The sequence below is a fragment of the Manihot esculenta genome, chromosome 5 (assembly GCF_001659605.2).
Source record: "Manihot esculenta cultivar AM560-2 chromosome 5, M.esculenta_v8, whole genome shotgun sequence".
In the NCBI taxonomy this organism is placed as follows: Eukaryota; Viridiplantae; Streptophyta; class Magnoliopsida; order Malpighiales; family Euphorbiaceae; genus Manihot; species Manihot esculenta.
Genome location: NC_035165.2, coordinates 21178722 through 21250810, shown reverse-complemented (window position 1 = coordinate 21250810; position 72089 = coordinate 21178722). Strand labels below are relative to the sequence as shown.

Below are 72089 nucleotides of genomic sequence, written 5' to 3'. Positions count from 1 at the left end.
TGCTGAACCCTGCCCCCGAAAGAGGACTTTCGGCTCTGGAAGGGAGTTTCGGCCGCCGAAGGTGCAGACGAACATGCATGACTTTCGTCTCTAGAGGGAACCTTCGGCCGCCGAAAGTGCATGACTTTCGGCTCTGAAGGGACTTTCGGCCGCCGAAAGTGCCCTGTTCAGCCCTCGTTTGCATGATTTCTATGATTGTTTTAAGGTGTTTTAGGGGGTTTTTGGGGAGTATTTTAGAGTCATGTTCTTGGATGTTTGGTCCCTCACTTGAGTCCACCTGTATAGGTTCGGACCCGAGGAACCGAGGACCTCAGCAGTGAGATAGCTGCTTCGGAGTCATTAGAGCTTCAGCCAGAGGTGAGTGGAATAACTCTTTATGTTTTAAAGCAAATAAATAAATTTTAAACATGATACATGCATCACGTATGCCATGAGATATACTAGGTTGTTTGCATTAGAATTCACGAATATGTTGCATTGCATAACTTGATGATGATGTGGATGGATGTTGAATGATCCTTTAGTCCTCGCATGTTATGGTATGATGATGATACGGTATGGAAGACCAGTGAGGCCCATTCTACGCCCCTGGCACTATGTTAAGAGAAAGACCAGTGAGGCCCATTCTACGCCCCTGGCACTATGGAATGTTATGTTATGTTATGTTAAGAGAAAGACCAGTGAGGCCCATTCTACGCCCCTGGCACGATTGGACTATGTAGAGGACTATTGGTGACAAGTCCATCCTTGATGTGATTTGTTTGTGTTGTGTTGCATTTCATGAAAGCATGAAAGATAAATTGAATGTTTTACTATTCTGCTCACTAGGCTTTATAGCTCACCCCTCTCCCTTAACCCCCAGGATTGCAGGTACAGGGTAGACCAGGAGGTCAGCAAGAGTAATGAAGTTATGGTCACGTAATAGCTAGCTGTGGACATGAATATATTGTAATGTAAAAGTATAATATAAAAATGATATGTAATGATGTCTATTGAGGTTATAGTTGTGCTTGATCCTAGTTGTGTTAATCCCCTCTGTTTACATGATCTCTTAAATGTAATGATTTTAATAAATGACTATGGTTAACCAATCTCAATGTATGTTATGTCGCCCCATTGGAGCATTGATGAGGACTCCAAGGAGGGGTTAATGTTTATGACTATGTTATGTATAGTGCATGCACAGGTTGAGTTTGGTGAATGAATGAAAGAATGAATGAATGTAAGGAAAAGTTCAAATTTTTTTATGTATGTTGTTGATCATGTTTGGGATTAAACAGGTTCAGCGGATGTTTGTTTGGCTTGCTACGGGTCCCGGCGGCCTTAAGCCGATCTGGATTCTAGCGCCGATAGCGGTCCAATTTTTTGGTCGTTACAGAGTGATATCAGAGCCCTAGGTTCATATGGTCGGACCTAGAGTATCGGGCTCATAGAGGTTATAGAAGGTCAAACACAATAGGAAAAATCATGTCCACTAGGATAGGATGTAGAGTCCTGTCTTGAATGATGATGTGAAATGCCATGATTATATGCATGTGCATTAATGATATACTATGAATGTGATGTATGTGATGCGGGTTCATGTGTTTGCACATGAACCATTTGATACTAATGTTTATGTGATGTGTGCTGTTTTTCAGTAAGCAAGATGAGAGGAACTCGTCAATCTGCACGATTGACTGAAGTACCACCGGAGGATGAGGGCATGAGTGCCCGTCCCCCTGCATTGCCAAGGGCAATGTCTAGCAGGTCTAGCAGGGAAAGAGCAGTGAGAGACCCTAGAAGGTCTTTGGATATGAACAGAAGCAGGTCAGTAAGAGGAACAGTGCAAGGAGGAATGTCAGAGGATGTGGGGGATTATATGGATGTGGATCAGAGGAGGGATGGCAGTCTTGGAGTGAGTATGTCGGAGGAGGGTATGGGAGAGTCCCAAGGAGGCACTCAGGCCTCAGGATTTGTTCAGCCACCCCAGTACCCATCCTTTTCTCAGAATCCCGGGTATTCGATGGGAGGTACATCGGATTACCCTAGCTTTAACCCTTACCACTCCCACATGCCATACCCACCTTTCCACCCACCATACCCACAGTACCCTATGTACCCACCCCCGTCCTTCTACCCAGGTATAGCAAACCCTACCCCAGGGGATGCTGCGCCTCCTCCACCACCAGTAGCACCTACTGTCCCAGAAACCCAAATGCCTAAACCTAGCTCATCTGAGGGGAGCAAGGTCAAGATGACCGATTACATGAAGCTGGGTGCTCCCCAGTTTGAAACCGGTGATGACCCGTTTGTGTACCTTGAGAGGGTCAAAACAATTACAGATGAGATAGGAGCTGATGACAGTAGAGCCATTAAGATGGCTGGGTTCACACTAAAATGCAAGAAGGCCCGAGAGTGGTTTAAGAACTATGTGAACCCGAGATTGGACAGCCTATCATGGGAGGAGTTTGCAAATGAGTTTGCAGGATGGGCTTTCCCTGACAGTTCCAGGGAGCTGAAAATGATTGAATTTGAGCAGTTGAGGCAGACAGATAAGATGAGCGTGGATGAGTATACAGACAGATTCTTGGAGCTGTTGCCGTTTGCTGGGCAGAATCTGGATACAGATCAAAAGAAGTCAAGGAGGTATATCATGAGACTCCATTCCAGGTATTCCTCCTTGATTCAGTCAGCAGAGAGGGAGAGTTTCCATGCCATAGTGGATATGGCTTAGAGGATGGAGGCTAGTGCAATCATCGAAGGGAAAGTTAAGCAGTCAGTAGCACAGCCTTCTGGTTCCAAGACCCCAGGTGGGGGAAGGTTAGACCCTTCTTCTCTGAGTTCAGGCAGTAAGAGGTGGAGCAGTACCACCAAGAAGTCAAAGAAGAATAAATTCTAGAGCAAGATCAAGTCAGGTCTGGGATTAGGAAGTGGCTCGAGCTCAGGTGCAGATAATGCAGTATGCAAGAAGTGTGGGAGGCCGCACAAAGGAGTATGTCTGGTTGGGACGACAGCCTGCTTTAGATGTGGGCAGGAGGGACACATGGCACGGGAGTGTCCTAGGGCAGCTTTTGGGGCACAGTCTCAGCAGACAGCTTCTGGTAGTGTGGCTCAGCCAGCAGCTCCAGCCGCGACTCAGGCTAGTGGCAGAGGAAGAGGGAGAGGGGCAGCCTCTTCTTCAGCGGGTTTCAGAGGTGAAGGTCCATCAGCCCTAGCACGGATCTTCACAATGACACAGCAGGAGGCAAATGCATCGAACACCGTGGTAGCAGGTAATCTCATCATTGGTTGCTCAGATGTTTATGCCTTAATGGACCCTGGTGCATCGCATTCTTTTATTGCTCTGAGGGCCGTCGAGAGGTTAGGATTGATTGTCTCTGGGTTAGAGTGTCCCCTATGGGTCAGTGGACCCAAGTGTGACCCGTCAGTTGCAGAGTCAGTCTGCCAGTATAGTCCAGTTTTTGTTGAGGGGAGATGCCTTTTTGCCGACCTTGTGGTTCTAGATTTGACAGATTTTGACGTCATTCTAGGGATGGATTGGCTATATACCCATGGTGCTACCTTGGACTGCAGAGACAAGGTAGTCAGGTTCAGTTGTCAGGATGGGTCAGAGGTTGTCTTCAGAGGAGACAGGGGGAGTACACCTAGAGGTTTGATATTAGCCCTTCAGGCTCGTAGGTTGCTCAGGAGGGGTTGTCAGGGTTTTCTGGCTCATGTGAGGGAGCTGGATAGTCATGTCAGAGAGCCCGCCTCAGTGCCTGTGGTTAGAGAGTTCTTAGATGTTTTTCCAAACGAGCTGCCAAGTCTACCGCCTGCTAGGGAGATAGAGTTCGAAATTGAGTTGATGCCTGGAACTAGACCGATCTCTATCCCTCCCTACAGGATGGCACCAGCAGAATTGAAAGAGTTAAAAGAGTAGTTGCAAGAGCTAGTAGATAGGGGTTTCATCCGACCGAGTACCTCACCTTGGGGTGCTCCAGTGCTATTTGTGAAAAAGAAGGATGGATCCCTTAGACTTTGTATCGACTACAGGCAGTTGAACAAGGTCACTACCAAGAATAAGTACCCGTTGCCAAGGATCGACGATTTATTCGACCAGCTAGCAGGAGCAGGTTGTTTCTCCAAAATAGATCTGAGATCGGGGTACCATCAGCTAAGGATAAGAGAAGAGGATGTGCCGAAGACAGCATTCAGGACCAGATATGGGCATTATGAGTTCCTTGTGATGTTGTTCGGGTTAACCAATGCCCCTGCAGCATTCATGGATCTCATGAACAGAGTGTTTAGCCAGTACCTGGATCACTTTGTTATTGTCTTCATAGATGATATCTTAGTGTATTCCAGGAATGCAGAGGAGCATGCCCATCATCTGAGGTTGGTTATGCAGACCTTGAGGGAACATGGCTTGTATGCCAAGTTCTCCAAGTGTGAGTTCTGGCTGAGGAGCATCTCTTTCTTGGGACATGTGGTGTCAGAAAATGGAATCGAGGTAGACCCCAAGAAAGTGGAAGTTGTAGCTAACTGGCCTAGACCCACTACAGTGATAGAGATCAAGAGTTTCTTGGGTTTGGTAGGTTACTACAGGAGGTTCGTTCAGGACTTCTCTAAGATTGCAGCTCCCATGACCAGACTGACTAAGAAGAACCAGAGGTTTGTGTGGACCGACCAGTGTGAAGAGAGCTTTGAGGAGCTAAAGAAGAGGTTGACTTCAGCACCAGTGTTAGCTCTGCCATCTAGTAATGAGGACTTCTCAGTGTATTGTGATGCGTCCCGTGTGGGACTGGGTTGTGTGCTAATGCAGAATGAAAGGGTGATTGCTTATGCTTCTAGGCAGCTGAAGAAGCACGAGTTGAATTACACTACACATGACCTTGAGATGGCAGCGGTAATCTTTGCACTCAAGATATGGAGGCATTACCTTTATGGGGTAAAATGTGAGATCTTCACAGATCATAAAAGCCTGCAGTACATCCTGAGTCAGAGAGAGCTGAATTTGAGGCAGAGAAAATGGGTAGAACTGCTCAGTGACTATGATTGCAAGATCCAGTACCATCCGGGTAAGGCGAATGTTGTGGCAGACGCCTTAAGCCGGAAATCACTTGGCAGTTTGTCCCATATTTCAGCAGAGAGGAGGCCAGTAATGAGGGAGTTCTTCGAGCTCATCAATGAAGGTCTACAGTTGGAGTTGTCTGGTACAGGTGCTTTGATAGCCCAGATGAGAGTGGCACCCATGTTTCTGGAGCAGGTGGCTCAGAAACAGCACGAGGACCCAGAGTTAGTGAAGATTGCCAGGACTGTTCAGTCAGGCAAGAACGAAGAGTTCAGATTTGACAGTAAGGGGATCCTCCACTATGGGAATAGATTGTGTGTACCAGATGACGTGGGACTGAAGGGAGACATTATGAGGGAAGCTCATAATGCCAGATACAGTGTTCACCCTGGAGCCACCAAAATGTATCAAGATCTGAAGAGAGTGTATTGATGGCCAGCTATGAAGAGAGAAGTGGCACAGTTTGTGTCAGCCTGCGAAATATGTCAGAGGGTGAAGTTGGAACATCAGAAGCCGGCTGGAATGCTTAACCCACTACCCATTTCAGAGTGGAAATGGGAGAATATAGCTATGGACTTCGTGGTGGGGCTACCGGCGGCGTCCAACAGATTGGACTCCATATGGGTGATTGTGGATAGACTGACCAAATCTGCTCACTTCATCCCTGTCAGGAGTGGCTATTCTGTGGACAAGTTGGCATAGGTGTATATATATGAGATCGTCAGGCTGCATGGGGTTCCTGTTTCTATAGTGTCTGATAGAGGGCCCCAGTTCACCTCCAGATTTTGGCGGAGTCTGCAGAACGCTATGGGTACCAGGTTGGATTTTAGCACTGCTTTTCATCCACAGATGGACGGACAGTCAGAGAGGACCATCCAAACAATAGAGGATATGCTCAGAATGTGTGTGCTAGATTTTGGCGGTTCTTGGAGGCAGCATTGATCAAGCATAATTTAGCCACATTTTTATTATATTTATTACTGTTTATTTACACATTTTTCTAGCTTAATTTGTGTTTTTGTTATGTTTTTACAGAAAAGGAAGAAATTGGGAAGTTAGAGAAAAAGTGAAGAAAAAGCTGGAAAAGTGATTGGGTCGGAGTGATTTGGCCAAATCACTCGCAGAAACTGGCCAAATCACTCGCAGAGACAGAGACAGAAACTGGACTGAATCCCAGAAAGCGATTGGGGCAGATTGGGCAAGTGATTTGCCCAAATCACTCGCAGAAACTGCCCAAATCACCTTGACAGCAGAAATTGACAGCAGAGCGGGAAAAGTGCAGAAATTAGAAATTCGAATTATCAGAAGTCCAAATCTAACTCAATCACTACCAACATAATTCCAGGAGTCATGAGACAATTTCTCACCTAAGAAATTCCTTTTACAATTAAAATCCACATCCAAAGAGGAATCAAAGAACAAGTCAAGAAGGGATTTCAAAACCCTAGATGGATGAGATTCTCCAACTATAAAAGAGCAACCTCCAAACCAGCAAAGGATCTCTTTCAGCATCTGCCATCCTCGAAAATTCTCCAGCAACACAGCAGAAACTTTCCTTCTTTCTTTTCTTCTTTATTTTTGTATTTTAGTCACCATGAGTGGCTAAATTCATTATTTTCTAGTTGAAGTTGAGAATATTCAGATTTGTGCTGAATTGGGAGATTTAAATCTCCATTGTTAAACTTATATTTATTTTCAATATTTATGCAATCTGATCTTTTCCATAATTATTACTTTGCTTTTAGAATCAATAAGGACCCATTGCTTTTAAATTGCTTAAGTGATAAATTGTTTGAATGATTTAGGTCCGTAATTGCTTAAATTGTTTGAACATAAATATAATCAGTTGCATAACCTAGCCTTGACCACGCGGTTGGCAAGGATAGAATTAGGTTTCTCTAAGTCTTAATGCGATCAACGGTTGTTCGATGCTAAATGCCCCAAGGACGTTCCTTGGCAACTTGTTGATCAGTGTTTGATTAGCGAACGTTTCCTAATAGAACTAGAACTAAGGAGGAATTTGGATTGTGAGAAGCGTCTTCCACAACCAAAACTGATTTATTGAAATCAAATAGGAGTCTTTAATAATCAATGATCAATTCTGAACAAATTGAATTAGACTCACACTTCAGCTAGAATCTCTTTCTCATTGAAATACCTTTTCAATTAAATTATTGTTCTCTTTTGCTTTTAGATTTTAACTCATCAAAACAAACCCCCCTCTTTTACTTATTTGTTATTACTTGCCTTAGTCATTATTAGGAAGATACTTGGTGTCAATTCCCTGTGGTTCGACCCTATTGCCACTATCTGTAAATTTATTTGTTGATTGATAATAGGTTATTTTTGACGGCTTCGACAACCGCTTATCAAGCATCTACCTTTGGTGGAGTTTGCTTACAATAACAGTCATCATGCTAGCATCGGGATGGCTCCATATGAAGCTTTATATGGAAGGAAATGCAGATCGCCTGTCTGTTGGGAAGAAGTTGGAGAAAAGGTGTAATACCCGGCTAGATTCAGACATCGGACTTTCTACCATCCGGTGGAATGCGAGGATGTCAGAGGTTTCTAGAAGGGTAAGAGAAAGGGTTTCTAAAATTTTTTCCCGTGTTTTAACGGTTTAGAATGGAAAAGGATTGCGTTTTGAAGAGAAAAGGCCAAGGAGGCATTTTGCCATGTTCGGCCGCCGAAGGTAAAGTTCGGCCGCCGAAAGTGCCCTGGATTCGGCCCCCAAAGGCAATGTTCAGCCGCCGAACGTTGCATGGTTTCGCATGCAGTTTCGGCTGCCGAAGCTGAGGCGGTTGTTCATCTATATAGGGCACCGAATTCAGAAAACAGAGGGTTTCGTCTCTCTTTCTGGCCTAGGTGAGTTCTTGATCTCCTTGGATTGTTTTCATGGTTTTTCTTCAAATCTTTCAAAGTTAAACAAGTTTTAAGTAAGTTTTATGTGTTTTTGAAGAGTTTGAAAGCTTGGAGAAGTTTGAAGCTTGAATCTCCATATCTTTGAGTTTGGATCACACCAGCCTTTGGTCTTCAAGAGGTAAGTGGAGATCCTTGGTTTTTATACTGTTTTACATGATTTTTGTGAAGGGAAAAGGAAGTTATGCATGAGTTGTGGAGATCCTTGGTTTTTATACTGTTTTACATGATTTTTGTGAAGGGAAAAGGAAGTTATGCATGAGTTGTGCATATTAGGGTTTATGGACCCTTTATGCTTTATGTTTGTTTGATGAGTTTGTTTGTTGGAGTTTAAGTTGTCTTAAGCTCCTATATGCTTGTTGTGTTGAGATATGGATGAGTGAGAGAGGTTGGATGCATGTTGGGAAGGATTGGAGGGACTGGAAGGCGTCCTTGTGCACGAAGCTGAGTTCTGGATGAACTCAGGTTCGGCAGCCGAAGGAGGATTCGGCCGCCGAACATGCCCGACTTTCGTCTCTGGAGGAGACATTCGGCCGCCGAAGGTGCTGCCGAAGGTGCCCTGCCCAGCCTTCCTTTGCTTGTTTTGCATGCCTGTTTTGAGGTGTTCTAGAGGGGTTTTGGGGCATTGTTTAGCAGTTACATAGAGTATGTTTGGTACCTCATTTACATCCTCCATTGTAGGTTTGGACCCGAGGAACCGAGGTGGTTAGCAGTAGTAGCTGTTTCAGAGTTAAGAGTTAGAGGTAGCCCAGAGTTAGCCACTGCTCGGCTACAGGTGAGTGGAACGAAACTTACTAGTTTACCTTGAGAAATGACACGTTTCTAGCATGCTCCATGCATCATAAAATGCCATGTTATGTATTAGGTTGTGTTGTATTAGAATTCACGAATATGATGCATTGCATAAGATGTTGTTCCTGTGGATGAATGTTGGATGATCCTTAGCCCTTGATAGAGATCAAATACAGAGTTATGGCATGAGATAGCCATACCAGGTCGCTCCTGGATAGTCCAGGTCGCTCCTGGTACTATGAGTGAGACAGACAGTATAGCAGATCAGAGATAAGAGTAGACCAGGTGATGACACAGTCTCCCTGGCACAGTCGGACATGTTATGATATCAGAGCAGAGATAAGAGTAGACCAGGTGATGACACAGTCTCCCTGGCACAGTGGGACATTATGACATGTAGTTGAGGGCTATTGGTGACAAATTCATCCGTGAGATGATATGTTTGTGATGTGATGCATTTCATGAGAACATGTAATTAATGAATTATTTTCTTGTTCCTCCTCACTAGGCTCTAGAGCTCATCCCACTCCCTTAACCCCAGTTTTGCAGGTTCCAAGATAGCTATGGAAAGTCAGAGTCAGCAAAAGTACAGAAGGATATACATGAATGTATGTTTGTAATAGCATAGTGGACATGATGTAATTAAAAGATTAGTTGTAATGTAATGGATAGATATGTACTGTCATATACTGAATAGTCTTGTGCTTTCCCTAGTGTCTTTGCTTTAGTGTGATGTATGATTAATCCCTTGGACATGAATCCTGTTTTACGTTTCTTGATGAGAAATGTGTGTATCAGGCTTAATGTATGGCTTTGATGAGATACCAGTGGATTGTGTTACAGATTAAAAGGGTTTCAATCCCTTGACCCACAGCAGATAGTAGTCACTGGTATAGGCCCTGAGGGCCATTTCAGATTGGCATATCTGAGTAGCAGTAGTTAAGCCTGAAGAGTTTTACAGGATTGTTGAGTATTTTTGTATCATGTATGGGATTTATCAGGTACACAGAGAGTATAGTCGGCTTGCTATGGGTCCCGGCGGCCTTAAGCCGATCTGGATCCTAGTGCCAGTGATGGTTCGGACTGTTACAGAGGGGTACAGGTTTTTGGGCTGTTACAAAAGGCCTTAGCAGGGCCTGAGCTAGTAGAGATCACCAGCAGAGTGGTGCCCATAATCAGAGAAAGAATCAAGACTGCTGCAAGCAGGCAAAAGAGTTATGCAGATGTCCGCAGAAGGCAAGTAGAGTTTCAGGAAGGGGATTTGGTATTGCTCAAGGTGTCTCCAATGAAAGGGGTGATTCGGTTCGGGAAGAAAGGTAAACTAGCCCCACGGTACATCGGACCCTTTGAAATCCTGCAAAAGATCGGAAATGTATCGTATAAGTTGGACTTACCTGCTTCTATGGAGAGAATCCATCCGGTTTTCTATGTTTCTATGTTAAGAAAGTTCGTGTCAGATCCGAGTAAGGTTCTTAGTGAGCCTGATGTGGAGATCCAAGAAGATCTCACCTATGTTGAGTAGCCAGTGCGGATCATAGACACCCAGATTAGAAAGTTGAGAAACAAGGAAATCCCGATGGTGAAAGTCCTTTGGAATCACCACAACATTGAGGAGTGTACCTGGGAGACACGGGAGTCCATGCTCCAACAATATCCTCATCTCTTTTAAAGTAACTGTTATGTGTTTTATGTGAATGTTTATGTTTTATGCCATGCTATGTTTGTTTGGTGAACATTCGGGGACGAATGTTCTTAAGGGGGAAAGAATGTAATACCCGGCTAGACTCCGATATCGAAATTTCTACCGTCCGGTGGAATCTCGGATGTCGAAAAACTCTAGAAGGGTAAAACCATGTTTTCCTAAAATGTTTTAATGTATTTTATGGATTTAAGCAAGAAAGGAAATTGAGTTTTGAATGAAAAAGACCAAGGAGGCATTTCCAGGTTCGGCCGCCGAACATTGGATAGTTTAGGGGGGCAAGTTAGGCTTTCGAAAGTTTCAAAGGTTCGGCCGCCGAACCTCATGTTCGGCCACCGAACTTGCATGAGTTTTGGAGGCACTTTAGGCTGCCGAAAGGTGGTCTGGCAGCCCCTATAAAAGGGCTCCATGGCCGAAACGGGCGAGTTTTCTCCCCATTTTCGGCCACGGTGAGTCCATGCTCTCCCATGGTTGATCTTTGATGTTTTTCCTCCGATCTTTCATGTTTTAACAAGCTTTATGTTGATTTGAAGATATTTGAACAAAAAGAGCAAGTTTTGAAGCTTGGAGACCAAAGAGTTGATTTCTCCCCATCTCCGAGCTAGGATCGTCTCTCCTCTCGTTCTTCAAGAGGTAAGAGTAGATCCATAGTTCATTTCATGTTTTAAGCAAGTTTTATGAAGTTTCTTGGGGTAGAAATGCATGTGTAGGTTTATGATGAGTTTTTGGTTAAATGTGTGTTTATGAACAATGTATGTTGAATATGCATGGTTGATGTGTTTTGGTTGGGGTTTAAGTTAGTTTGAGACCCCTATGTGCTTGTTGGCTTGAGTTTGCTTGTTGTAGAATAGGTAAATGCATGTTGAATGAGTTGGGAGGCTTTTGTGCATGTTGGAGCTGAGTTTCTGCCCTTTGGGAAGAACTCAGGTTCGGCAGCCGAAGGCTCTTTCGGCCGCCAAACCTACCTGTGGTAGCATGTAACGGCTGCCGAACCCTGCCCCCGAAAGAGGACTTTCGGCTCTGGAAGGGAGTTTCGGCCGCCGAAGGTGCCGCCGAACATGCATGAGTTTCGTCTCTACAGGGAACCTTCGGCCGCCGAAAGTGCCGCCGAAGGTGCATGACTTTCGGCTCTGGAGGGACTTTCGGCCGCCGAACCTGCCGCCGAAAGTGCCCTGTTCAACCCTCCTTTGCATGATTTCTATGATTGTTTTAAGGTGTTTTAGGGGGTTTTTGGGGAGTATTTTAGAGTCATGTTCTTGGATGTTTGGTCCTTCACTTGAGTCCACCTGGTAGGTTCGGACCCGAGGAACCGAGGACCTCAGCAGTGAGATAGCTGCTTCGGAGTCATTAGAGCCTCAGCCAGAGGTGAGTGGAATAACTCTTTATGTTTTAAAGTAAATAAATAAATTTTGAACATGATACATGCATCACGTATGCCATGAGATATACTAGGTTGTTTGCATTAGAATTCACGAATATGTTGCATTGCATAACTTGATGATGATGTGGATGGATGTTGAATGATCCTTTAGCCCTTGTATGTTATGGTATAATGATGATACGGTATGGAAGACCAGTGAGGCCCATTCTACGCCCCTGGCACTATGTTAAGAGAAAAACCAGTGAGGCCCATTCTACGCCCCTGGCACTATGGAATGTTATGTTATGTTATGTTAAGAGAAAGACCAGTGAGGCCCATTCTACGCCCCTGACACTATGGAATGTTATGTTATGTTATATTAAGAGAAAGACCAGTGAGGCCCATTCTACGCCCCTGGCACAATTGGACTATGTAGAGGACTATTGGTGACAAGTCCATCCTTGATGTGATTTGTTTGTACTGTGTTGCATTTCATGAAAGCATGAAAGATAAATTGAATGTTTTACTATTCTACTCACTGGGCTTTATAACTCACCCCTCTCCCTTAACCCCCAGGATTGCAGGTACAGGGTAGACCAGGAGATCAGCAAGAGTAATGAAGTTATGGTCACGTAATAGCTAGCTGCGGACATGAATATATTGTAATGTAAAAGTATAATATAGAAATGATATGTAATGATGTCTATTGAGGTTATAGTTGTGCTTGACCCTAGTTGTGTTAATCCCCTCTGTTTACATGATCTCTTAAATGTAATGATTTTAATAAATGACTATGGTTAACCAAACTCAATGTATGTTATGTCGCCCCATTGGAGCATTGATGAGGACTCCAAGGAAGGGTTAATGTTTATGACTATGTTATGTATAGTGCATGCACAAGTTGAGTTTGGTGAATGAATGAAAGAATGAATGAATGTAAGGAAAAGTTCAAATTTTTTTATGTATGTTGTTGATCATGTATGGGATTAAACAGGTTCACAGGATGAATGTTTGGCTTGCTACGGGTCCCGGCGGCCTTAAGCCGATCTGGATCCTAGCGCCGGTAGCGGTCCGATTTTCGGGTCGTTACAGCCGAACTTGAGGTTCGGCGGTCGAACTTGGGTTTTCTTCCTTGGTCTTGTTCTTTCAAAACTCAATTTCTTTCTTTATTAAAACCATAAAACACATAAAAACATTTTAGAAAATCGTATTTTACCCTTCTAGAGGGTTCCGACATCCGAAATTTCGCCAGAAAGTGGGAACTTTGATGCCGGGGTCTAGCCGGGTATTACACCCTGAGCTACTATCTCCTTAAGCTCCGCCTCAAGCTCAGCAACTCTAGTAGAGGTAGTTCGGACTCCCTCAGCTTGCACCTGCAGCTCCAAGATTTGGTGTTTCAGCAGGACCACCTGATTCTCAACCGATTTAGCCTGGTTCTCAAGGAAGCTTGTCCACAGTATCTAGGGTCTCCTTTATGGTACCCTTAACTTCAGCAACCCGAGCCTTCAACCATGAACATTCCTCAGTCAAGAGCCTTCTGTTCGTATCATTTGCACCTGACTCTTACCTTACGGCTTTGTATCACTCCTTGGCAATGTAAGTACAAAGGGCACCCTCCAGTGCAGAGTGCATGGAGTTGTCAAAAAGCTCATCAATCTCGAGCTCATTCAGGTGGCTCTGATCCATATGCCTCAAAGCACCCTTCATTAACAGAAGCCTCAGAGTGGGATCGTCAAGGAGTGAGGGAGCACGATTTAGAGCCAAAGCCAAATGCTGGATGCTTGGAGGCCAGGAAGATTCGATTCCAGCACTCGCAGGAGCAAATACGGAGGAGGTGGGGACATTAGTAGGAAGGCCAAGGGCTGGGGCAGAGTTAGAAGCACCCAAGAGAGAAGTCTCATGCTGTAGATGGACCGACTCTTCCACGGTGGGAGGGGGCAAGGGAGGAGGAATCATAATAACCTCTTCTAAGGGGCGAGGACGCTTAGAGGGGGACTAGCAACGCCGGCAACAACCTTGCCTTTACGAGTGACATGTGCCGCCTCAACAAATTTGCTTGACCCAATCATATCTGCACACAAAAAAAAAAGTAAATAAGAAAGGTAGTTCAAAAAATAAAAAAGACAAAAAGAGAAGTACCTTGATCCTGAGCCTGAGAAGTGCCTTCACCAAGGCTAAGAAGGTTGGACGAGTGAGGACCTCGAGCCTGATTTGCCTGCGGATGGCTCTACCAAGACAAGATGACGTTTCTCACCACTTAAATGATGTTCATTTGCTTCAGGGCTTTAGCCATTGTTAAGAGAAAGGCTAAAGTTTCATCCTCCTCTCTCCTCGGATGGACCCATCCTTCTTCAATTCCACTCAACAATGCCAACTCGTTTGGAGATGCCTAAAATCTCCTGACGTTTGGTGGCAAAGGAAAAAAAAAATTTTTTCCACTGTTTCAAAGAGGAAGGCATCCGATAAAAAATGGTTAAGTATTTTTTACTATTAAAATATCAAAACTCTTCGTTTTTATGAGTACCAGCTGGTACAATTAGAAAAAAAGTGCTACGCTTGGTTCGATGTGATTATTGAGGAAGATAAACTGAAAAGACACAAGGATTCTCTAATTGTTAGGATGAAGCTGGGCAATCGAAAGATTGTGAAATCGAATGACCTCCATAAAAAAGGGTCCATCTGCTCTTAAAAAAAATGATAGTATCCTCAGCAGGAATCAAGTCGTTGACACGGATACGAGGAGAAGGAGTCAAGACCTGGAAAGCCTCTCAAGGAATATGGTAAGTATATACAAATGATCCACGTGGCATTCCGAAAGGACATATGGGGTCTCACTAATTAGACCGCCCTCATTTTCTAGAGCCCCCTCAATGGAACAATAGGGGCCGATGCTCGGATGGGGCCATCAGAGGAGGAACTAGAGAAAGAGACCCCGCTAGGGAAAAAGGAAGAGATATTCCTATTCATATTGAAAAAAAAGAAAAACAGAATTATTGTAGGAGAATAAGTCCATAAGGATCAAAAACAAAAAGAAAGTTGCGAAGTAAGTTTCTCCAAAGGTTTGTAGAATAGAGCAAAAATAGTATTTGGAGATGACGAAGGGCTTTTATCGAACGGTTTTGACAGCAGACTTTAAATGCAGCACGATAAGTATTGCAGTTATAATTAAAAGCATAGATAGGCAAAATAGCATGAGCAATAAGAAATCAATCTCGAAGGACCACGTGCCCCGGACCACGTGCCCTAGACCTCGACGATATCTCCTTCGAATATGAAGAATAAAAAATAATTGGGGGACATCTGATGTTACATAACAATCGCCAAAGAAAAATCGTGAGATGTAAGTACGAGATAGGGTCACATGGTAAGAACTAGATATGTAGGAAATGTGGTCCATCTCGAGAAAAAAAGATTCAGATACCATTATATTCGAACCATTAATCAGACTCACCCGTCCCCAGCAGAGAGAGTCTCGGCACTAAAGTTACCATTAATAAGCACAGTCTAAAATATCTCCATCACGTTTGTAATCACCGGATCACTAACCTATTAGCCGACAACATCTCTTATCAAGCAACTAACCATATCATCACCGGATTATCGGGAGATGCCATATTTACCTTTACCTTCTTATGGTATAAAAGGAGAAGAATCACACAGGTTAAGGTACATTATTCTCTAACACTAAAAGTTCTAAACAATTCCTTGCATTCTCTATACTCGACGATACTGACTTGAATATCAGAGTGGCTGCCGTGGGCCCCAACATTGTCTCATATTTTTTTCTTCGCAGATTATAGCCAATCACAATACAACTTCACTCTGGCCACATTATTAATATAATCTCTGCAACATCAATAAGTAATACATCAATAAGTAATACATCAATAAGTAAGTGATGGTAGAAGTACATAATATAATAGAGAATCATTATTGATGATAGTGAGGAAATCAAATATAAATTTACATATGAATTCAAGGGGAAATCTAATATAAAATCAAATGATGACTTTTAGTATCTTGTAGAGATAATAAATATTTGCAACTAATGTAGTCTCATCATATATAATTGACAAAAAAAAAAAGAGCCTAGTCATGCATCATATTCACGACCTCTTTGAAGCATATTTGGGCAAAAAGAATGATAAATTAGTCCATTAGTACTTGGTAAAACCTTTTGAAATTCTAGAGTTGATTTAAATTGTGAAGATGCCTTTTTTGCATTTAAACTTTTACCTTGATAGATTTTCCTAGCATATTTTTATTTCCCCTCAAAATCTATTTTCACAAAGAATAATATCAATTCTAATTCACGTTTCATAAAAATATAAAAAAAAAATAGAACACATATTTAAAGAAAAAAAAATGCAAAACAACCTGGTGTTAATTTTGTGGTTGAAATCCATTACCATTCAACAATGTTAGAATAAGTTTCAGAAAAGCACAATACAAGATATCAAACTCTTGTTCTTCAAGTGTTCTAAAGTATCTAATTCCTAATCATTATTTTCATATTCTTATAAAAAAAATATATCTAAAATTGGCAATGCAAGTTAGTATATATATAGCTGAATGTCATGCTATGACTTACATAAGTAAAATGTCCAAATACATTTAAGAACGATTAGATGCTTGAAATTAGTTAATATGAAAGCTAAAATTGGTCCAATTCATACATTATAGCAAATGTAAGCATGAATTATATTACTATTAACACCAAAATTCATAAAAGGAAACAAAAATCTCTTAGGTTTTGTTTGTGTGGAGCTTCTAAAAGAAATTTTAGGTTTAAGTATTCTAAGATTTAACCGTATCATTAATATCTAAAATTCAAAATTACTAATCTTTAATATTCTTCCTTATTATTACAATTGTAAATATAAAATATCTCACTATCATATGGGAATAATTTAGATCATAATTTTAAAACTACGTATAACTAAAATAAAATAAAATAAAATAAAAATCATTACCCTTTCAAGCAACTTAAATTCTCCACCAATTAATTTCAAAAATTTTAGGTTCACACCTTAATACCAAGTAAAGGAAGAAAAATAATCTTACTATGACCAAGATCGGTAGCTTCCATCATGGATCATGTTGCCAAACCACTTTCTATTGGATTGGGATGCTTTATGACAGAGTCTAAAGGATCAACAGGTTTGAGAGACGCAAAGAATAGGGGAGTGATGAATTTAGAAGGAGTTTTGAAGATGATGCCCTCCATGGAGCATCCTTTTGAAGCTCAACTCATGCCATCTTAGACATGCTTACTTCTCCTCAGTAAATGATTAAGCAAATTTCGCAGATTTCATAAAGAGAAATGGAGAATAGATAAAAAAAAAAAAGATGAAGAAAAACGCCCCCAAAAAAGAAAAATAAATCGTGGTTTTGAAACTGATATTTTTTTCTTTTTCAAAAAGAAGGTGGACATAGACAAGACACGTGGATGGGAGTGGACAGCTCCAGGCATTTTTTTTAAAGAAAAATTACATTTTGATCCTCCAATCTTTCGAACCTCTATTTTTAATACTTTAATCTTTTAAATTCTTTATTTCATTTTCAAAATCTTAAGAACAAAAATTTTCAAATTTCAATTTAATTTAATTCTATGCTCAATCATTATTAATTTAATATTTTTAATTTATTTTTATCTCTAATAATAATTATAAATATTATCTATCTAAAAGTTAGGCGTTCTATAGATAGTCATCCTTCATGTTCATAGATGGCTAACAGGCTCTTCTCTTCGTACTCTTCCTCGGTTTTGGTAAAGGATGTCTTGTTTCTTACCTGTTTAGACTTCAGTAGTCTGAATTGCTTTTATGGATTTTCTCTAGTTTGGCTGCTTGAGCTTCAGTCACTTTAATTCTTTGCTTTTGGACGACCTCACGACTCCCTTCTAGTGGCCTGTTGTACCAACAACAGCACATCCGAAAGTTTCCATCTTCATGTAAGCTAGGTTCTTGGTGTTTTGGGTTTGAATTCTTTGATTGTAAGCTTTGGACTATTTATTTGGAGCTTTGGATTATTTATTTGGGTTTATTTATTATATATATATATATATAAATAGACATTTTATTGACAAAAATTAAAAAAAAAATTAGTATGATAAAGGCCATTAGTCCAATCATTAGATTAAAAAATAGCCGATCTAAAATAATTATGCTAAAAATAAAAATTAAATATAAATTAGCGTAGTTATATTTAAAAGATAAAAAACAAAAGCAAAAATAAAATGAATAACAGATTTGATTAATAAAATGACTATGGTTCGATAAATTTAAATACGGATGGGTGTAGTGAATTATATACAAAATGTTTCAATATATTTTTAGTTTGTATTATTGTATATTGATGCATTTCTAAATTTTTTTATTATTTTTTTAATCTAGGTGTGTTTTTGAGCTTTAAAACCTTATCAATATAACCTTTTAGTTTTTGATAATAAATAAATAAATAATAATAAAAAGCAGGATCTAGTTTGAGGCCACATGATTGGATTTTGGCAGCTTTTTGGGAGTTAAGTTATCTTCATCAAAAGATACAACGACAAAGGGAAAATGAGGGCGGATATCATAACTCTAAATTAAACAGAGTTCTCCATCAAAATATATTTTCAATGTCACTCTATTCTAATACAGTTAAACTAAACTTTGATGCAGATGTTTGCTCCAAGGAAAGTATATAGGGGTCCTTCGAATTGTATTGCTAGGAGTTGTGAAGGGAATGTTGTAGCTTGGGGTTGCTGCCGTTTTTCTGATATCCAGGATCCTTTGGCATTAGAAGTTCTAGCATGTGGTGAGGCCATCTTGCTTGCTCGCCAATATGGATTCAGTAACATTATTTTAGAGGGACACGCGTTTGCTGTAGTTGGTGTTGTGTCAGGAGATCAAACCCCTCTTAATAAGAAACTCCATGAATCTACCTTGCTTCCTTTTCACTACCTCACATTTTATTAATAACATTAAAATTAGGGGAAGTTCGGCGGATTATGATTGTTGTCGCGTAGTTTTGGATTTGAGAGTTGATGGTGTGAAATGGTTTTGAAATATGACTATTTATGCTCGTTTTAATTAATAAGTTTGATTCCGATGAAATTTAAAAAATAAAATATAAAAAATTAAGAGTTTTAAATAGTTAAGAAAATTACTATTTATAATAATAAAAATTTTAATATAAAAAATTATAAAAAATTTAAAAAAATAATTAAAATATGAAATTTACCTCCTAAATTATTAAATTTAAATTTTGTAACAGATTTATAGCCATAAAATTTTAAAAAATAATTAAAATATAAAATTGACCATCTAAATTATTAAATATGAATCTTAAATTTTGTGACAGGTATATAGCCATAATTACATTTTCTTAAAGTTATCTGTTTCGAAATTTTCTTCTCGAAAAACTATTATGGGTTTCTAATGAATGTCGATAGCAGAAGTTAAATCGATCCAGATTTTTTATAAAATTTAAGAGTAATTGCTTCATATTAGTTAGAGATGAGCATTCGGTCGGTTTAGTTTAAAACCGAATCGAATTAAATAAATTAAAACTTGAAATTTTAGTATTTATGAAAATCGAATCGAATCGATTTTGATCAGAAATTGAATGTAACGACCCGAAAATCGGACCGCTACCGGCGCTAGGATCCAGATCGGCATAAGGCCGCCGGGACCCGTAGCAAGCCAAACATTCATCCTGTGAACCTGTTTAATCCCATACATGATCAAAAACATACATAAAAATTTTGAACTTTTCTTTCCATTCAATCACCAAACTCAACCTGTGCATGCACTATACATAGACATAACCATCAACCCACACTGGAGTCCTCAACAATGCTCCAATGGGGTAACATAACATACATTGAGTTTGGTTCAACATAGGCATCTATTAAAATCATTACATTTAAAAGATCATGTAAACAAAAGGGATTAACATATAACTAGGGTCAAGCACATCTCTAATCCTTAATATCATTATTACATTACATAACTGTACTAAACATAACATATCATCATTTATCATGTCCACCCTAGCTATTACATGACTATGACTTCATTATTCTTGCTGACCTCCTGGTCTACCCTGTACCTGCAAACTTGGGGGTTAAGGGAGAGGGGTGAGCTACTAGAGCCCAGTGTGCAGAATAATAAAACATTTATATTAAAGGTTCATGCTTTCATGGAATGCATCACATCACAGCTAATCATATCAAGGATGAACTTGTCACCACTTAGCCCTCTACATATTCCAATCATGCCAGGGGCGTAGTGCAGGCCACACCTGGTCTTCCTCTTATACATAATATATCATACATGACCAACTGTGCCGGGGGCGTAGTGCAGGCCACACCCGGTCTTTCTCTTACATAGTGCCAGGGGCGTAGTGCAGGCCACACCTGGACTTCCATGTCATATCATCATGTCATAGCATATGAGGGCTAATTGATCATTCAACATTCATCCACATCAACAACATATTATGCAATGCAACATATTCGTGAATTTTAATGCAAACACCCTAATACATCTCATGGCATTCATGATGCGTGAATCATGCTAAACTTTTATTTAATTTCTCAATTTAAAACGTTAAGTTTAGTTCCACTCACCTCTGGCTGAAGCTCTAATGACTCTGAAGCAGCTATCTCACTGCTGGGGTCCTCGATTCCTCGGGTCCGAACCTACACAGGTGGACTCAAATGAGGGACCAAACATCTATGATCATGACTCTAAAATACTTCCCAAAAATCCCCTAAAACACCTTGAAACAATCACATAAATCATGCAAAGGAGGGCTGGACAGGGCACTTTCGGCGGCAGGTTCGGCGGCCGAAAGGCCCTCCAGAGACGAAAGTCATGCACCTTCGGCGGCACTTTCTGCGGCCAAAGGTTCCTTCCAGAGACGAAACTCATGCATGTTCGGCGGCACCTTTGGCGGCCGAAAGTCCCTTCCAAAGCCGAAAGTCATCTTTCGGGGGCAGGGTTCGGCAGCCGATTCATGCTACCACAGGCAGGTTTGGCGGCCGAAAGAATCTTCGGCTGCCGAACCTGGTTTCTCCCAAAAGGGCAGAAACTCAGCTCAACATGTATAAACGCCTCCCAACACATTCCATCATGCATTCTCGTATTCTACAACATGCATACTCAAGCATACAAGCTCCTAGGGGCTTCAAACTATCCTAAACCCCATCTACAACACATCAAACAACATTTTTATGGATGTTGTTGATCATGTATGGGATTAAACAGGTTCACAGGATGAATGTTTGGCTTGCTACGGGTCCCGGCGGCCTTATACCGATCTGGATCCTAGCGCCGGTAGCGGTCCGATTTTCGGGTCGTTACAGAATGGTATCAGAGCCCTAGGTTCATATGGTCGGACCTAGAGTGTCGGGCTGTTACATTGAATCGAATCAAATTGGTTTGATTTAGTTCGGTTTAAATTTTTAATAAATTTTTTATTTTTTACACTTTATTTTTAGTATTTTAAAATTTAATTGAAATATTTTCACTTTATTATGATCTAATCTCACTATATTATTGAAAATAATATATTATTATCACTAATCGATTCGGTTTGATTTTTTAATTTTTTTTTTATCAAAAACTGAACCGAACTAAAATAACTAAAATTTTTGAAATTAAAAATCGGACCGAATCGAAATGAATAAAAAATCAAACCAAATTTTTAAATTAATTTAATTCGATTAATTTTTTCGATTTAAACCGAATACAGCGTCTCAGTTTTGTATGAATACAACTTACCCCTCAGTTTTATATGAATAAAGAGGTAAAATCAAATTAGGGTGCGGCTTAATATTATATGAAAATGAATTTTTGTCTTCTATCTAAATTAAGCTTAAAAATTGTAAAATTTTTTTAAAAAGGCAAAAACAATATTAAAAATCACTAAGTATTAATTTGAGAAAATGATTGGCCAAATTCTAAATGTTAAGGTCTAAAAAAACATTAATTGATAATTTAGAAGCCAATTTTGTCTTAATTTATTCATCAATTACACAATAGAAGTCCACAAGACAACCAAACAAATATTTGATAAAACTAGCATAATCACTGGCCTTCAACAGTGATCAGTGATTAAGCCAGTTATAGTTGTTACTACTGCATTAAGCCATGTAAAAAAGTCGCGGTTAGTGGAGGAAGCTGCCAGTTCCATTGGCCAAGTAGAAGGAGCTGACTTAAACAGTAGTTCCAGTTTAACTGGACGACACACGTTCATCATAATTACACAGTACTAGGGTTTTGGTATATCTTTATTTTTGGATTACATAATACATAAATCAGCACAACACTTGCACCTTCACTTGCTTCTCTTACTGTTCACCTGCATGAACGCAATCCACCATCAGGATAAATTATGTTAGGAAGAAAAAATTTCATCGACTCTTTGATCTTTCTCACTGTTTTTGTCAATTTAATCGTTAATCAAATAATTTAAAAATTAAGAATGGTATTTAAAATGTTTATTATGGAAAAAAGTAGAGGGAAATTAGTATTTATCTTTTGCGGTAAAAATTGAGAAAAATATATTTATGGAAATCAAGATATGAATTACCCAAGATGGAGAATCTTCTTGTCAGGGTGAGAGTATGCAGTTCCGCCCTCAATCATGTGAGGACCAAAGAAATTGCGAGATGTTAATGCCTGAATAGCATTGAGCTCTGCTCCAGTCACCATGTTTGCTTGCTGAAGCCTCTCGATTTCTGCTATCTGAAGTTGGAAAAAGGAAATAGTTAAGAGTAATTTTCACTTGGGAAATAGATTGCAACTGTTTGTCGTGCAAGCTGCTGGAAGAATCATTTGCTTTTCTATACCTTGGTACGAAGACAAACACTTTCATTTTCCAGCTCAATCTCCTACAAATACCAAGTGCCGTACGTTTTAAGACATATATAAGACAGTAGACTTCAAGAAGTTGCATAAAGAAATGAAATGAGTAAAATTAGAACAAGAACGAAAGTACCCTTTTCTGCAAGTACTCTATTTCAGCCAGCAGCAATTCATGCTGTTGCAGAAAATAACAGAAAAGTGAAAATTTAAATCCACCTATTATACACCATCAAAGTTCTTATAATTTTTGAAGCATAAAATAAATATGCAATAAATTTCAACAAATAGACAGAGCTTCTCATCACTTGCTTTAGCAGATGTATAACACATGGTTATGAGTATATATAGTTGCAAGTTAACTTTGTTGAGAAAATGATTTTAATTGTTTAAATGCAGCATCGACTTGCTAACATTAAGCCATATCAAGACTTGAATTAGAAAAATTGTTACCTTCTTTGACCTGATTCTGGTAATGCCTCGTTCAAGTCTATTCTCCAATTGCTTTAGCTCCTTCACAGTTAGGGAACTCAAGGAGTCACCCATTAGATGCCTACAAAAAGAAAAAGGAAATATCAACAGCAAGGAACTGCCATGCATTCATGTTCGTCCCTGAAAAAAATATCATAAAGCAATAAAGACATTTAAATATATGGATATTATATTTACCTTTATGGATATTATATCAGTGTATAATCTCTCAAGAAATGCTTTCTCATTTACCTTTATAGAATATTATGGCCAAGGGATGGTCTTTTTTGGATAGTAATATATCCTTTATTGTAGACATTTTTTCCAATGAAATGAAAGTAGATTGACCTATATATATATATATATATATATATATATATATATATTTATATCATGATGATGAGATCCTGAGTTTAAGATTAAAAAATAAGTACCTGTTAGAATTCTGTAGCATCTGAATTTGTTGCCTCAGTTTAGCTGACTCTTGTTGATAATACTTCATTTAAGCCATCCACACCATAAAATAAAGGAAAAGTTTATTAATCATATTCATGAATTAAGTTAATTTTGGAAACAAGCTAAGGAAAAGGGTTACCTGGGCATTAATTTCTGTAATGGAGCTGGTATTTGAACTATCTGAACAAGCCTTCTTGTACCTCTCGATAGTTGATTTTATGCTGCTTCAATTCCACAAAGATGCAAGTTTATGAACATATACATTTTGAGAATCTTCAGTATACAGAAGAAATAGAGTTCAATTTGCTCCTCCCTTCATTTTAATACCAGGATTTAATTTAACCCAAACCAAGTAACTTACATAATTTATTAGACTCTCAAACTGGACTAAAAGATAGGCAGTAACACATAGTGCTAGGGCTAAAATCATATTTTTACATTTTGTAATTTAGTCCTTAAAGTTTATAAAAGCTCCAAATTGATCATTCTCTGATCTCTATATATTTATTATCCGTCTAAAATTTCGTCATTACCCTCTCATTCTCTTTGCTTTCCCACGCAAAAAGCTACAAGAATGAATTGAAATATAGCCAACTATAAATTGGAATTAATGTAAATGCACTTTTTTTTTCATTTATTATATTAATAATTAGAAATTAATTTACAGGATTATTCAAGTTAAAAGAAATCTGAAATTACTATTATATAAAATGAGAATACGTATCATTTCATAAACATTATGCCATTACATTTGTCACATTCTTTGAGAGACTTTCCTAAATGCTCTCATGCTCTAAAATTCAGAGAATAAAATTTACAGTCGTTGTATAAGCTTGTCCGGAGAGGAAAGTATTTCTCTCCTTTTATCCCTTCCCTTCTGTATGCTAGTGACGCCTAACGGTCTCCCTATTACAGTGTCACCTGCCTCTGTCACGCAGGTCCGTATGTACGAAAGTGTCAGACGTCCTCTTCCCTTTTGTATGCTAGTGACGCTTAACGGCCTCTCTACTACAGTACCACCTGCCTCTGTCATGCAGGTCCGTACGTACGAAAGCGTCAGACGCCCTCTTCACGCCAGACGACCATTTAATTTCTTCCGGCGAGCATGCGGACAGGGCTGCGAAGTGACTGGGCCTGCTGTCATTTCCCACGTTACGTCACTGGGCGGGCTAAGCTTCTTCCTACTGGACTTGGGCTTGTGAGTGACCCGACTTGCTCTGTGCGTCTGAGTTAGGGCTGAAGGTGTTAGACCAGTCTGCCAAGATGGCTTCATGAGCGATGAGCGTTGGGCCAGTACGGCCTTCTTGGACCCAGCATCATTATGGGAGTGGTGAGGCCCGGTAATCAGCTCTTATTAGCTTAGTTATTATTAATTGCTATGCAGTGATTTTTTATTTTTTATTTAGCGTAAAATAAAGAAATTAATCCTCATCTAATTTTATGTTATTTTATTTATACTATTCTATATAAAATGATCAATAAAAATCATATAAATAGATAAATTATACTCTATAAATAAATAATTATACCTAAAAAAAATTAATTATTAACCTTTTTTTTTTATAAAATAACTAAATTTATCCACATATCAGTTTTTAAATTATTTACTATGGGCAACATGCCTACCCTAAAAGGTTGCCATGAAAAATCATCTAATATAATAAGGGGCGCATGAAAAGTCAACCTATCTTGAACTCACGCGCCATAGACAGGGAGAATTGAAAGGAAAATGAGATGTGTGGAAGAGGAAGAGTTGTCACTAAAATGGAGAAACCCTAGCAGAAAGCACCTCTGTACTATTTCGCTTTATTGATTTATGATAAGTTCAAGGCAAGAAGAGAAGCAGGAAGGCACTGCAATGTTGAAAAGCGGCAACGAAATCCTTTTAGGGTGAAGAGAAGTGAGGTTCTAGATTTGGATTGGAAGAAGGGAAATAGTTAAATTTGAAAGCTGAAAATGGAAACAGAAGACCAAAGAAACTGGGGATCTACAAACAACGAAAGAGGAAAATGCTAAGAGATTTTCAGAGATTACACATACTTGTGAACAGTACACACACATATGCGTACTGATTGCCATCTTAATCTTAGTCTCTTATACACAGTGAGAGTTAGTAATTACTCCCTTTTGGTTAGTCCCATAGTGAGTGAAGCTGCTAAGGCAAACAAAGATATGGTAACTATTCTTTCATTTGTAGCATCCAAGGAGTGGATCAAAATAGGCTATATATTATATAACATCATACACATATCTCCAAAAGCGCAAAAAAAAAGCTGGAAAAAAAGTAAATATATCTTTTGAATGAATTTTCATGAAATTTGAACATGTAGAACGGGAATGGATTTTAACAAAAAGAGTAGGTAATTCACCCAAGAAAAAAGGTATAGAAAAGACGGGTTGCTCTAATGATGGAACAAAAAGAACATCAGGCATGTTTCAAGGAAAGTACTTGCAGCAGGCATGATAGATCCTCTTTTTATGCCATACCATAGTGATTGAGCTCTAGAGAATATACATTATACATAAAATAGATATGCTTTCTTCGCTCTCCCTAAAAGGTGGGCGTAAACTGCAGCTCTTCTAGATTTCAGGCTTCACTTTAAAAGAAATGATCACTAGATTATTTAATTATATATATATAAGAAAAGAGATAAACTCCGTTCCATTAAGAATGAAATAAAAGAAGAAACCCTAGAAGAGGAACGGAGTGCCTTACTTTGCTAAGTGTGGAAAGGACAAACAAAAAGATTTTTAGAGCTAAAATGAGAAAGAGAAAGAAGACAATGAAAACTTATCAACTGAGAATCTCACAAGCAACCAACTGTGCTATACATATGCATATATATGTCATGGATTCTCAAAGACTGAACACCAACGAGGAAAAATGTGCAACAATTATAGATTCACAACGAGTTTAAAAAAAAATTGTGTTATTAATCTGAGAATGATTCTTAAATTCACATAGTACGGTTAGGTTATTGCTATATATATCTTAAAGAAATTAAAGGAAAATAAAGGAAGTTGAATTTGCAGGAGATTAAGGTAATTGAGTTTACTTGTTGTTGGAGTACTCGTAGAGGCGGCCACGACTGGAGAAGACGATCAGCGCAACTTCAGCATCACAAAGGACTGACAATTCATAAGCTTTCTTCAGCAGTCCATTTCTCCTCTTGCAGAAAGTCACCTGACGATTCGTAGTATTCTCTATCCTCTTGATCTCGATCTTTCCTCTTCCCATGCCTACCTACACAACACATCATTATTATGTAACTAAATGTATAAACTTTAGATTCGCTGTTTTAGTTTAATAGTAGTAAAATCGTCTCTAAATGGTTAAAGGTTTTGAATTTAAACTTCAGTAAAGCTATGAACTTCGACAAACTCAACAAGTTCAACAAGGGGGGATTTGAATTTTTTTTTTTTTAATTTTAAAATAAAAGAAATTACTCTTTGTATTTTTTTAAAGGAATGAAAGCAAGTCTTGACTGATCCCATTCGTGCCATGATGGACTTGATCTACCAGCAAGTCTAAGCGTTTGAGAATTTCATACAGCACCTATATTTGCCGACCGAAGTTTGTCTAGAGATCTATGAAGCAAAAGATTTTTTTTTTTTTCTTTCCTTTTAATTTCATATGTGTGTGTATATATAAATTAGAGTAATAAAAATATCTGTAGAAAATGAATCAAAAAGGAGAAGATGCATCGAGAGCAGATCTGCGTGAAAAATTACAAATAAAAGAAGATATATGAAAGAAAGAAAGAAAATAAAAAGATAAAGAAAGGAGATCTTGAGGGATGAGTTTTACTCCAAAAGAGACGTAGGAAACATGGATGTAAGCCACCGAGAAGACATCGATGGATATGAAGAATGACTACAGGCAAAGTGGGTACAATCATCCCAGAAAAATCAGATCAGAATCTACCGTAAGACGGACAAGATTTTTGGCAGGAAGCTAGTACTATTTTTGGATGCATGACCCATTTCCTGTCACTTTGTCTCTCTTTTTATATGTGTCTCTCTTCTTGAGCATGTTTGGGAAGTATCCTCCATCGTTTACATATCAACGCAACAGATCAGCTCAAGGTGACTGATGCAGGATGATATTACATGAAATACCTCAATAATCAAACGTAAAAGCATACATAGAAGCGAAAAATCAAACAGTAGTGCAGTGTTTTCTTTTTCAGAGGTGTTCCTGATGGCCAAATATAAAGCAAAGAAGGTTTGGAACATGAAGAAACGCCATTAAAGTGATAAAAGAGAAATTGAAGGAAGAGAAAAAAAGAAAAAACAACATAAATTTCTGAGAGCACGGAAAAAGAAAGAAAGGGAATAACGTAAGCAAATCTAGGGATATGAGAGTACTGACAAAGAAGAAGAGAAGAGAAGAGAGAGAGAGCGAAAACATATATCTTCATCTAGGGTAAAGAAGAAGATTCTGTTACACATGAAACAATTCAAAGACAGATTTTAGCTTGTTTATAAAAGAAACTAAGCACAGATAGAGGAGATAAAAAATGATATTGGTATTTTTAGAAGAAAGAGAGCACAGACCTGGGTTTAATTTGGTCACTCTCCGGCCACTTCAGCTTTCGGAAAATTTAGAATCCCAAAGAAGCCAAAGTGCTTAGACTTCACTCTCTCTGCCCTATTTATAGGGCTTTCTTTCTTTGTGTATCTAGGCACAGAACAGAAGCAATAGATAGGAGAAAAGAAAGAAGGATGGTTTTCTTACTTTCGTTTTCTTTTCTTACGGGGGAGAGAGAGAAAGTCTGATGAGGAAAGGGACCTGCGCGTTGTTGTTTTGCCAAAATCCCATACATGAAGTTGTTGTTTTAGCTAAAATAAACAGCTTTGCAGGTGCAAATTCGCACCATATACTGCAATTTTTGTTTCACTTCTTCTAAATTACCTCTGTGTTTTTGTTTGACTATTATGCCCCTTCATCAATCTATTAAATGTGGTACTACCATCTAATTAATGGGTGCTGCATTTTTGAGAGATACTGATAGTGATCAGCAATATGTATCTCTAAAATTACCGTTTTGACATATTACGCTTTGGTGCTTTCCACGTACATGTGCACTGCTGGCCTCTACAAAATACAAATATCTCAAATTCAAATACACACACTTATGTTACTGCTTTCTAAAGGGTAGCTTTATTAAAGGTAGCGTTTTAAGTCATAAAAAATATTAATAATTTAATAATAAGTATTGACAGCAGGTTTTGGTAATCACCTTAGACGTGACTTGAATATTATCAAAATAAGTCGGTCGATATATCTAGATATTATTTTGTCTAACGAAACATGTCGATTAGGCAAAATATTAGAATGATATTAAAATGAGCAAAATATATATATATATATTGCGGATATTTGCATCGCTGAATTAGTTTTATGTGACAAATCTTGTTAACTTAATTTGATTATAATTGGAAAAGCATAAATCAAAAATTAAATTTTAATTTTGATTATGAGAAAATTGACAACTATGGTAAGTCTAGTATATATCGTCTCATGCCCTATGTCCATCAAGATTCATGTCAACGACAGAAGATGGGCAAAAGCAACTTATTATAACCTCTTGAATGCTGTAAAAACTCAAAAGTTGTGTCGTTTAGGTTGACTTTAACTTGAATTAAACCCAAATGACAATCCAGCATAATTGATGCACAAGCTGAACCCAATATTTATGAACTGCAATTCACAAAGCTGATACTGAGATCTTCGACTGACCTTTTTACTTCTAGGGTCTCTTGTAATGGAAGGAATGGAGAGGAGAGCTATCGCAAGGTTGGGTGTAAATTTAATTGAAATTTTGTTTCAACTTAATTAATTAACTGATAAATTTGATTTGATTTGATTCTTAATAAAATTGGTTCACTCATTTTTTTTATTTAAATTTATTTTTTAAAAAAAGAAAAATATAATATAATTAAAGATAAATTATACTTTAATCTCTAAATTTTAGCATAATTAATAAATTAGTCTTTATATTTTTAAAATTGAACACTTAAATTCCTCTATAATGAATCCGTCCAAATTAGAAGTCCTTCCATCCATAATTTCGTTAGTCAATAAATCAAAGGGAGAATAAATATTTTAAATACCTAAAATATTCTCATGAATACTTAAATCCGTGTCAATATGGGTGAAGTATTTTATATTACATAAATGATACTTTAATTCCTGAATTTTGACGTAATTAATATATTAATTTTTATATTTTTAAAATTGAATCCTGAAATCTCTTTATATTCGGTCTATCCAAATTACAGAAGTGTAATTTACCTTATAATTAAAAATTTTATGTGATAAGTAATTATAATTAGATCTCAAAATTAGTTAAAAGATAGAAAATATAAGTTAATAAAATTATGCTTGAGATGAGCACAAAATAATAAGTATAGAAAATAGACTCACAATTAATCTTTTTTTTTTTTCAAAATCAATTTGATACTCACTCCTAAACAGTGAACTCGAGGGTGGCTTTGATACTTGCTCCTAATTCATGAAATTATGAGTGGCTTTGGGAGGGAAAAATGTTGAAATTATTCACTATATGGTTTAATTTAATTTAATAATATAAGAAATACTCTTTTTTTTTATCATAATGCCTTCAAATTTCTGATATGATTATGGTATCATATGTTTAATTTGAATCTGGCCAATATTTTAGTTAATCAATATTTAATAAATTTTAAATGCTAAAGTTAAATATGTGACTCTAATTTACTCCACGTGTGTATGTATATATATATGATTATTAAATTAATTTGTGAATTTTTTGTTTATTTGTTGATTGAATTTAAAAACAATCTATTAAATTTAATTTAATCTAAATTATAAAATATATCTAGTGTGCTAGCTAGGATAGTGCGTCCAATTTTTTTTTTAAAAAATTAACTTTAAAATAAAAAAATTGAAGCTTATCTTATTTAAAAGAAAAAAAAAAACACATTCGTTAAGTTTAAAATTTTGATTTTTTCAAAAAAAATGTTTAATTGATAATATTTTCTAAAGTTATGATCTGACGTAACATGCATATAATTATATAATTAAAAGCGATATCCCAGCATACGAAAGAATATATAATTTATTTGGATAAAAAATCTCACAAACGCAATAAATAAAAATTAAATATGAAAATTAATGAATAGACTATTTATTTTATTTTAAATGTAAAATAATAATTATATATTATTATCGATACAATTGTTATAATAATTTTCACATTCCTAAATTTAATTAGCATTATGCGTATGCCTCACTTGAAGTTTTCCTGCTTCAACAGTTTAGTCATGCTGCTATGGCCTTTGTATTGCAGGCACAGTTAAGTGTTCCTCATCCTTTGCCTCGTTATTGAATTTTTATAAATTTATTAAACAAAAGAAAGTCTAATATTCGTATGAATTTACTATTACAGCTAAATTTTGTATGATAAAATAAAGTGTTTTTAATTTATTACAATGATGATCAAAGAATTAAATTGAATTTAAAATATATATATTAGGATATAGTAGATAAGCTTAATTATATTGGTAAATGCTTTAGTTCTTGCTTGGAAGATTCAATTTATTCCTTTGCTCAATTATAAAAGAATCACAAGGTTTTGCTGATGTTACAGTCCTCCACCAAAAAAATCATCAGTTTCTCTACTTTTGGAAGTATGTGCACTGAGTTGTAGTTTTCGTCAAACTTAGATACTATGTTGCAATGTATATTAAAATTTCTAAACTTAAACTTAACTATTTAACCAAAATTTTATTATAGTCGTAATAAATTGAAAAAGGAGATTTTTAAAAAAATTAACTATAATTATGAATTAGTTACATAAATATCTAGACCATTTCATCTAATAAATTTTTTAATAAAGTAAATATTACTAATAAATAGAATAAAATGGATTCAATTGTTAATAACATATACTCATGACTTATATGGCAATTTAGAGTAAATTTAAATTAATTAAGTTTTTATTTCAATAAATTATTGATTTTATTGTAGTAATATTAACTTTTTATACGACTTTAGTCTAGTGAGCATAAAATAATTTTTTATTAATGAGATAAAGTCAAAAATATTTCTTAATCAATTACAAAAATATCAGACTGCAAAATACATTTAATGGAATTTAATTATTGAAATCAACTAATCTTGTGAATATATACAGTTTTATTCTAGATCACAATTTATTTTATATAAATGTAAAATAATTTATACGTCACAACATATTCATCAATGCATATGATATTCAACATTTTGTATTCATAACTGAATTAGGAAATTCAGAGAAATTAAGTCAATGAGAAATAGATAAATATATAATTGTAATTATTTTATTTTTTTTAAGCAAAATTTATAGAATATCAGCATCTTCTGTTAAATCTAGACTAGTACGCCAATCTCAAAACATCCAACTTAGCTAACAAGTTGCAGACCAAGTGAAAAAACTTGAAACTAAAGTAGAACTACTATAAAAACCAAAGCATACAGCTCAAAATCCAAAACAAAAGCAACGAGATAGCAATAAAAATTTCCTAAAACGTTGATGCATGGATTTGGGAGAAGACAAAACAAACTAGTGTTGGGTGGAGGGACTAAGGAATTCTAAAGCCGACTGGGTGAAAGATTTTTGTACTTGTGTTGGCAGATCCTATTAGGTGCTGAAATTTGGGCCATTTATGAAGGCATTAAGCGTGCAAAGGAAGTCTCAGCAAGTAAACTTGTTATAGAGTCCAACTGTCTAAAGGCTGTGGAAATTATTTCTGGTATTAGCGTTGCCGAAAGATCTGAGGCAGTGGTTCAAGCTATTCAATGGGCAAAATATACTTGGTTAGATATTTTTATTAGACATATTTTCAGAAAAGCAAATACTGCTGTTCATTGGCTCGCTACAGATACACACAACAACTTTTATGGTAAGTTTCTATGCATGGTTTGAAACAAATTATAGTGTAAGATTTATTAGATTTTAACTATAAACCCAAAAGGAAGAAGAGAAAGGGAAAAAAAAAAAAAAAAAACCACAATCCTTGTAAGATACCATTTTGGATAATAATCTGCCAACAAGATGCAATTTCCCAATATTATACTATGAGAATTTCCAAAAGGAAGGCCAATAAGAGACTTTGAAATTCCTTTACAGAAGGTATTAACATTTTCAGTTCTCATAAACTCAGTAGAAGAGGTAGAAGATTTCACAATAAAGTAAAAAAAACAGTAACAAAATTTGTTTGTTACAGATTAGTAACTGGTTTGTAACAAATTATAAAAGAGGAAATTAATATCAATAACAAATATGAATATGTTGCCAATCCGTTTTAATTTTGCTATTGTTGTTAAGGAGAGATTTGTTCTCTTATTTAGTAATAAATTTTCATCCCTTACTAAAATTAAAATCTCTAACATAAAATCTCCCATTCAGAAAATTTAATTAAGAGCAAGAACATTGCTGCTACATTAATTGATTTTGCAATTCTTTTTGGTATGTAGCGGACCGTTCTGTGTCACCCAAGAATGATGAGGAAAAATCTTTTTGGTATTTATTTGGATGTATGAAATAATTTAGGTAAATATATATTTGCACCCTACTACCATTTTAAATTTTAGATTAATCTATTAAACATTTGAATTAAAATTGTAATTTATTAAATACTTTTACAATTATTAAATATGTGTTAACCATATCACTAATAACTTGTCAGAAAATACAAATAATAGTTCAATTTATTGTTAATTATACTTAAAATATTATTGATTGAACTCTAAAATTTTTATGATAAAATTATTTTTGTATATTTTTATTAATTTACAAAAATTTAAAGTGCAATCCATAAAATTTAGAGTATATTCGATTAATTTTATTTGTTTACAATATTTACTAATAAAATAATAAATAACAAAATAAATATTTTTCATATCATTCGCTTTTAAAATATTAGAAATAAATAAAATTATTAGTTTAAGCATAAAAATATATGCATAAATAAATAGTATAAAAGAAATTTATGAAATTTATAACTAATTTAATATTTTTAAAATTTAAAAATTCTCTAATTATAATATTAATAAAATAATATTTTAAAATGTTAGAAAAAAAATTTCAGCTGATACATGTTGTCCAAAGTTAAGAAATATTTTTTTAAGATAAAGAATAAAGCGAAAAACTCGAAGGAATGTCATAAATTTATGTTAGAAAAGTTTGAGGGAATTGAATATGTATTATAAAATTTGAAAGCTTTATTATTATTTAATATTTTATTATTATTTAATATTTTTATTGCTCGTAACGGTTGTAAAAATGATTTAATTATATGAAAGTTTTTTTTTTCAGTTACACGAAGTGTTTAAATTATGAAAGAGGTTGTCTTTTAATACTTGCTTTGGCTATGAAAAATGGAAGGAATTAAAAATAGGAGGAAGTCTTTTGAGAAATCTGTGAAGTTTTATAAGAATGGCTGATGTGTTTTAATAAATTAAATATGAAAGATTTAAATATTGATAATTAGTTAAATTCTATACTCAAAAAATTGAGAAGTGACAGAAAGTCAAAAAATTCCAAATTGATTTGTGTTGTGTATAAAAAGATAAAAGTTGTACTAACAGGTTTAGTCTGATAGTAAGTGTATTTGAGTAAACTTGAGAGATTTTAAATTCTACTTTCTCAATTTCTACTTAAAATAAAATTATAGATTTTGATTTTAGAGACCAATCTACTTTAATATATAAAAACTTTAGGATTTATATGTTTGATCTAAAACCTTAGCTTTTAAAATTTTAATTTAAAGAGACTAATATAAATATTTTCTCACTAGTAAGTGAAATATATAAAATGACTTTGCATTTGAATAAAATAAAAATAAAGTAATTTAAGTATTTAATTTTAAAAATATAAAAATTGATATATTTATTATGCTATAACTCAAAAATTAAAATAAAATTTATGCCAAAACAAATTTATTTTAACATAGTCAAACATATTTATTTTAACATACTATATCCTAGTACCGTCAAATTCAAATTGAAAATAAATTCAATTAAAGTTTTATATTTTTATTTTAAAATTAAATAAGATCAATTTAATATTTTTATCAATTAAATTTATATATTTATTAAAAATTAAATAAATTCTAACGTAATATAATATTTTTTAAGAAAAATTACACTTTAATTTTTAAATTTTAATATAATTAATATTTTATATTTTTAAAATTAAATATTTAAATCTGTATATAATCATTTTGTCTAAATTAAAAGTTTGTTACTCAATCGATCAAAAATAAGAATAAATATTTTAAATATTTAAAATATTCTCAGAATATTTAAATCCTTTTTAGTATAGGTGAGAATTTTATATTATATAAATTATATTTTAGTTTTTAAGTTTTAGCGTAAGTAATAAATTATTCTTTATATTCTTAAAATTAAATTCTTAATATCTCTATATTTAATCCGTTTAAAATTATAATTTTTTTAATCTATTATAGATATTAGTTTAAAACTAGTAGATGATTAAATTTTCTCTTTCTTTTTAAAATATTTTTTATAAAAAGTTTATTATCTGTTTAAAATTACTTAGTACTATTTAAAAAAATTAAAATTATAAATATTTTATAAAAATTTTAAAATTATAAATATTGAAATATTTTAATGAAAGACAATTAAAGAATAAAAAATATTAAAAATTAGTTAAATTATATATTATACATAAAAATTAATAGGGACTTAAATGTTATTTTGAATAAAAAATAAGAATTAAAATATTTAAATTATAATATATGAAGATAGATAGATCATTGAGGTATTTAAGTATATAATTTTAAAAATATAAAAATTATTTTATTAATTATATTAAAATTTAAAGATTGAAGTGTAATTTATTAATTTAAAAAGAAAAATAAAGATATTTTTATATTTTTAATAGTAAAAATAAATAAAAATACCTTTGATTTGGATTAACTTATTATAAAAAAATTTAAATATTTGATTTTAAAAATAGAGAGAAATTTATTAATTATGCTAAAATTTAGAGAGTAAAATTATTTATAAATAATAAAATATTATTTATATAATAAAATATTCTTTTTCTAATTCTCAAGATTATTTTCTATTTTTATATATTTTATCATTTTTATGTTAATTAAAATGATTTTAATTTAATATTTCAAATTATAAAAAATATTATTATTAAAAAATAATATTATATTAAATTAATATTTTTTTTCGAAACCAATACCTTTTTTTTTTTTTTTTTTTTGAAGTCGAAACCAATACCTTATTTAACTCTTAATATAAATATAAATGTTTAAATATCCTTTGACAAAAGTATAAGGATTGGATTAACTGTACTTATTTTCCGAAAAAAAAAAAAAAACTGTACTTATTTTGGATCCGAATTCATTGAGCCCTAGGTTTTTGGGAATTAGGAGGAAAAAGGAAAGAGGAAGAAGAAGAAGAAGAAGAAGAAAGACGAGGAAAAATTTCCACTGAATCTGCAGATGCCATAGTCGAATATCTAGTAAGCTTCTGGAACTTTAACGAGACCAAGGTACGCAATCAAAATCCTAACCCTCTACTAGAAGCTTTAAACTTTTAGCTTCAAATATCCCAAACTTTCCCATTCAGTTTTGAATCGATATTCGTTCTATTATACAGCTTGAAATTGAATAATGGCTACCACAACACAAACACGAGATGACGATGGCCTTAAGAAACTGGAATACTTATCTCTCGTATCTAAGGTTTGCACGGAACTCGAAACTCACTTAGGGTTTGGAGACAAAGTATTGGCGGAGTTCATCACCGAATTAGGCCGAAACTGTGAGACCGTTGACGAATTTGATTCGAAGTTGAAGGAAAACGGTGCCGAGATGCCCGATTACTTTGTCCGCACATTACTAACTATCATTCACGCCATCCTTCCGCCCAAGCCCAAGTCTGGCAAGGAATCAAAGAATAAAGACACCGCTTCTCTCGCTGATGCTAAAAATTCCAAATTCAGAGCTCTTGCTATTGCAGACAGTAAGGAGAGAGCCAAGGACCTTGAACGCGAGTTGGAAATGGAGGCTTTGGAAAGAAGGAATGAACAGGAAAAAGCAGAGGACGGTAGGAACAGAGACAGAGACAGAGACTGGAGGGGTAAGGATAGAGATAGGTATTGGGATAGATCTGATAGAGATGAGAGACGTAGAGATAGAGACTATGATAATGGTCATGACGGTAGAGGTGGTGATTATAGGAGTAGAGGAAAGCAGAGGGATAGGCATGACAGGCATAGGAGAAATGGGAGTGAAGAAAATGGTTATCATGACAGGGAGGGTGGTGAAAGTGAAAGAGATAGGAGGAATGGACACAATACTTCCAGTGAGCCTGAATTGTACAAGGTGTATAAGGGTAGGGTATCAAGAGTGATGGACTCAGGTTGTTTTGTGCAATTGAATGACCTTAGGAGCAAGGAGGGTTTGGTTCATGTTTCTCAGATTGCAAATAGGAGGATTGGTAATGCCAAGGATGTTGTGAAGCGGGACCAGGAGGTTTATGTTAAGGTGATTTCAATTTCCGGACAGAAGTTGAGTCTTTCCATGAGGGATGTTGATCAGAATACGGGTAAGGATCTACTTCCTTTGAAGAAGAGCTCAGATGATGATGATACTTTTAGGACCAATCCTTCAGCATCCAAGGAGGGACCAGTGACCAGGACAGGGCTTTCTGGGATTAGGATCATGGAGGAGGATGATGCTGTTCCATCGCGTCGACCATTGAAGAGAATGAGCTCACCTGAGAGATGGGAGGCAAAACAGTTGATTGCATCTGGAGTTTTAAGTGTCAAAGAGTATCCCATGTATGATGAAGAGCGAGATGGGATGCTTTATCAGGAAGAGGGCGCTGAGGAGGATCTTGAAATTGAGTTAAATGAAGATGAGCCTGCATTTTTGCAAGGGCAGACTCGGTACTCTGTTGATATGTCTCCGGTGAAGATTTTTAAGAATCCAGAAGGATCATTGAGTCGTGCAGCTGCCCTTCAGTCTGCACTTATAAAGGAGAGAAGAGAGGTAAGGGAACAACAGCAGAGGACGATGCTTGATTCAATACCAAAGGATCTTAATCGTCCTTGGGAAGACCCAATGCCTGAGACTGGTGAGAGGCATCTGGCTCAGGAGCTTAGAGGTGTTGGGTTATCTGCTTATGACATGCCTGAGTGGAAGAAGGATGCATTTGGAAAAGCTTTAACATTTGGGCAAAGATCAAAGCTATCAATTCAGGAGCAGAGGCAGAGCTTGCCAATCTACAAATTGAAGAAAGAGTTAATTCAAGCTGTCCATGATAATCAGGTTCTGGTTGTAATTGGTGAGACAGGCTCTGGTAAGACTACCCAGGTGACACAGTATCTTGCTGAGGCAGGTTATACTACGAGGGGTAAGATTGGATGTACTCAGCCACGTCGGGTGGCTGCAATGTCTGTGGCCAAGAGGGTGGCTGAAGAGTTTGGGTGTCGTTTAGGGGAGGAGGTTGGTTATGCCATTCGCTTTGAGGATTGTACTGGACCGGACACAGTGATCAAGTACATGACAGATGGTATGCTACTTAGGGAAATTCTGATTGATGATAATCTTTCTCAGTACTCGGTGATAATGCTTGATGAAGCTCATGAGAGGACAATCCACACTGATGTCCTTTTTGGGTTACTTAAACAGCTTGTAAAGAGGAGACCTGATCTTCGCTTGATTGTCACATCTGCCACACTAGATGCAGAGAAATTTTCAGGATATTTCTTCAACTGTAATATATTCACAATTCCTGGGAGAACTTTTCCCGTGGAGATATTGTATACCAAACAGCCAGAAAGTGACTACTTAGATGCAGCTTTGATCACTGTGCTACAGATCCACTTGACAGAACCTGAAGGTGACGTACTTCTTTTCTTGACTGGTCAGGAGGAGATTGATTTTGCATGCCAATCTCTCTATGAGAGGATGAAGGGTTTAGGAAAAAATGTTCCTGAATTAATTATATTACCTGTTTATAGTGCACTCCCCAGTGAAATGCAGTCCAGGATATTTGAACCTGCCCCACCAGGTAAGAGGAAGGTTGTTGTGGCAACCAATATTGCTGAGGCCTCACTGACAATTGATGGGATTTTTTATGTTATTGATCCTGGGTTTGCAAAGCAGAATGTATATAATCCAAAGCAGGGGCTTGATTCTCTGGTTATAACACCCATTTCACAAGCATCTGCCAAGCAACGAGCTGGAAGAGCTGGGCGTACTGGACCGGGAAAATGTTATCGTCTGTATACTGAAAGTGCATATCGTAATGAGATGTCGCCGACCTCAATTCCAGAAATTCAAAGAATAAACCTTGGATTTACTACACTCACGATGAAGGCAATGGGAATTAATGATCTATTATCTTTTGATTTTATGGATCCACCATCACCACAGGCCCTCATATCTGCCATGGAACAATTATACAGTCTAGGAGCTTTGGATGAAGAGGGGCTTCTGACCAAATTGGGAAGGAAAATGGCTGAATTTCCCCTGGATCCGCCATTGTCAAAGATGTTGCTGGCGAGTGTAGATCTTGGGTGCAGTGATGAGATTTTGACTATTATTGCTATGATCCAAACTGGTAATATATTCTACAGGCCTAGGGAAAAACAAGCTCAAGCAGATCAGAAGAGGGCCAAGTTTTTCCAGCCTGAGGGAGACCATTTGACCTTACTTGCTGTATATGAGGCTTGGAAAGCTAAGAACTTTTCAGGGCCTTGGTGTTTTGAGAATTTTGTTCAGTCCAGATCCTTGAGGAGGGCACAGGATGTCAGGAAACAGCTTCTCTCAATCATGGATAAGTATGATTTTTCATCTTCTTTTGTTTTATCTAATGTCTTTGCCCATATATTCATTCTCCTCTATGTGTTCTTATCAACTGTCATATTTGTTTTCTTGGATCCTATCACTTTTTAGGAAGAGGAATATATTGTTGATTGTATTTATGCAACTAGGCGTCAGTATTCTCCCCCCCCTCCCCCCCCCCCCCCCCCCCCCCCCTCTTTTTTTTTCCTTTTCCAATTGCGTGACTAGGGGTGTAATTTTTTAACCTTTTTTTTATAAATTTCATTTGTGCCTTTAGTGTAGTATTGTGATTTGTGTTAATAGATAACTTTGATTTAACAAATGGGAACTTATTAATTACAGGTTGATGTAAGCCTGGTTTCACAGCAATATCTTCTATATGTTGAGCACTTTGAATTACCCTTTATCCCTTTGGGATACAGGGAATGTTTTCAAACTGTGGTTTGGATGCGTCCATTCTGATAATTGGTCCTTCACCTGTATTGATCTTGCCATTTGTTAGCAAGTCATATAATGCTTAATTGTGACTAGCTTTTCAAGATCAACCTTTTCATTGAACCCATTTACGTTTAGCTGCCAACAATTTCTAGTCTGTGGACGCTATTGAGGATTTGCTGCTTTGTCACACTATTGAATAAAGTAGCCTGGTCGTAGATTATCTGGTTGAAGTGACTTTATAGAGTATTTGCTGTTTCATCTATCACAATCAAATTAGTAGCCTGGATGTTTATACTATTCATATTATATGGTTTAATTTGCGAATCTAGCTTCATTTATATATGGAAAAATTGCTACTTAATCCTTATAGTATCAGAAAACTCATTAGTTAGTCTATCGGTTTAAAAAATGCATTTAAATGTTCCTGACGTTTTAAAAAGTCTACTAGTTAGTATCTCTGTTAATTTTGCTGTCAAATATCTTACTATTTAGTTCTTATGATTTAAAAAAACTTATTAATTGGTCTCTCAGATTTTTTAAAATTTACTAATTAGACTCTTCCTCCATGTTAGGGGTATTTTAGACTTTTTTGCAATACTTAACCGTTAAAATTAACGGAGGGACTAACAAATAGACTTTTAAAAATGTCAGGAACATTTTAATGCATTTTTCAAAATTGAGGAACCAGCTAGTGAGTTTTTTCATATTATACGGATTAAGTAGTAATTTTTCTTTTATACATTCTTGCGGGATCTCAAAAAAAAAGGGGGGGCAATGATGATTGCTTATAGGCCAATGGGAGGACTATACTCGTTCATTATTTGTGTTTATCTATTTGATTCTAAACTCAATTGCTACTGGTTCATTATTTATGTGTTTATCTATTTGATACTAACTCAATTGCTACCGGTGAATTTTAGATACAAATTGGATGTTGTGAGTGCTGGAAAGAATTTCACGAAGATAAGAAAAGCGATTACAGCGGGATTCTTTTTTCATGCTGCCAGAAAGGATCCACAAGAGGGGTATCGGACCCTAGTTGAGAACCAACCAGTTTACATTCATCCAAGCAGTGCTCTTTTTCAGAGACAACCAGACTGGGTCATCTACCATGAACTGGTAATGACTACAAAAGAGTACATGCGCGAGGTGACTGTTATAGATCCCAAATGGCTCGTGGAACTGGCACCTAGGTTCTTTAAGGTGGCAGATCCAACGAAAATGAGCAAGAGGAAACGTCAAGAAAGGATTGAACCACTATATGACAGATACCATGAACCTAATTCCTGGCGATTGAGTAAGCGGCGAGCGTGATGTGTTTCAAGAGCTATTGCTGTCGACTGGTCTGTAATCACATTTCTGTCATGCTGTAAAATTTAAGTGTACTTGTACATATTCTCCTCAATGAAGTGATGGATGCTTTGGAGGGCTGAAGATTTTCCCTGCAGAAATGTGGACACTTCAATAATTTTGACTTGTTTAGCTTTAGAATGAATTCATTGTGGAATCCTTTATTGACTTGCAAATTCCAAGCCCTATTGCCATGCTCAGTTTCCAGAGTTGTTTTTTCCCCGCTTGGTCTGGTTTATTAAACCAGTTCTGGGCTGGCTAGAACGAATGATCAATTTCAAACTTGATTTACGAGGGACAATCTTTCTACTAATTATACCATTTTCATGTGTTGAATTAAACATGTGGATATTTAGATTAAATAATTTTGTCAGAATTTAATTTAATTAATTTTTTTATTAATTTTATAGTTTAAAATGGATGAATTTAATTTTTTAAGTTAATCATCAAAATAACCTATTTTTTAAAATTTTTACAATTATATTATATTTTTTTTACCAATTAAACTCTATTTTCTTACTTTGTATTTAAATATATCCCAATGTTAATGTCTCCATAAAAAATATTAATGTCTCTGTCAATATGATTAACGGGAGTTTCACATGTGAAATCTCGTAATACTATTTAAAACTATAAACATAAATTTTTATATATAAATTTCTAAAAATAATTTTTTATTATAATTGTTTCAATTTAATTTCTAAATTTTACCTCAAGTGAAAAATCATCTTTTTTTCTAATTATGTTATTAGTGAATGAGAGAGAACAAGTGATAATTTATTATGGTGGTCACCTATAGTCAAGCAGAAAGGCAATAAAAAATTGTTGAAAAATCTCCTTTAGTCGTGTATCAGCATCATAGTCTCCTATCTGTTGTAAACTTATCTTTTTTAAGGGGCATAAAGATATATGGTTTATATTCGAGTTTTATTTTATACGTATGAATAATAATGCTTTTGTGGTTAGTAATTCATTTTGTTTTTTATGTTTTTTTTTTTTAACCAATGTGATAGAATATGAGATATGTATCAATATTGATTCACCATGGAGATATTTTGTTGGAAAATAATGATACATTTGAATATGAGAGTGGAGAGATCTATTTATGGTAAGATGTTGACGTAGATAAAATTAGTTATCTAGATATTAAGGATGAGTAGAAGAAATTAGCGTATGGTGAGATAACTAAGTTTGCATATTTTATACCTGACATGTATAAGAAGAATAAGACTAGGTATGTGAATAAATTCGGTGACAATGATGTTTTGGAAATGATGAAATGGATGACAATGGTGATACTTAGGAGTGAGTGATCAGTCAAACCGAACCGAAATAACTAAACTGAATTTGATTATATTTCAAAATTGAATTGAATCAATTAGAAAAATCAATCAACTCGAATCAAACTGAAATTTATCGATTTGGTTTGGTTAAATAAATCAATTTTCGACCTGAATTAATTCTTTCATAATCTCAGAAATTTGTAGTTTCAAATCATCTACATAGTTAAAAAAATATGGCAAAAACAAAAAAAAAAAAACAGACTAAACACTTTAAGATCTTAAAGTTCATTCTCAACTTGACAAAAAATAAAGTCGTTCATTCTCAACGTTACCAATAATAAAGTATTTTGAAAGAATTAAATTGAATCTCCTAAATAGCCAAAGTTCCAAGCTTTCACAAATTAAACTAACAATACAAAACCAAATACAATTAATGAATAAAAATCATAGAATAAAATAGATAAAAAATACAATAAATACAAATCCAAATACAAATCTAAGGACAATTCGAAAAAATAAAAAAACTCAAACACTTTCTATTCATATAAACCCAAATATGAGACAGAAAATAAACACTCAAAAAATCCAACTCAAATTACATTATTGTTCTTTTGGAGGCGGTTGGCTCTCGATTAAAAGAGATAGATGGTAGGCAAAGCTCTAACCCATCAACTAAATTTGAGAATAAAGCTAGCACATCGTTGATAGAAAAAAATTGTAGAACCTTTGAATGAATAAATGGCTTGCTTGGAATCTCAACCAATTTAGTTTGAAATGGCAGACTATAAAGTAGAAAATGAATAAGATTAATTGGGAAAAAAAGATTAATGAAAAAAAATAAAGAAAGAAAAGTGGACTTACAAAGGATCGAACCCAAGGATATTTAGTAAAAAAAAAAAAGGGTTTTCTCCACCAAGTTAAGGTTATAACAACTCAATTCATACAGATAAACTATATATCGATTCAGTTCGGTTTCTTCGAAAATTCTATATCAAAAATTGAACTGAACCTATTAATTTGACTTTTTAAAAAATCAAAACCGAATTGAATTATCAAATAACTCGAATCAAAAATTTAATTTGATTTGGTTCGATTAGTTATTTTGATTTAAACTAAATTTTACTCACCCCTAGTGATATTCATATCTATGTTGAGTGTGTTAGTGTTATAGTTTCTGAAGGTGAAAATAATCTAAGTTGGGATTGTTTACAAAAAGAGCCAACTATAAGCATAGATGAAAATGATGCAATTAGTCATAATTTTTCACTAAGTATGAAAAGAATTTTTTGAACAGTGATGAGAGTGATGAAAACAATGTGGAGTATGAAAACTATGCCAGTAGCTTCAGATAGTGAAGATGATGAGGATACTGAGATGGATGGGTTAGATAAAAGTGAAGATAGTGATTACGAAAAAATGAATTTACCTGAAGAAGGTGACCCATATAATATGTCAATTATCTCAGTCAATAGTAAAGAATTTGAGATTGAATCCAATAAGAATCAAAGAAAAAAAAATATTATTTATGATAATAAACAATTGGAATTTACTGTTAGAATGAAATTTGTTGACAGTGTGCAATGTAAAGAGACCATACAAAAATATGCTATATGTAATGGGTATAATATAAGGTTTTTGAAGAGTAAAAGGATAAAATTGCTAGCTAGATATGAACTTAGATGTACATAGAGAGTTTATGATAGCTTGATGCAAGATGAGCAAACCTTGATTAAAACAACTGTTAAAGGATATAAGTTCTTTAAGACAAATAAAACAAATAAGCAATATCTGAGTGAATTGCTAAAGAGTTTCTGGAAAAAAATAGAGTAAATAATGATTTCAATGTCAAAGAACTGCAATCAATTTTAAGAAGAAGTATGGCTTGTCAATTAGTATTAATTAATATTATAGAGGCAAATAGAAAGCTTTGAACATACTTAGGAGTTCTCTCTAAATGTGAGTTCTGGTTGAGGAGCATTTATTTCTTGGAGCATGTAGTATCTGAAAAGGGAATCGAGGTGGACCCCAAGAAAGTATAAACTGTAGCTAACTGGCCTAGACCCACTACAGTAACAGAAATTAAGAGCTTTCTGGGTTTGGCAGGTTACTACAGGAGGTTTGTCCAGGACTTCTCAAAAATTGCTGCTCCTATGACCAGATTGACCAAAAAGAATCAGAGGTTTGTTTGGTCAGAACAGTGTGAAGAAAGTTTTGAAGAGCTAAAGAGAAGATTGACGTCAGCACCGGTGTTAGCTCTGCCCACGAGTAATGAAGACTTCACAGTGTTTTGTGATGCATCCCGAGTGGGACTAGGTTGTGTGCTCATGCAGAACAAGAGGGTAATTGCTTATGCTTCTAGACAGCTGAAGAAGCACGAGTTGAATTATCCTACACACGATCTAGAGATGGCAGCTGTGATTTTTACACTCAAGATGTGGAGGCACTACTTGTATGGGGTAAAATGTGAGATCTTTACAGATCATAAAAGTTTGCAATACATCTTAAGTTAAAAGGAGTTGAATCTGAGGCAGAGAAGATGGGTAGAGCTGCTTAGTGATTATGACTATAAGATCCAATATCATCCGGGTAAGGCGAATGTAGTAGCAGATGCTCTCAGCCGGAAATCACTTGGCATCTCATATTATAGTAGAGAGAAGACCGGTGGTGAGTGAATTTTACAAGCTCATTAATGAGGGTTTACAGCTAGAGTTGTCTGGTACAGGTGCACTAGTATCTCAGATGAGAGTGACACCCGTGTTTTTGGAGCAGGTGGTACAGAAACAGCATGAGGACCCCGAGTTGGTAAAGATAGCGAGAACTATTCAGACAGGCAAGAACGGTGAGTTTAGATTCGACAACAGAGGGATCATCCGGTACGGAAATAGATTATGTGTACCAGATGACGTAAGTCTAAAGGGGGACATTATGAGAGAAGCTCATAATGCCAGGTACAGTGTTCACCCTGGGGCCACCAAAATATACCAGGACCTGAAGAGAGTCTATTAGTGGCCAGCTATGAAGAGGGAAGTGGTGCAGTTTGTGTTTGCTTGCGAGATCTGCCAGAGGGTGAAGCTAGAGCATTAGAAGCCAGCTGGGATGCTCAACCCACTACCGATTCCAGAGTGGAAATGGAAAAATGTGGTTATGGATTTCGTAGTGGGGTTACCAGCAACGTCCAACAGATTAGACTCTATATGGGTAAGAGTGGACAGATTGACCAAATCTGCTCACTTCATTCCTGTCAGGAGTGGCTATTCTGTGGACAAATTGGCACAGGTATATGTAGAGGAGATTGTCAGGCTGCATAGGGCTCCAGTATTAATAGTGTCAGATAGGGGACCCCAATTTACCTTCAGGTTTTGGCAGAGTCTGCAGAATGCTATAGGCACGAGGTTGGACTTTAGTACTGCCTTTCATCCACAGACTGACGGACAGTCAGAGAGGACCATCCAAACGATAGAAGATATGTTGAGAATGTGTGTGCTAGATTTTAGCGGTTCTTGGAGGCAGCATCTACCACTGGTAGAGTTTGCCTACAATAACAGTTATCATGCTAGCATAGGGATGGCTCCTTATGAAGCTCTATATGGGAGGAAGTGCAGATCACCTGTCTGCTGGGAAGAAGTGGGAGAAAGGGCTCTAGCAGGGCCAGAATTAGTTGAGATCACCAGCAGGGTAGTGCCTATTATCAGAGAAAGAATCAGAATTGCTGTGAGTAGGCAGAATAGCTATGCAGATGTCCTGGAAAACATGTAGTTTTCCAGGAGGGAGATATGGTGTTGCTCAAGGTGTCTCCTATGAAAGAGGTGATTCGCTTTGGAAAAAAGGGTAAACTAGCTTTAAGGTACATCGGACCCTTCGAAATCTTGCAAAAGATTGGGAATGTATCTTACAAGTTAGATTTACCTGCTTTTATGGAGAGAATCCATCCGGTTTTCCATGTTACCATGTTACGAAAGTTTGTGTCAGATCCGGGCAAGGTTCTTAATGAACCTGATGTAGAGATCCTAGGAGATCTCATCTATGTTGAGCAGCCAGTGCGGATCATAGACACTCAAATCAGAAAGCTGAGGAATAAGAAAATCGCGATGGTAAAAGTCCTTTGGAATCACTACAATATGGAAGAGTGCACCTGGGAGACCCGGGAGTCCATGATCCAGCAATACTCCTATCTCTTTTAAGGTAAGTGTTTTAAGTTTTATGTGTTTTCTTGATGTTATGTTTGCTATGTTGAACATTTGGGGACGAATGTTCTTAAGGGGGGGAGAATGTAATACCCGGCTAGACTCCAGCATTGGAATTCCAATCTTCCGACGGAATCCCGTTGGAATCCGGAATCTCAGATATCAGAACCTCTTAGAAGGGTAAAATAAGTTTTCACAAAATGAATTTTATGGTTTTACTGATGGTTTTTGTATTAAAGACCTTTAAAAGAAAGAAAAATATTTTGGAATGAAAACCCAGGTTCGACCGCCGAACATGGTGCTGCCACGGGAGCTCTCCTTTCGGCCCTCGAAGGTGGTTTGGCCAGCCACCTATAAGAGGCCTCCAGTCCAAAAATGGGAGAGTTCCTCTCTCCATTTTTGGGAACTCTCCCATTTTCGGACAAAGGTGAGTTCTTGCGCTTCCATTGTTGATTTTGTTGTTTTTCCTTCAAATCCTTCAAAATATTCATGAGTTTTCTCTTGTTTTTGAAGGATTAAGTTTGAATCCAAGATTTTAAAGTTTGGAGACCATTTCTCCTCAATTCCAAGCTTGGGTCACATCTACCTTAGATTTTCAAGAGGTAAGCATAGATCATTGCCTTTTCCTATGTTTTAAGTAAGTTTTAGAAAGGGTTGAGTGTTAAAAATGCATGTTTTGGTTAGATCTAAAGCTTTAGGGTTTATGTTAGTTTTGATGATGAATGCTTGCTCTTATGATGTTTTATGGTTGTTTGTTGGGGTTTAGGCTAGTTTTATGCCCCTTATGCTTAATGAGTGTGTATGCATGTTTTGAGGAGTTGGATGTGAGGATTTGGAGAGTTTTGGTAGGGTTCTGCCATTCTGGAGAACCCAGGTTCGGCCGTCGAAGCAGGATTTGGCCGCCGAAGCAGGGTTTGGCCGCCGAACCTGCCTGTGGAGGTAGCCTTTGGCTGCCTAATTTGCCCCCGAAAGGATGGACTTTTAGATCTGTGAAGGGGTTAGGCCGCCGAACCTGCCCCTGAAGGTTAGTGACTTTCGGATCTGTGGAGTCCTTCGGCTGCCGAAAATCCCCTGTCCAGCCTTCTTTTGCTTGATTCATATGCATGTTTTGTTATGTTTTAGGGTGTTTTTGGGGAGTCGTTTAGAGTCTTGTTAGAGTTATGTTTGGTCTCTCATTTGAGTCCATCTGTATAGGATCGGACCAGGGAGACTGTAGAGGCTTGCAGTGAGGTAACTATGCCAGTTAAGTCAAGCGTCAGCCATAGGTGAGTAGAACTAAACTAATCTATTGTTTTAAAGTAATCAAACTTTTGAGCATGTTTATGCATCACGAATTCCATGTTATATAATAGGTTGTTTGCATTAGAATTTACGAATATGATGCATTACATAATTTACTTTTGTTGTGGATAGATATTGGATGACCCACTAGCCCTCGAGCATGTTATGTTATAATGGATACATAAGTCTAGGTGAGGCCCATTCTACGCCCCTGGCATTATGTAAGGGAAAGTCCAGGTGAGGCCCATTCTACGCCCCTGGCATATTGGATATGTTATGTTATGTTTAAGCAAAAGTCCTGAGTAGCACCCGTAGTGGGCCGGGCACATTGGATTATGTAGAGGGTTACTGGTGACAAGTCCATCTTGTTGTGAATTGTTTGTGTTGTGACACATTTCATATGAGCATATGTTTATTAAACTGTTTTATGTTCTACTCACTAGGCTCTTGTAGCTTATCCATTTCCCCTAACCCCAGGTTTGCAGGAGCACAGATAGCTTGGGAGAGTCGGCTCAGCTTTTGGTACAGTTTTAATGTGATAGAATAATAGTGGACATGTAATATCTTATGAATTAAAATTGTGCTTTGCCCTAATGATAGTTTTGTAATATCGGTTTACATGATCGTTATGTAAAAGTTTTATGTTTATGTTATGTTAAACCAAGTTGAGGCATGTATGTTGACCATACTGGAGTATTTGATGAGGGCTCTAGTATGGGTTTTATGTTTTCAGTTTATGATACATGCACAGGTTAAGCTTGGTTTCATGAAATGTTTAAGTTATTATGTTGATGTATGATCATGTATGGGATTTTATCAGGTACACAGGATGTATAGTAGGCTTGCTACGGGTTCTGGCGACCTTAAGTCGATCTGAATCCTAGCGCCGGTAGCGGTCCGGTTTCCGGGTCGTTACATTGCTATGGTGAAAAATATATAACATTACTCATTAGAGAGAATAATAAAGATGTGTCAATAACGAAACATGACTTATTTTAGCAATTGGTGTTGATTTGCCCAATTCATTGAGAAAAAGAAAATTCAGCACAGGCAAATACCTTAAAAGCACAAATTAAAAACTGTTCCAATAGTCAAAGACTATGAACAGAGCTAGTAGCCACTTGGACAGGTGACCAACTGAGTAATCGGGGGTGGGTATCACAAATATGTACCCTTACGTCAAAAGGTTGGTGACTTTTTCAGGTAAGGATAAAAGTGCAAAAAGCTGAATAAAGTGCTTCAAGTAAAGGCAAATCACTCCAAGAGCTAGAAAGAGTCTAAAATAAACAAAGAATAAGTGCATGAATAAGTAAAATCTCTCTAATGAGGAAAACAATTACTAACCATGGTGGGTAAAGGGAAACGAGGAGAGAGGAAAGTAACATTGGTGCATGCACACTTCACTGCAATGCTTTAAATTAGGGGTCTAGGGTAAGAGTTTAAGTGGAAATAAATGATCAAGTAGCAAAGAGAGCTTGTTTGACTAAGTTTATTTGCTTAAGGACAAGCAAAGGGTTATGTGTGGGGGTATTTGATCAAGCCAAATTTAGACCCATTTTTCATGTTGATATTAATGTTAATTTATACATTTTCTACCTAATTTTATGGTTTTGATCTTATTTTGCAAAAAATGGTGTAAAAAAGTAATTTGGTAAAAATAGCCTTAAAACTACCCAAAAGAGAATAAAAGAGATCAAGTCCGTTTGCCCAAACCAAGCTGCAGCTGAAATGGGAGAATGATGATTTGTTGTTTGACCAGACTGTTTGCCCAAACAAATTGGGCAAACAGACCCGCAGAACAAAGGCAAAAAAACATACAGCACCAAGACAGACTGTTTGAACGAGTTATTTGCCCAAACAACCTGGGCAAATAGAGTCTGCGACAGCAGACAGTAGAATCGCGGAAAATTCAAATTTCAAATCTTTAAGAAGTCTTTTCCTCCCCAAACACGTGAATACAGCTCAGCAAATCTTCAAGACACCTCAGCATTCTATCTCACATATTTAGGAAGCCAAATCTCAAGAAAATCCAATTGCCTTCAAAGAATCCAACTCCAATTGGGAAAAGAAATCTAATCCAAACAAGGAAACTTAGGGCTGCTCAAATCAATTATAAATAGAGGATCAAACCAGCAAAAGGAAGACTCCATCTTTGGAAAGATCACCAGCAGCTGCACGCTACATCAGCCGCCCGCTGGCCCTCCTTCTTCTTTCTTGTTTTCTTTCTTTATTTTCTTGTTAGTTTCAGCCATGAGTGGCTGAAACCCTTTTTTCTAGTTGAAGATTAGGTGAAACTTCAAGTTGTTTATGGATTGTGAGATCTGAACATATATTGTTTATCTTTTCTTTATCAATATTTATGCAATTCCATGCTTAATTCTATTGTTGCTTTGTTATTTAGATCAATAGGGCCCATTGATTCTTGATTGCAAAGCGATAATTTGTTAGTTTGTATAGTTTGAAGTCCGTAATTGCTTGAATTATTCAAACACAAGTAACTCTTGGTGTAAAAACCAAGGAGATTGCACAATCTAACAAGATCACCATACGTTTCGGTAGCTAGAATTATATCTCTCTATTTCTTAATGCAATTAACAGTTGTATGATGCTAAAAGCCCCAAGGACGTTCCTTAGCAACTTGTTGATTAGTGATTAATTAGAGAATGTTTCCTAGTTATTCTATACTTAAGGAGGGATATGGTGGTGAGAAGCGTTTTTCACCTTCATAACTAATTTATTGAGTCAAATAAAAGAATATAAGTGTTAATGATCAATCCCAACAACTGAAGTGGATCTAATTCTTCAACTAAACTTTTTTCATTATTAAATTCTCTTTACTTTATCATTTGCTTTACGTTATTGCTTTTACTTCTAGTCTAGTTCATCAATCTCAAAACCCCCCTTTTATTTTATTTTCAGTTTATTTACTTGGTTTTGATAAGAAAAATATGTAAGTATCAATTCCTTGTGAATTCGATCCTTTTACCACTATCAACAGTTATAAAATTATGGATAACCAAAAAGGTTATTTTTTACCGGTTTCAACAACCGCACAGTCATCGGCTCACTGCTTCCCTCCTGTTGCTGTGTTGCTGACTCCTTTAACTATATGAATTTCTCTGCATTATAAAATTTTATTAACTTAATATTAATTTGATAAGATTTTAGTAAAATAAAAATTAATTGTAACTTAATATATTATCAACTTACATAAATAGATTGGGACCTAACATTAACAAACTCATCTATCCCTTTTCTCTTATGCGTGGCTTCAAAAAGCTCATAAGAATGTGATTCTCTTTCTAAATTTTCTCTCTGTTAACAAGTATATTAAGAATAACAGTTAACATGGCAAAAAATATATATAAATAAATAAATATTTTTGCAATTATTAATACCATCCTCTGCTGTGGATATTTTGTGAAACTGAACCACAAGCATGTCGAAAAATGTTAGATCATGCTCCTTTAGCCTCACTGCATCTATTAGTAGAAAATTTTTCACACTTCTCTTTGTACTCAGAAATGTTCCAAACTTCATGCCACTTCCTTAAAACAGAATTTAGTGTAGTTAGATTCTTCGTCTTTTCCTTTCTGAATTCACATATAAGCCCCCTATATCTCCCAACAGTTTCTTTCTTCCATGCAATTTTCACCAAACTCCTTTGTGTCATTTGGTACAGTCTTCCAATAGTGACCTTTCGCTACCAATCATTCTTTTATTATGATAATGATTTTGCGACTATACAACTCCGATAGATACAACCTATATTTACAATAATGAGTGTTTAAAGGATAACAATGACATTAAAATTAACAAAAAAATAATTCATTCTTACATATTATTAATGAAAAATGATTTGTTGGAATGACTGCGTATTGCCTACAGCAGTGGTCAAAGTCACAGATGACCTATAAGGATCGATTGATACAGATGCTAATGTATGAAAATAAAGTTGCTTTGTACATAGTAGCTAACCCTGTATTTTATAGAAGAACAAAGCAATATCAACATAGATTGTAACATTGTGCAGATCAAATGAAGGTTTTTGTTCCTCCTTCTCATGTTGCTACTCATTTGCAACTAGCTGACTTTTTTACCTAGTCTCTTTACCGGCGAAGTTCATTTAAAATTTGTCCAAGTTGAATATGGCATTGATCCCACCATATTCAACTTGAGAGGGGTTGTAGAAATAATATGTATCATATATAATGCACTTACTTTGTATTCTATCTTGATTTGTGTATATAGCTTCAGCTAGCCTTAATGCTATACTTCAATTCATTTTTTAAAATAATAAGAAAACAACTTTTCTCTAAAATCTACATGCTTTGCCAAACTTTACAAGGGCACCAACAATTTGAACATATTTCCCACATTCGCTCAATTAAGTCTACGTCTTATCTGATTTAAGGGGTTTAGTATATGGGATAATTTTTACGAAAGTAATTAATTGATTAAGGAGAAATCAACTTTCTAAAAAATATATATAAAAAAAGTCTATCAAATCAATAAATTTAGCACTTATTAAAAATTTAAAATTCCTTGATACAACTATCCCAACTAAACAAAGTTTAAGTTTAAATTGTAAGATTGATTTAACTTTTAAAGATATCTTTATTACTATTATTGTTATTATTTATTTAAATGTTACATTTCATCCCAATATTTATTAAGGGAAGTTAAATTTTTTAGCCCATTTTTAACTTTTTGTTCGTGTTAACTAAAAAATTTCAATTTTAAACTAATTTAGCCCAATTTTAGAATATCAGTTATCGTTATCCCCTGCGTTTCCCTCATGAAAACTCTCCTCATCAGTCCCACCAAACTCATAATTCTCATAAATCCTGTATTGGTCGAGACCATCCTCCTTGCAAACCTCATCATCACTATCTTCCCTCTCATACATCCAAGCTCCCAATCTACCCAACGCCAATTGGCACCAGATAATTCCCAATCTTCCCTAGAGATTTCTTATGTGAGCTTTGTCCTACGAAGTCTAGAATTCGATTAAGTTTTCTTTCATTTCAGGGAAGCCGTTATTATTATTATTATTATTAAAATGGTTTTTGAAATCTGAGGATGCCAGAGAATACAAGACAAACGTCTTACATTCTTAGCCATAATTCACAGGGAACTATGGAAAAGCATTTGGAGTCTGGAACTTTCTCTATTGTCGATGGAAAGTAGCAGACATGGATTCGGAGCAGGGAGGGACATTTTGAAAATTTTGTATATATAAATATATGTTATTAAAAATTTTCTCACTTAATATCATTTGCCAGTTTAATTATATTTCTTCTAACTTCTGTTTTTATATCCTTTAAAATGGAAAATAAAAATCTTTGTTAAAATTAAAATTGTACTTTTAACTGTTGAAGTTTAATTAAATTTACCAGGTGAAAGGACAATGGATTTAGATTGAAAGTTCCACTGAGATACTTCTTTCCATGGGTTTCTATTGGTGAAGTAATTCTTGTACACTTTTATACGGTGTGCTTGCTTGTTTAGGATTGGCACCCAATTATAACACACGGTTCGGCTGTCATCTGAGTCAAAACTCCAGGTGCTGGGGGACTCCATCTCCAGTCCCTCTAAGCCAAGCCTGGCATGGTTTCAGGATTTGAAGATGCTTCTGTACTTGGTCATCAATTTTAATAGTTGCGGTGCAGGTTGTCCTCCATTATAGGCCAACGAATTAAGAAAAAATTATCATGACAAAATTTGTGAACATTAATCTTGCTAGCTCGTTCGGGATGGACAAAGCATTAAGAGAAAGTAAGCATAGCAGTCTCAAATTAAAAGCATTGAAGTGAGTAGCATATCCATTCTCAACCGCCGTGGTTAGAGAGTGAATGTTGTCCTAATTAATTAAGTAGCATCCTAAATACAACACAAACCATATATAAGGCTTATACATATAAAGAGTATCTTGATCCATCTCCTGGTAAAAGTTCCACAGAGAGGAGGAGAGACAGAGAGAGAGAGAGGGAGAGGGAATGACCTAAGTCCTAACCATGGTTGGTGGGGTTAGAGGAGAAGAACCCGAGGGAATCAAAATATCTCCCTCGGGTTGTATGCATGTGCTGTGAGCTCCACATCCATTTATGGAGTTCTCAGCTTGATGTTGAAACAAGGTAAAATCTAGATGCCCAAAAAAGAAAAAACACTAACCCTCCTATTTTTTCCTAAAAGAGGCTAAATCTCCCAAAGTTTAGCCACAATGAATTTACAGGGAACTTACAAAAAGAAAACAGTTAATAATTTTTCTTCCCTCACCCTAAGGGAAGGTTGTTGGTTAAAGCACTTCAAGATTTTAAAAGTGAAGTTGGTAAAAAGAATATATATTTATGAAATAACATGATTGAGTGGTCCTAGCTAGCTCTAAAATCCTAAGACTAGCTAAGATGTCAATGCACAAAAACTGAGGGCATCCACGCCCGGCCATGATTTTGCTAAAATAGAACTGCTTCTTCATCTAGAGGTGATGATCTATTAATTGTTGGAGGGGATTAGGCACCAAAAGCTGGTTTTGAAAACGAAGGGCTTGCTATATTTGTGTTGCTGAATATACATTTTTTGCAAAACATTTCCTGGTGGATTAGCCTTCTCTAGGCTAGAATTTACAAATTAAAATATTATTTTGCATGATTAGCCCTTTCCAGGGCTAACGATCGAAAGACTGTTCCCACTCAAAGCTAATCCGATAGCTTGAGCTGGGTAATACATACACTTGATAGATTTGGTTCTCTTCAAGGAACCCTTTCTTTCAATAGTATATGCAATGGAAAAATGAAAGATGCATGACTCCAGTTTTTGGAGCGACTAGTGCTGTAACCCCTATGGGGGGTTTGAGTTAATAGAGAGGCAAAGAGAGAACCATGGTTAGGCCAAAGGTAGTTTGAGACCTCAAAAGAAGCAGATGAGGAAACATAGAAGTGGGGCCAATTGGCTAGAACGCGATAGTCTCTAGCGATGTGGAATTGGTGGAGCACGAAGAGCCATGGTCACGCCTGTGGCACAGCAAAACACACTGTCAAAGATATTAGTACTCCTTTCAATAGAAAATTTTGTCTTCATGCGAATTGAGGTAGGCATGCAGATGTAGTGATCAGTAATAACTAAAAAAGCCCAAATAAAGAAAATTAAAATATCTTTGTTAACTCAAAAAATTTTTTATATTTACTTCTTATATATATATATATATACACACATATATATAAAGATGAAGTAAATGGAAGCCAAGTCAAAGCACAAATATAGGAGAATATACATGTCATATTAAAGAGTAAATACCTGATTGCAAAGCTGCAGTTGGTGCAAGAGACATGGGCGCACCATAGTGCTGGGGGTACGCACCATTTGAATTAATGGCTGAATACTGAAACAAATGGTGAGGATACTGAACACCATAGCTTTGCCCTGAAGTGTAGCCAGGAGCTCCTCCGCCACTCCCCTCTCCAAATTGGAGATAGGGATAAAAAGCAGTTGCTGCACCTGTCATCATCCCTCCAGGGCCAGTTCCATACATAGAATACTGCGCAGTTGCCCCTCCATATACACTGTAGTAGCTCTGAACACATTTCAGAAAAGTTAATTATTTCAGAATCCATATTTATGCCTTCGTACATATATTTCAGTACTGATTGCATTGGCTCATTGCTTCACATGTAACATGCCACTTGGACACTGAATTTAGGTGTATCATTTTATTTTTTGAATTTTTTACATATAGACAAGAGCTTATGGCTAGTATATAGTCAGTCCAAGTTTTCACTGATTTGTCCTTTTTCCTATTTCTCACAGTTCCTTAAGAATTTTAGAAGGCTGTGATATTTTTTATAAGCACATAAATAAAATGGTAAGGCTGTGTGATATTTTATCGAGTGAGGGAGTGGATCAAAGAAGTGCCCGCAGCTCCATATTTTCAAATCGATTAAACAAGTAAAAGTATTAATACCCCTAGCTGAAAGTGAACAATTCATTACGCATTCACTGCTATGGTTGCGTTAGATGCGATAAAATGAACCATTCAATTAATCTTGCTTGTTAGAAAGGAGAGTAGACAGTAGTGTAAAACTATTGAATGTCTCGCCATGCTTGGCCTACCAATCATGATGATTAATGTCCAATCATAGTAACAGTACAGAAAAACACCAAACTTCCACTAACCCCTTCTTTCTGAATAATATTTGTCTGATAGTTAATAATAATAAAAATATTGTAAGAGAAATTGAATGCAAAAGGAAAGAGAAGAATGGTGGAGATAATAGTAATGAAAAGTAAAGGAGTCAATAATAATAATGAAATGTAAAGAAGTCTCTGTCTGCTAAAAGCATGCTTGAAAACGCATCCTAGGTCTCTTAAAAAAAAGCATCCTAGGGAAAAATGTGCAAAAGAGAAAAGTAAAGTCGAAATTTGTACAAACCGCCGGGTAAGTGTAGTCTGGCGAGTATGGAGAGTACCTGAAATGGTGTTTAAAGAAAAGAAAATGTGAAAGAGAAAAGTTAGGCTCGTGACTTGCACTTGATGAATCTTCATTTATAGTAAAGTGATGGCACTTATGAAATGCATATATTAAGGGAAATGAACGGGGAATCCACTCTTTATGAATTTTTCCTATTGCTTATCACAAATATATATATATATATATTGCATACGGATCAATAGATGTGGAAATGATAGCGCTTGTGGGAAGAGAGAGGTGTATATTACTGTATGAGGTGCTGGCCACGTGCTCATGTTTAACACAGTTTTGTTAGGTCCAAATGGGTATTTGTGCGTATTATCATATGTCTCATTGAGATGCATGCATGTCTTGGGGAAGAAAGAAAAGCAAGATATATCATAAGTCCTGTAAATTATGCATCCTTGCATTTTTTTACTCATAAAAATTCAATATTTATATGCATTATGAAGGATGAAATCTACTAAGGAGAACATAAACCAAATGCATTAAATAATCTACCTCATTTATGAAGAGAAAATATTATATAATATATTGGCTATTTCAAATGTGATAATTTCTATAAAATAGCAAATTATTATGAATGTTTTATAAGCAAATTTATTATGAATTAACATGTTTATATGGTAGGTTTAAGAAGTTACAAACCAATAAGCAATTTTTTTGTTTTTTTTAAAGGATCATTATATTTATATATGTATCCATTTTTTACAATGTTGCACCGTATCATATTGCACCACTCTTAACTGTATAATTGCTAGAGAGAGAATAATGTACTAGACGGATAAATGTAGGAGCGTGATTGACAACCCTAGTTTAATGGGTTGGATGTGCATGACTTTTTTTTTTTTGGGTCAAAGATGTGCATGAGTTGGCAATGCACGTGCATTCAGCATCCCGGGATATAAACGAGAGAATTTAAAAAAAAAAAAAAGCATACCCATAAACATTATAAGGTATGCCTTGCTGGATGGCATAATGAGGGAAGGATGCTGCTGAAGGAAAAGCTGTTCCCACCCCACCACCAAAACCTGTCTGAAAAGAGCTCATTACCCTAAAGTTCCGACCTGCTCCTCCTGCAACGTTATCACAAAATTCATTTATTTTTGTACCAAAGATTACCTAGCAAAATATAACTTACCCCTAAGATCTGGATTTGCAAAGTTCAAAAAGGAAGACAAAGTCGGGATGCATCATTTCTATATTTCAGATGAAATGGTTCTTGAACAATAATAATACACTGAAATAGAAAATAATGTATTTGCTTAACAGGTATACGTGGAAAGGTCCTCCATTCTCTCCCTCTCTCTCAAGTAAAATTAACTTGTATTATGGATCTAGTCCAAACAAGAAAAAATAGAACTTTCCCTGCTGGGAAGAATATTCATATGCTGTAGTTTGATTCGACTGCGTGAAATGCATTGTTCAAAACGGAATATTTTTGGACCCATTTAAGTTTTGCAGTTAAATAAAGAAACACAATATGCATATAAAAACCACCAAGGCTCAACTTAGTAATTCACAAAAAAAAAAAAAAAAGAAAGAAAAACTTAGCAGCTAGAAATGAATCGACCAATAAACTGTAAGGTTTGCTGATCAAAGAACAAGAAATGCATGAGATATATAGCATCTCCCGCACGATGAAGGATAAAATGAAATACATTGCAAACAACATTTCGGATCTGAAATAAATGATAATGCTCCCAAGTATAACCAGTTAAAATCCGATCCAAATATATGGCATGAAATAATAACAGGATAGTAAAACAAGAAAAACGTAAGTAACATTTAGTACCATGCTTCGGAGTAGAAGGTTTGGATCTCTGAACTCCCAAAGATGCGAGGTTGCAATTAGCCCTTCTCCCATCTATCACAGGAGCAGCATCAACACAAGCCCTCATAGCTGCTTCTGGATCCCGAAAAGTTACCTAAGATATTCATGAAAACAGCACATTTTCCACATTAACTGAAAATTTTCTTAATTATATATGTTTCAATTCTTTATCTTCAAGATCTAGCTATAAAATCATAGAAAATGAAAGAAATAAGACATACAAATCCGTATCCCTTGGATCTGCCAGTGGCCTTATCGGTGATCACAACAGCCTCCAAGATCTCACCAAACTGCTCAAAGTACTTCTTCATGGTCTCTTTTTGCGTCTCCCAAGCCAAACCCCCAACAAACACCTTGGTATATGTAGTGTCACCGAACTGACTGGCCAAATTTGCTGGAGTCATCTTAATTATCTTCTCCTTGAGATCTCTTATTAGTTATCAACCTCAAACCAAAGACCAAATCCAAAGTCAGCAGCTACAAGAGAAAAAAACTTTGTATGTGTCAGATGATGAGACCTATCTATGTGGCACAATATAGACAAGTTATAGATGGATAGATCTAAGACAGGTATGAGGAAGAGAAAGGGAGAGACCCGCTTAAATTTAGACTTTAGAGGGATCTTCTCTTAGATTTAGAGATGGTGGTGTCGCTGAGCTGAGACAATTAGGTCAGAGAGAGAGAGAGAGAGAGAGAGAGAGAGAGAGAGAGAAATTTGGGAGGGAAGCGAGAGCAAAAGCAAGAAAAAGAAGAAAGCCCCTCTCATAATACGGACATGAATTATATACACCGCAGCCCCCACCTCTACCTCTTTCCCTTGTGCTCACTCTCTTTGTTTCGCGTCGTTGCCAATCTTATGTCATTACTTTCAAGGTTAACCTGCACGCTCTGTCGCGAGTGTGGGTATGGCACATGTGCTATTATTATGTCCGTCATAGCTGTACTTTGCATTATTTTATGAGAGAAACTACAATGACCAATTACGCTCTCAGTTTTCCTACTATTACAATTTTGCCGCTTGCTATGAGCTAAAGCCCCCAGTGGCAGAAACGGGACGGAGAAATTTACTTAAAACGGAGGGATAAGGGAATAAAATCACGCGGGAGGTCAAAGGTCAACCCTCTCCTAGTCTAATTTATTTTGCTGCGCGCGCACACATTCTATCGTTCTCATATATATACACAATTACATAGATGAAAAATACGGAATCGGTCAGTTCATATATAGACTATAGTTACGGCAGAACTCACATAAGAAGCGAAATTCATGATTGTGTATCTAGAGTTTTGATTATACTACGGATATACACAAGGATTACCCCATATATGTATATATATCTAAATGAGTCCGCTTATATAAAAAACAAAACAATCAAAATACCTAAGTTAATTTTTGCTCACCCTTTTCATCTTGCTCTTCTGCCTGTCTCACAACTCCACCACTAATGTTTGTTCTCTCTATCCTATGTGAGAGCCACCCAATTTTTCACGTCCTTGTCAACTTGCTCAAAAGTTGTGTTGTTTGTCTCTATGAGTTTCTAGACCAAGAAGAGATTAGATCGTTCATCGATTGCCGCCACATCTTCCACCGAAGCTGCTTCAACGATGGGTTGACTATGACCAGAAAAATCTATCCATTTTGCCTGATGCGGGTGATTCCCGAAGATATGCAAGAGGCTTTCAATGAGAGGCTATGGGCTACTTATGGAATTATTTGACTCTATTGTGAGAATTTTCAAGTAGGATTTCTTAGGAAGAGTATTTATTCTCTTCTATTTCTATTTTAAGGATTCTTTCGTATTGTTTTGATTTTTTTTTCTTTTTGAGTAATGTGACCTATAAAAAGCAAAGCTTATTTAGAAAAGAAAAAACTAAGGCATCTGCAATTGCTTTGAATGCAGACATTTATTGCACAAAGGTGAAATTGTTAGAAGAGTTCCCCAAGTTGCAAATATTGGTTATAAATAAAGTTACTAGTTGCCATTACACTAACTTGAGTATTGCAGTTGTCGTTACACACCAATCACTATACTTCTTTTCTTTTCTTTTTTACAAATCTAACATTTGGCCAAATCAACAAGGACTATTGGCAACATCATTTGGTTATATTGTTGGATCTGAAGAATTCTCTTCAGAAATTTCTTCAAAAATTTCATTATTAATTTTTAACTAAATCCTCTCTTCTTAAACATATTTTTCCTCAATTATTTTTCGCTTAAATATTTAATAATGGTTGCGAGGTCATGAAACCTTCTCATGCTATTACAAGAACATGGCTCCTATCCTAGCTAGAAGCGAATATAATACGTCGCTATCTTCTATTGAAGTCATGAAATCTTCAAGCAATATAAGGCCCGATAAGAGAATTCATAAGGGATAGCTTAAGGGGGATCCTACCCAAACTGAATGAATAGTCACCTTGAAAGTTAAAAAGAAGGTTGAGGATAAAGCTTTCATGGATGAGACACCCCAAAGCATGGATTGGGAGTTAGTTCAGATAGTACAAAAGTATTAGAAGGAGCATGATGATGATTATAAACTGTGGCATGGCTCACCTTTAGTAGAGAGATGCTAAGCCATTTCCGTCAAAATTTAAGCTCCTCACATAGTCAAATATGATATTTTTTTTCTAGTAAAAATATTTCAAATGATAATAATTTAGTTTTTATTGACGTTGAAATATTACTTATAATGAATCCACTTAATATTATTAATCTTAATGAGAGTAACTCTAGCATTGATAAATTAATTTGTCAATTTTAATCGTGACAAGTGAAGTTCATCACACATTCTCCATCTTTGATTTGAAATTGAAGGAGAAAACGTATTGTTACTCCACAAGATAAAAGAGAAGTACAGAAATATGAATAAGTCTCTCACATACCACATAACTTGTCAAGAAAAATGGATTAATAATTCAAATAACAAAAGATGAGATGGAACATTATGAAATCAAACCAAATTCAGGAATTGAGAAATTTATCAGTGATATGCATGAAAAGCTACTGGGACTAGGAATGTAAATGAACCAAACTATTCGTGAGCTATTTGAGGTTCAGCTCCAAAAAAACTCGATCGGACTCGACTCAATTACTAAATAAGCCAAGCTTGAGCTTAATGTTTAGGTTTATTTAGTAAATGAGCCAAAGTTGAGCTCTATAGCATTAGGCTCGTAAGGATCATAAGGATCATGAGCTCGGCTCATTTCCGAGTTTATGAGCAGGCTCACAAACAATCTTGTTAAGTAGGCTGAGATTAATATCATAAGGAAGTTAAGCTCAAATCCTGCATATACTTTCATGAATCGAATCTAAATTTTCTAAAGTTTAGCTCTATATAGTTTAATTATACTATTAAAACTTGCAAATATTCAGAGCATTAGGATTTAAGAGCTATATACTTATATAACTAAAATTATTTAGTTTTAAACTTATTAATTTTAAATTAAAACTCATTATACATTCTAACAAATTGAACTATTCATGAATTGTTCGAGACTAAACTCGATAAAAACTCGACTCTCTAAACTCATTTGATAAATGAGTCAAACTTGAACTTATTAATACTTTGCTTGAGTTCGAAATGAGTAAAGATCGAGTTTGAAAAAATTTTAACGAATCAAGCTTGAGTTCTTCAAAACTCGACTCGGTTCGATTCATTTACACCCCTAACTAGGACAAATGATTTCTCATTTCAAAGTAGTTATCAATAATTGCACAAATAGCTGAGTATCTAGTATAATTTCTAGTACAATTAGGTGTATATAATAGTGCTATTAAACTAATGATGGTCTATTGTGATAATTAAGCTATAATAGCTTATATTAAGGATACTAAAATGGTAAAAATTCAAAGCATATTGATATTAAATATAATTTTGTAAGAGACTACTGCGCGGCTCTAGGAGAGTTCTTGTCAATATATCTCCTCTTCGCCTTTACCCATTTCAAACTTACACTTTTGATTTCACTTGCTGCTCTGCCTCTTGCATTGCTTCTGCTATCTTGCCCTTTCTCTTTCCAGTAATTCGCACCTTTCTGATCCGAGATATGTCCTATACTTCTCATGGCTTCTGATAGAATTTTCAATGTAGTGGGTCTGGTGTTCTCTATCACCCCTCCCTTTCTTTCTCATTACTTTTCCAGTGACTATTCTTATAACGACCCAAAAACCGGACCGCTACCGGCGCTAGGATCCAGATCGACATAAGGTCGCCGGGACTCGTAGCAAGCCAAACATACATCCTGAATACCTGTCAAATCCCATACATGATCATACATATCCATAAACATGAGAACTTTTTTTCTTTCTTTTACCAAGCTCAACCTGTGCATGCACATAAATATAAACATAAACCACACACTGGAGCCTCATCACATACTCCAATGGGGTATCTCAACAGACATCAAGCTTGATCGAACATAAACATCATAAGACATAGATCATGTATATACATGGGATTAATCAAACATACTATGGTCAAGCACAATTCTAATCCTCAATATCAATGTTACATAACATGACTGATTATAACCTTACTTCATTTTACAATTCATCATGTCCACATCTAACTATTACAAATCACAAGACTTTACTCTTCTTGACTCCCTGAACTAGCCCGTACCTGCAAACCTGGGGGATATAGGGAGAGGGGTGGGCTACTAGAGCCCAGTGAGCAGAATACTAAAACATTTAAAACATATGCCATCATGTAATGCATCATATCACAGACAAATCACATCAAGGGTGAACCTGTCACCAAATAGTCCCAGCATCATATCCGTGCCAGGCCGTAGAATGGGATCCTGGTCTTCCTGTCATATCATAGCATTACTTACCATTGCCCCAGGGCCTCATCTGGGCACCTGGTCTTCGTGTTCCATACCGTGCCAGGCCGTAGAATGGGGTCCTGGTCTTTTATACCGTGCCAGGCCGTAGAATGGGGTCCTGGTCTTTCCTCAGAGACTAATTGGATCATACAGTATTCACCCACATCCATAACAAAGAATGCAGTGCAACATATTCATGGATTCTAATGCAACAACCTATTATATCACATGGCATTCGTGATGCATGATTCATGCTAAAACTTGCATTAATTTAAAACATAAGGTTTATTCTACTCACCTCAGGCTAACTCTGACAATGAACTGAAGCAGCTGACTCACTGCTGGGGTCCTCGGTTCCTTGGGTCCGAACCTACACAGGTGGACTCAAATAAGGGACCAAACATACTAGAACATGACTCTAAAAATATCCCCCTAAAACCCCCTAAAACACCTCAAAACAATCAAAGAATTCATGCAAAGGAGGGCTGAACAGGGCACTTTCGGCGGTAGGTTCAGCGGCCGAAAGTCTCTCCAGAGCCGAAAGTCATGCACCTTCGGCGGCACTTTCGGCGGCCGAAGGTTCTCTCCAGAGGCGAAACTCATGCATGTTCGGCGGCACCCTCGGCGGCCGAAAGTCCCCTCCAGAGACGAAAGTCCACTTTCGGGGGCAGGCTTCGGCAGCCGAAAGCTTGCCTCCACAGGCAGGTTTGGCGGCCGAAAGTCCCTTTGGCTGCCGAACCTGAGTTTCTCCCAAAGTGGCAGAAACTCTGCTCTTATGCACATTTGCCTCCCAAAACCTTCAATCATGCATACAACTCAACCAAAACATTCATAAACACATACATAATCTCCTAGGGGCTTCAAACTATCCTAAACCCCAACTACAACACACCAAAAGCAACTCAGCAACCTACATTATCCATAAACACAATACAAAACCTAACAAAGCTCAACTAACCTAAGCATGCATTTCTACCCCAAGAATCAACTTGAAACTTGCTTAAAACATATACTGAGCTCAAGATCGGCTCTTACCTCTTGAAGATCGAGAGGAAAAACGATTCTAACTCGGAGATGGGAGAGATCGAGTTCCTTGAACCTCCAAGCTCCAAAACTTGCTATTTGCTTAAAAATCTTCAAAACAAAGGTGAAAACTCATAAAAATCATGGAAGATTTGAAGAAAGAACTCAAGATCGGCATGAGGGCGGCGGAGACTCACCTTGGCCGAAAATGGGGAGAAAAAGCTCACCCGTTCGGACATGGGGAGCCCTTTATAGGTGGCTGGCCAGGTCACTTTCGGGGCCTAACGTGCCTCCGCATGCATGCCATGTTCGGCGGCCGAACCTGGACTTCCCTCACTTATGCCTTCGGGGGCCTAAAGCACTCCCGAAGCGCATGCATGTTCGGCGGCCGAACCCGAGTTTTACTCCAATGCTATTTTCATGCAAAAACTCATTTTCTTTCTTGCTTAAAAACATAAATTACATTAAAACATTTTATAAAAACATGATTTTACCCTTCTAGAAGTCTCCGACTCCCGAGATTCCACCGGACGGTAGGAATTCCGATACCGGAGTCTAGCCGGGTATTACAATTCTAACACCACCATCTGTAGGATTAGGGCACTCCTTCCTAATGAGAAGATTTTTCTTCCCTACTCACCGCCAGCGGGTCTGATAGACGCCCAACAAGGGCGCAACTTGGTCTTTTTTGTCAAACAGCGTGATTTTGGGCTAATCTTCCCTTTTACCCATTTCTTCATTTAGATTTTTCGTCATTTTAGAGTGACCCCTCGGATGTTGTCCCTTAATTCCATCTTGTTCATGTATTGCTTCAAGTCTGTTTGCCTGTACTGGGATTTTGTCCCTTCTATTGAGATGTTTTATACTTTTTTTGACTCGTTAGGTCTATCCATGGGTTCTATTACTTTGGTTCTCAGACTAGATTGTCTATATTTGCTATGTATAATGACTAGATAAAAGATTAAACTGAGCCTTTCATTGTTATCGAGCTAAAAGAGAGCTCGGAGATCAATTGGGATGTCGACCTCTCCTGAGGGAAGGTCCCCCAGGGCTGTAACGACTTTTCTAGGTTAAGCCTAATGAACCAAATCTGCATTCTCCGACTGGCCACTATAAAGAAGAAGTATGACATCGAGAAGTACATGTTTATGTCTAACCTACGGGACTGCTGAAAAGTTGGTATTCTTTTCTGGTTTTCTTTTTTTTTTGTTGTTTCGGGCTCTAATTGAATCATTATTTCCTTTTTAGCTTCAGCAGTATCAATGGACACCATCAAGCTTCCCAACAATTTCACTATGTCCCGAGAGAGCATGAACGCAACTCTAACCGCTTTTAAGGCCAACAAAACTGTAGCTGATGTGACTCGGGAGGTCTTCCAGGCCACGAACCCTGCATCCACAACTCGTCGCTCTGCCCTGCCCCTGCGCCTTCTCTGGCTTTAATGCTCGTGACAAGGGGCTCTCGCTATGCAGTGTCGAGGACGTCAGTCCCGCTAAAGCATTGGCCCCTGCCAAGACTCCTCCTACTTTTAAGGAAACTCCTAAAAAGCCCATCACGCTCAACAAGTTGACTGAGAGCAGCTCATAAGAGGGGATCGGGACTGCTCCTCTGGATGTCCCACTTATCCAAGTTGTGGGAGTTGTCGTGATCAAAGGCGGGGCTGCCAAGGGAGCCAAAACTTCGGAGCCTTCGACCAAAGGCAGGGCTGCTAAGCATGCCCGTACCTCGAAACCTATAAGGACAGCCCCTTTCCTTCCCATTGATAAAGGAAAGAAGGTGGTAGAGCACCTATCATCTGCCTCGCACAACAAGCTGCTGAATGCCGCTAAAGTGATTGCTAAGTCTACCTAGGCTTTTGTGGCCGAGATGTTGTGTGAAAAGATGTTTGGAGGGGTCTCATATGCTTCTGATCCCCGCTTTCTTACTCTCGTCAGCCATATGGCCTGCACAACTAGACAGCAAGCGATCTTCAGTTCGCAATCCCAGGAGTATCTTGGGGACAGTATGAGAGAGATATTCTTCATGATGAGTTGTTTGTCCTCCTCGAGAGTATTTATGCTCTTTTTGCTTTCTTTAACTTTCTTTTTGCTTTTTCGTGGCAGGATTTGTGTGTGTTCATGGAAATTGATGTCCAGGACCAATGTCTATAGAGCTCAATGGATCAACGCATTGTTGAGGCATGCCGGAAGGAGAATATAGTTGCCACTGGTGAGGCCCAGGGCACATCATCGAGTTCCAAAATCAAATCGAGGACCTCACCAAGAAGCTAGGGGAGATGAGGGAGGAAGTCACCAGGGCTCCCCTGTAACGACCCGAAAACCGGACCGCTACCGGCGCTAGGATCCAGATCGACTTAAGATCACCGGGACCCGTAGCAAGCCTACTACACATCCTGTACATTTGATAAAATCTCATACATGATCATACTTTTACATAAAAACTTTAAACTTTCACATATACCAAGCTTGGCCTGTGCATGCACCATACTGTAAGCATAAAACTCCATACTATAGCCCTCATCAAATGCTCTAGTGGGTCAACATATCATACATCAAGCTTGGTTCAACATTTCTTATCATTAAATCATTTCATATAGATCATGTATAAAAGGGATTAACCATAAATATTAGGGCTAAGCACAATACTAATCCTCAATACATTACTTTACATTACATCAATTACATTTCATTACATTTCATGTCCACTAAAACTCTATTACATAACATAGCCATAACTCTGTTGGCTTTCCCATAGCTACCTATACTCCTGCAAACCTCGGGGTTAGGGGAGAGGGGAGAGCTACAACAGCCCAGTGAGCAGAACTATAAAAACAATTTAAATAAACATATGCCATTATGAAATGCGTCACATCACAAGTAAATCACATCACGGATGGACTGACCAGAAAATCCCTCTACTCCCGGCCCTCGCTGGAGCTCCTCAGGACTTCTATTACATACATAAGCTCTGTGCCCGGCTCTCGGTGGGGCTCCTCAGGACTTCTGTTACATAACATAATATCTAGAGGGCTAATGGGTCGTCCTGTTGTCCATCTACACCCACAATGAATAATGCAATGCGGCATATTCATGGATTCTAATTCAAACAACCTATTACATATCATAATGCATGAACATGCTTAAAACGTCTGATTTCTTGAAATAAAAGATTCGTTTAGTTCCACTCACCTCTGGCTGACTCTGAACTAACTCTGAAGCAGCTGTCTCACTGCTGGTTACCTCGGTTCCTCAGGTCCGATCCTACACAGATGGACTCAAATGAGGGACCAAACAAACTCTAACATGACTCTAAACATCTCCCCAAAAAACCCCCTAAAACATCATAAAACATGCCTTGAAAACATGCAAAGGAAGGCTGGGCAGGGGACTTTCGGCGGCAGGTTCTGCGGCCGAAGGTCCCTCTAGAGCCGAAAGTCATGCACTTTCGGGGGCAGGGTTCGGCGGCCGAAACTCTCCTCCAGAGCCGAAAGTCTAAACTTTCGGGGGCGAGTTTAGGCGGCCTAAAGCTGCCTCCAGGCAGGTTCGGCGGCCGAACTTGGGCTCTCCCAAGGGGCAGAACCCGAGCCTCTCATGCACATCCAGCCACCCCAAAACCTCCCAACTCACACCAACACACACAAAAGCATGCATAAGCATATTTTCAAGCATATAGGGGCATAAAACTAGCCTATACCCCAACAAAAATCACATAGCATACATTTGAGCATAAAACTAACATAAACCCTAACATTTAACATCTATTCTATACATGCATCAAAACCCTTAACCCCTTCTTAAAACTTACTTAAAACATGAAAGAAGAGGCGGATCTACACTTACCTCTTGAAGATCGAGAGGAGATGCGATCCCAAACTTGGAGATGTGGAGGAACGAGCTCCGGGGGTCTCCAAGCTTCAAAACTTGATCTTGGCTTATAAATCTTAAAAAATAAGATAAAACTCCTCAAAACTCATAAAAACTCTGGGAGATTTGATGGAAAACATAAAATCAACCATGGAGGGTCAAGAACTCACCTTTGCCGAAAAATGGAGAGAGAAAACTCGCCCATTTTCGGACATGGGGCCTTTTATAGGTGGCTGGCTAGACCACCTTCGGGGGCCAAAGGTGCCTCCGCAAGAGGCCAATGTTCGGCGGCCGAACCTGGCTTTTTTCCTTCCTTGGTCTTTTCTTTCAAAACTCAATTTCTTTCTAATTAAAACCATAAAAACATATAAAAACATTTTAGAAAACCTTTATTTTACCCTTCTAGATGGCTCCGATATCCGAGAAATTCCGGATTCCAACGAAGATTCCGCTAGAAGGTCAGAATTCTGATGCCGGGGTCTAGCCGGGTATTACATTCTTCCCCCCTTAAGAATATTCGTCCCCGAATGTTCAACAAACAAGCACATGCATAGCATAAACATAAACAACAAGGAAGCACATAAACCAAAACACTAACCTTAAAAGAGATAGGGGTATTGCTGGAGCATAAACTCCCATGTCTCCTAGGTACATTCTTCTATGTTGTGGTGATTCCAAAGGACTTTCACCATTGGGATTTCCTTGTTCCTTAGCTTTCTGATCTGCGTGTCTATGATCCGCACTGGTTGCTCAACATAGGTGAGATCTCCTAGGATCTCCACATTAGGCTCACTAAGAACCTTGCCCGAATTTGACACGAACTTCCGTAACATGGAAACATGGAAAATCGGATGGATTCTCTCCATTGAAGCAGGTAGGTCTAGCTTGTACGATACATTCCCAATCTTCTGCAAGATTTCGAAGGGTCCGATGTACCGTGGAGCTAGCTTACCTTTCTTCCCAAAACGAATCACCCCTTTCATAGGAGACACCTTGAGCAACACCATATCTCCCTCCTGAAACTCTACATGCTTCCTGCGGACATCTGCATAACTCTTTTGCCTGCTCACAGCAGTTCTGATCCTTTCTCTGATAATGGGCACTACTCTGCTGGTGATCTCTACTAGCTTAGGCCCTACTAAGGCCCTTTCTCCCACTTTTTCCCAGCAAACAGGTGACCTGCACTTCCTCCCGTAAAGAGCTTCATATGGAGCCATCTCTATGCTAGCATGATAGCTGTTATTGTAGGCAAACTCCACCAAGGGTAGATGCTGCCTCCAAGAACCGCCAAAATCTAGCACACACATTCTGAGCATATCTTCAATTGTCTGGATGGTCCTCTCTAACTGTCCGTCCGTCTGTGGATGGAAAGCAGTTCTAAAGTCCAACCTTGTGCCCATAGCATTCTGCAGACTCCGCCAAAACCTGTAGGTGAACTGGGGTCCCCTATCTGACACTATTGAAACGGGAGCCCCATGCAACCTGACAACTTCCTCGACATACACCTGCGCCAATTTGTCCACGAAGTAGCCACTCCTGACAGGGATGAAGTGAGCAGATTTGGTCAGTCTGTCCACAACCACCCATATGGAGTCCAATCTGTTGGACATTGTCGGTAACCCCACCACAAAATCCATAGCTATATTCTCCCATTTTCACTCTGGAATCGGTAGTGGGTTAAGCATTCCAGCCGGCTTCTGACGTTCCAGCTTCACCCTCTGACATACCTCACAGGCGGACACGAACTGTGACAACTCGTTTCATAGCTGGCCACCAATAGACTCTTTTTAGATCCTGGTACATTTTGGTGACTCCAGGGTGAATACTATATCTAGCATTATGAGCTTCCCTCATAATGTCTCCCTTCAGACTTACGTCATCTGGTACACACAATTTGTTCCCGTAACGGAGGATCCCCTTATTGTCGAATCTGAACTCATCATTCTTACCTGCTTGCACTGCTCTGGCCATCTTTACTAACTCTAGGTCCTCATACTGTTTCTGAGCCACCTGCTCCAGAAACACGGGTGTCACTCTCATCTAAGCTATCAAAGTACCTGTACCAGACAACTGCAACTGTAACCCTTCATCAATGAGCTTATAGAATTCCCTCACCACCGGTCTCCTCTCTGCTGCAACATGGGACAAACTGCCAAGTGATTTCCGGCTTAGGGCATCTACCACCACATTTGCCTTACCCGGATGGTACTGAATTTTACAATCATAGTCACTAAGCAGTTCTACCCATCTCCTCTGCCTTAGATTCAACTTTCTCTGACTCAAGATGTACTGCAAGCTCTTATGATCTGTGAAGATCTCACATTTAACCCCATACAAGTAATGCCTCCACATCTTGAGTGCAAAGATCACAACTACCATCTCTAGGTCATGTGTAGGATAATTCAACTCATGCTTCTTCAGCTGCCTAGAAACATAAGCAATTACCCTCTCATTCTGCATCAACACACAACCTAGTCCCACACGAGACGCATCACAAAATACTATGAAGTCTTCATTACTGGTAGGCAGAGCTAACACCGGTGCTGACGTTAACCTTTTCTTTAGCTCTTCAAAACTCTCTTCACACTGGTCAGACCACACAAACCTCTGATTCTTCTTGGTCAATCTGGTCATAGGAGCGGCAATTTTAGAGAAGTCCTGAACGAACCTCCTGTAGTAACCTGCCAAACCCAGAAAACTCTTAATCTCTGCAACTGTAGTGGGTCTGGGTCAGTTAGCTACAGCTTCTACCTTTTTGGGGTCCACTTCAATTCCATTTTCTGACACCACATGCCCCAAGAATGAGACGCTCCTCAATCAGAATTCACACTTGGAGAACTTGGCATACAAGCCGTGCTCCCTCAGGGTCTACAGAACTATCCTCAAATGATGGGCATGCTCCTCTGCATCTCTGGAATACACTAAGATATCATCAATGAAGACAATAACAAAGTGATCCAGATACTGGCTAAAAACTCTGTTCATGAGGTCCATAAATGCTACAGGGGCATTGGTTAGCCCAAACGGTATTACTAGGAACTCATAATGCCCATATATGGTCCTGAATGCTGTCTTCGGCACATCTTCCTCTCTGATTCTCAGCTGGTGATACCCGGATCTCAGATCTATCTTGGAGAAACAACCTGCTCCCGCTAGCTGGTCAAATAGATCGTCAATTTTAGGTAACAGATACTTATTCTTGGTAGTGACTTTGTTCAACTGCCTGTAGTCGATACAAAGCCTCAAGGATCCATCTTTCTTCTTTACAAACAGAACTGGAGCACCCCAAGGTGAGGTACTCGGTCAGATGAAACCCTTGTCTACCAACTCTTGCAACTGCTCCTTTAGCTCTTTCAACTCTGCTGGTGCCATCCTGTAGGGAGGGATAGGGATTGGTCTGGTTCCAGGCATCACTTCTATTTCGAACTCTATCTCCCTAGCAGGTGGTAGTCCTGGAAGCTCATCTGGGAAGATATCTAGGAACTCTCTGACCATGGGCACTGAGGCGGGCTCCCTAACCCGACTATCAAGCTCTCTCACATGAGCTAGAAACCCCTAACAACCCCTCCTGAGCAACCTACGAGCCTGTAGGGCTGATATCAAACTTCTAGGTGTACCCCTCCTGTCTCCTCTGAAGACAACCTCTGACCCATCCTGATCTTTGAACCTGACTACCTTGTCTCTGCAGTCCAAGGTAGCACCATGAGCAGATAGCCAATCCATCCCTAGAATGATATCAAAATCTGTCAAGTCTAGAACCACAAGGTCAGCTGGAAGGCATCTACCCTCAACAAAACACTGGACTATATCGGTAGACTGACTCTGCCACTGATGGATCACACTTGGGTCCACTGACCCAAAGGGGACACTCTAACCTAGAGACTATCAAACCCACTCTATCTACGGCTCTCAGAGTAACAAAAGAATGAGATGCACCAGGGTCCATTAAAGCATACACATCAGAACAACCAATGATGAGATTACCTAACACCACGGTGTTGGATGTGTTCGCCTCTTGCTGTGTCATAGTGAAGATCCGAGCTGGAGCTGATGGACCTTCACGCTGGGAACCTGCTGAAGAAGAGGCTAC

The 72089-nt window shown here is 37.2% G+C and overlaps 3 protein-coding genes across 5 annotated transcripts; 1 reads left to right on the top strand and 2 right to left on the bottom strand.

The window, feature by feature from the left end:
• Window positions 1–21820: 21820 nt before the first annotated feature.
• On the bottom strand, window positions 21821–28472 carry LOC110616214 (agamous-like MADS-box protein AGL11). Of its 2 annotated transcripts, XM_043957112.1 has the most exons (9): window positions 28146–28469; window positions 26645–26832; window positions 23728–23809; window positions 23567–23628; window positions 23115–23214; window positions 22798–22839; window positions 22649–22690; window positions 22390–22544; window positions 21821–22158 (listed from the first exon to the last, which is right to left on the bottom strand). In XM_043957112.1, exons 2-9 carry the CDS (start codon window positions 26824–26826, stop codon window positions 22155–22157), a joined length of 669 nt encoding a protein of 222 aa, XP_043813047.1. In that variant the 5' UTR covers window positions 26827–26832; window positions 28146–28469; the 3' UTR covers window positions 21821–22154. The 2 variants fall into 2 exon arrangements, with proteins under 2 accessions (XP_043813047.1, XP_021614256.1); XM_021758564.2 differs by lacking the exon at window positions 21821–22158 and having other exon boundaries at window positions 22386–22544; window positions 28146–28472.
• A 7470-nt stretch (window positions 28473–35942) lies between these two features.
• On the top strand, window positions 35943–41437 carry LOC110614388 (probable pre-mRNA-splicing factor ATP-dependent RNA helicase DEAH5). The gene is made up of 3 exons (XM_043956707.1): window positions 35943–36145; window positions 36253–39445; window positions 40808–41437. The coding sequence occupies exons 2-3, from the start codon at window positions 36267–36269 to the stop codon at window positions 41199–41201; spliced, it is 3573 nt and encodes a 1190-aa protein (XP_043812642.1). The 5' UTR covers window positions 35943–36145; window positions 36253–36266; the 3' UTR covers window positions 41202–41437.
• A 12316-nt stretch (window positions 41438–53753) lies between these two features.
• LOC110615304 (RNA-binding protein 24) lies at window positions 53754–59048 on the bottom strand. Of its 2 annotated transcripts, none has more exons than XM_021757113.2 (7): window positions 58882–59048; window positions 58508–58763; window positions 58248–58380; window positions 57393–57528; window positions 56414–56450; window positions 55282–55558; window positions 53754–55018 (listed from the first exon to the last, which is right to left on the bottom strand). In XM_021757113.2, exons 2-7 carry the CDS (start codon window positions 58688–58690, stop codon window positions 54993–54995), a joined length of 792 nt encoding a protein of 263 aa, XP_021612805.1. In that variant the 5' UTR covers window positions 58691–58763; window positions 58882–59048; the 3' UTR covers window positions 53754–54992. The 2 variants fall into 2 exon arrangements, with proteins under 2 accessions (XP_021612805.1, XP_021612803.1); XM_021757111.2 differs by having other exon boundaries at window positions 53754–54998.
• Between the last annotated feature and the right edge of the window lie 13041 nt (window positions 59049–72089).

What these genes read in the sequence shown, in the direction of transcription:
- LOC110616214 (XM_021758564.2), bottom strand. Translation starts at nt 26,826, where the DNA reads ATGGGAAGAGGAAAGATCGAGATCAAGAGGATAGAGAATACTACGAAT. An exon ending in CCAGAATCAGGTCAAAGAAG is followed by an intron (nt 22,840 to 23,114) that starts GTAACAATTTTT and finishes TTTCTGCAACAG; the next exon opens with CATGAATTGCTGCTGGCTGA. An exon ending in GTGTTTGTCTTCGTACCAAG is followed by an intron (nt 22,545 to 22,648) that starts GTATAGAAAAGC and finishes TTCCAACTTCAG; the next exon opens with ATAGCAGAAATCGAGAGGCT.
- LOC110614388 (XM_043956707.1), top strand. Translation starts at nt 36,267, where the DNA reads ATGGCTACCACAACACAAACACGAGATGACGATGGCCTTAAGAAACTG. An exon ending in CTTCTCTCAATCATGGATAA is followed by an intron (nt 39,446 to 40,807) that starts GTATGATTTTTC and finishes GGTGAATTTTAG; the next exon opens with ATACAAATTGGATGTTGTGA.
- LOC110615304 (XM_021757111.2), bottom strand. Translation starts at nt 58,690, where the DNA reads ATGACTCCAGCAAATTTGGCCAGTCAGTTCGGTGACACTACATATACC. An exon ending in ACCTTCTACTCCGAAGCATG is followed by an intron (nt 57,529 to 58,247) that starts GTACTAAATGTT and finishes ATAACGTTGCAG; the next exon opens with GAGGAGCAGGTCGGAACTTT. An exon ending in AACTGCAGCTTTGCAATCAG is followed by an intron (nt 54,999 to 55,281) that starts GTATTTACTCTT and finishes GCTGTGCCACAG; the next exon opens with GCGTGACCATGGCTCTTCGT.